The following is a 72,089-nucleotide window of genomic DNA, read 5'->3' as shown; positions in this document are numbered from 1 at the left end:
TCCGAGGGAGAGAGAGAGGCAGAAGGGAGAACCTTTTGGATCTGTACCCCTAGGCTCAAGGTAAGTCTTTCTCTTTCTTCTCTTCCTTTCTTTCTTCTTCTTTCTCTTCTTCTCTCTCTTCTTCTCGCGCTTCTTATTCGTCTGGGCTTTTCTCAAAGGCCATGCATGGCAGTGGCAGTGTCTTGCATGCCTCTTTCTTTCTTTCTTCTCCTGTGGTTTCACAGGTCGTGCATGGTGATGGCAGCACCATGCGCGAGCTTCTTTCCCCTTCTTTTTGTCCATCTCTATCTCTCGGCAAGGCTCGCAAATAGCACTGCCCATCATTGTCCGCAGATGTGTCATCGACATCTCAGCGACGAGCACACACAGCGAAGCCTATTGCCGCCGGCAGGGGTCTTCCCTTATTGCGGGCCTATCGTAGATGGCGATGCCTATCCCCACCTGTGAAGGGTCGCGACAACACCTATCACTGTTCGCAAGCTCCTTTTGTGTGCTCGGCACCTATCACCATCCACAAGATTACTTCGGGCGCTCGGTGCCTGTTGTTGTCCGTAATCCTCTTTTGTGCGCTTGATGCCCATCACCGTCCACAGATTTCTCTTGCGTCCCACGTTTATTGCCATGTGACTCAAAGGGAATTATCACCGCGTGCTTCACAAGAGGCTGTCGTTGCCCACGAAGGGGTGTGCTGCCTTCTCATGTTGCCAACGGCAATGCCTAGCGTCGCCTGTAGTTCACTACTCACCCTCCACTCGTGAGCAGTAGTCTCTTGCTGACCATGACATTAATTCTCCACGACTGTGAATGGCAATGCCTAAACACTATCGAGGCCCCATCTCTTCGCCGTCTCGCGCTTTCTCTTCATTCTCTTCTTTTCTACTTGATTGAGTGTAGACTCAGCCTAGCATTACCATGGTGGTCTAGCTGTCGAGCAGTATTGCTGTCATGCTAGTCCTAACTACCGTGCCCGTCTTGCTGCCACACCAGGTTAGGACCGTGATATCAGCCTCGGTCACTTTGCCTTTATTCGAACCTTCCACTTCATCACTCTAACTTATGAATGTTCATTGCCCTAAGACTAGGGTGGGTCCCTAGGCCCACTTGTCATGCAAGTTAACCATGATATTGTTGTGCAAAAACAAAGGAGGTTGTAGGTCAAGAGAGACGATTCCGAACCAGCTGAAGTAGTTAGGGGGCTTTCTGTAGTGATCTAAGAGGGCACCTGTATGAGTCAGCCTGAGTAAGTCACGGACCCAGGTGAGGTTTGTCCTCACCTCATGTTAAAATTCCTCTGTCACTAGTTGGATACCTACCCTTGTTTTGTAAATAAGGTTCCCGAGGGAGCGATCTCAGATCTCGGGTCTTCCAACTCGAGACACGTGTCACCCGATCACCTATATCCAAGGAGGCGACATCGAGGCTCTCAACGAGCTTGGCGCCTCCACTAAGGACTTATTAGCCCTTCGTCGGTTTGCTCTTTCTTGATCAATATCTCCTTTTACTTTCTGCATTACATCATTTGGCATCTGGGTTATTCAACCAGTTCATCCGAGTCAGGGATTTTCTCATCCTCGCACTCGTGACAGTCCAAGGGAAATGGGAAACTCAAGCCTTCTTCCCCACACTCCTTTTGAGTCAAAAATCACAGTCCAGCTTCGAGGTTCTCTCCTGGATTGGTGCGAGAAGGGACTTAAAGGTCCCTGACTACCTGCTGCTTCGCCCTGGTGGGCCCTCCACCAAGGCCCCTTGTATTGGTAGCACATCTGCTGCTGTACACAACACGCACCCTGCTACTGGAAAGTCCCTCGCCAGTCACATTGTTGAGGTACGTCGGAACGCTGCTTGTCACTACCGCGAACCTCTAGACCTGGAGGCTCGGCACATAGTGGCAGAGATCCTGGGGTCTCCACCCCACGCACACACCTAAAGGCTCGTTGTCCATCCACTAGAACCACACCTCGGGGCAACTTCCACGCTGCCTTGAGCTCACTTTCAGGGCTAGGCCTTCTCAAGTTGAACTTTGCATGTGTCATGCATCTGCATCCCATAGCTCGAGGCAGCGCCAGTTCTGCACCAGCTCGAGCACATGAGGGTTCACCACTTTGCCCTCCTTCTCAGCACACACGGCTTCACCCTGTGAGAGATAGGTTCCGACCCGATCCCTCACAGACACAAGCTTGTAGGTCTCGGCCTCCTAAGTTCGAACCAACTAACCGAGCCCAGGTTGACCCTCAAGTCACCCGGACGGCTAACCCTAAGGGTGCACATGCACCGACTTCGCAGGTGCCTCCCCGCTCCCGATGCAGGGGGAGTCACGAGTCGATCCCTTCTTCTGTTGCTTTTTCTTCACCAGGCAAACACCTCGAGACCTAATACTCAAAGGTTTTCCCTAAGAGTACCATCTTGTGTCAGCCGCCTCAAGTTAGGCATGCACACAGACCTCCCAACGGAACTTAGGGCAAAGGCATGATGGCAGACAGAAGCCTACAGCCTCAAAGGTAGCATCCCAGGTTTACCTCTGTCCTTGGACCCCACTCTCTACCTCAGTAAATAGACATAGCCCTCTCATACTTGGGAAATTCGGGGCAGTCCAAGTCTCAGGCTCGGTTCCAGAGTGAAGTCCATAGCAGCCTCAAAAATAGGCAGAAGAGAGGCCTGTAGATCCTAACTAGGGAGACCCCTAAGGCAATTGAGGCTACCACCCTTGATGACCTCCTGCCTCACAATCCATTTTTCCCTCTTCGGATCCCCACACCTGAGCAATTCCAAGAGTATTGCTCGGTGATTACTGCCAAGAATTTACGGTCCCAAGACCGCCAAGAACCAGTCCTAACACTATCAGCATATAAGGTTCGAATCCAATCGGGGCATGCTGAGCCCCTGCAGACCGACTTGCGTCGTACAACTCGCCAACCCCGACAGTCCATCACTCCACCTGGCTTTGACCTTCCAGAAGAAACAGTCAGCATCATGCTGATCGACAAGCCGGACAATGCCCAATAAGTGCAGATGAACTGATTCGAGGTAATGATGCAGTCCATCCTTGAAAAGATGGAACACCTATAAGCCTCCAGGTCCCCTTTTGCTCACCATGAGACCGATTCGGAGGACACTCTTCCCAGGTAAAGTCCCCCAATGGTCTCCCAAGATAGCTTGGCTTCCTGAGGGGTCTCCCAAACCGACATAGATGCCATGGTGGCCCACAGTCTCAAGAACAAGGTCTTAGACATGCAAGAGACACAGCTTTACCAAAATTCGTACCCCTCATACATCGATCAGGTGTTGTTTCCCCCAAACTATCAAAAAGGGAAGCTCCCCCTATTCAACGGTAATACATCCCCACACCAGATGCTGCTCACTTCTAAGCAGCTTGTCGAGAGACGGCAACTGACAGACAACTCCTCCTCCGTCAGTTCGTTGAGACTCTCGACGAGCCAGCCTTTCAGTGGTATGCTCGGCTGCTTCCCAACTCGGTACACATGGCAGGAAATGGAGCAACTGTTTAACTAGCGCTTCTACGAAGTCCAGAGAAATGTAGAGACCATCGAGCTTGTCACTTTGATTCATGACCCTGGTGAGTCAGTTGACAAGTTCATCGTCCGATGGAGAGATTTGGCAACCTTTCATGCCACTCCCATTTTTTAAAAAGAAGCAGTGCAGACCTGCATACAAAATATGCTGCCCGAGATTGCCCTACATGTTGAGGCCTCCAATCAACCCTCCATGTTAGAGCTCATCACTAAAGCAGTTTGTATAGAAGGTCTGTCCAAACACCATGGTGGATCTCGTCAGCAGTCCTTTAGCTCCAAAAATGATCGGGGCAATGCTAGCCTCAACAATCTGGACAATCAGCAAAAACCGATGATTAGCACGGTTGTCATCGTGATCGACACTAACAAAGCCGCCCCTCAAACCTTGGACCTCTCCAAGGCCCATATGTCTCAGACCGGGTAGTCTTACAATAGGGTTCCTTCCCCTAACAATACATATCGAAATGACTTTTGGATCCAGCACCAGAACAAGGTGTACCCCTTCGAGAAGAAGTGGGTTCCTGCGCTGCTTCAACTACTGCTAGAGCAGAACATGATCCAGCTGGAAGAGGTCAAATCCCTAGAGCTAGATGGGCAGGAGATGCACGAGAGGTACTGCGCCTATCATAGGAGACTTGGCCGCCGCCACACTCAAGACTGTTATACCTCAAGGACATTATCGAAGCCCTTATTAACAAGGATCAGGTAAAGCTCAAAGAGTTAAAGAAAGTGTTCGGGGCAACTAAGGCTTCCCACATCGTGTCAATATAAGAAGATGATGAGGCATGCACTATCCTCCGTTCACTATTTCCATAATGCTTGAAGAGGGACACATCACGCCGAAGCAGACAAGGCCACCCAAGTTCTAGCCTCATTGAACTGAGAACCTCTGGTGCTTGCATCACCTGATACGAGGCCATGACTTGAGAGAATGCATTGGCTTCCATGAGCTCTTGGCAAAGAAGATGCAGCAATAACCCAGAAGGACACCCTCAAGTCCCTGCTCCATCTGTACAAGAGGACCTCCCGACACAAGCCCAGGAACTGTTGAGCCAGATCCTCTATAGACCCTCTTCAAGGCAATGCTTCAACAGGGCCTTGTCACCCCAAGCCCTCCAGGCGTCCTAGGGGTCTTGCCCAAGGTACGGAAAACCTTTGGTGCCCATATCACTAAGTATGGGGCCACAAACTGAAAGAATGCTCTTGATTCGAAGCTGTAGTTGTTGAGAAGGTGTAGGAAGGCCACCTTGTTTGTGTCGCTCTCCTAGAATGTTTCCAAGACACCACTCCCATCCAAGAGGAAATCCCACTACAGGTCCCCTATGAGCATACACTGGACCCTGCAGAGCCCTCGACTTCTTAGCCCTGAGAAGTTTACCATGGATGAAGTAGGCTCAAATCCATGAAATGTGAGGCTGTCCGTGAAGTTAGGGCCACTCATCTGCACGATAAGAGAGTCCAAACACCTCCTCAGGGATCCAATAGGAGACGAGCACCCAGGTCAGCCCCATGAAGGATTCACATTCCTCAGTCACCAGTCGAGGAAGAGTTTCTCAGGCCTCTTCCCCCACTGAAGACTATACTGGACTTCATCCCAAGCGTAGCTCATCTTATCTCTTCGTCCAATCAGACTAAAATTCCTCAGTCATCAGCTATTTGGGATGCGTCTAATATGGGTGGCACTAAAAGCACTCCCACAATTGTCAGAGCCAGAGCAAGACCTAAAATACCACCTGCACACGTCCAATTCTCAACCCAGGACTTCTCACTCCACTTCTTCTTCTTCTCTACCCACCTCATATATCTCTTTCACAGGTGTGGTTCTGCAGTGCCCAGACTTCGATGCTCTAGATAGAGAGCTCGGAGGCACCAACCTCAACAGGTCACAACGGAAGCCGTAAGAAAGATGTTCGCCCCAGCAGCTAGATTCTGGTCAACCACCGACGCCCTGGATGGCTCAGCCAAGACCGAGTCATCATGAAGCTCTTATTCCAAAGAGGCCTCCCATATGGTGCATATATTGGAAGTACCATTCAATACAGGGCAAATGAACCTAAGATCAGGGAAGAACCTACAACCCACACCACAAAAGCTCAAAATCCTCAAGTTTCCTGATCCTTTACTTTTCCCTAAACCTCAATCTCAAACCTGCATATCCTTAATACAAATCCCTATTACTTCCCCATCAACCCAGACCACATCGGTTGAACAAGAAACAATCAGTGTCACAAACCAAAACCTACTAGTTAGGTGCCTCGATCTCGCCCTTCGATGTTGGATGATCAAGCAGCACACGTCTCGAGTTTCGAAGGAATGCCCGGGATGTTTCTGAGATCACTCTCTCGAGAAACTTGTTCAAGAACAGGAGCAGGTGTTACCAACCGGTGAGAGCAGAATTTTAAAGGTGGGTTCGGGACTTACTCGGGCTGACTCGCATGGGTGCCCTCTTAGATCATGAAGAAAGCCCCCCAGTAATGAAACTAATTTTGCATTGCCTCCCTTTGCTCATATTCTTCTTGTTTTCTACAATCACACACATATATGGAAACGGTTGTAAGACAGGTGGGTCAGACCTTATCCTATTCCTCTTTTATGAACATATTCCTCTTTTATGAACATACACAAGCAAACGCATTCAAAAAGAAGAAGCGAAGAAGGACGGGGGAGAGAAGAGCTCGACTGAGCTAGAGGACTAAGCTGGCGCTAATCAACCTGACGTGGTAGCGAAACGGGCTAGGTAATTGAGACCGGCTCACAGAATCACTACTAGACGTCATTACCAATACCGACTAGCTAGGCACGATGGTCAGTCTGTCATGGTAATAAAGCGGGCCAAGTCATCCTCGCACAACAACATTACAACTAGACGATAGGACTTCCATGAGAGGCTAACCTCAATCCCTCTTAGTCGAACGAAAGAATAGCAGAGTGGGGGTTATGGAGGAAAGAATGAGGTAAGAGAAGAAGGGAACAGACAGAAGAAGGTAGAAGAGACAAGAGGATAAAAGAGAGAGGGAATGAAGATACAGTCGGCGCTAGACATTGCCGACTGTTTCAGAAGAGAAGAGAGAAAGCAGTTGGCACTAGGCCTCGCCGCCTGTCAGAAGGTGAGAGAGAGAGGAAGTAGTCGATGCTAGGCTTCGCCGACTGTGTCAGATGAGAAGAGAGGAACAGAAGCAACCGGCACTAGGCATGCATCAGTTACGATGGGAGAGAGGCAGGGGAGAGAGATCAAGTTCGTGCTAGGCTTCGCCAACAGCAACAGAAGAGGGCTTCACCAACTATGACAAGAGAGGAGATAGAAATCCAACCTACGTTAGGCTTCATTGATTGTAACAGGAGATGAGAGAGAAATCCAATCAGTGCTAGGCTTCACCGACTGTGGCAGGATAAGAGAGGGAAATCTAACCAGTACTAGAGTTCGCCAACTATGACAAGAGAGGAGAAAGAAATCAAACCAGCGCTAGGTTCGTCGACTGTGACAGGAGAGGAGAGAGAAATCCAACTGATGTTAACGTTCACCGATTGCATTAGGAGAGAAGAGAAAGAAATTCAGCTGGCGCTGAGACGAAGGAAAAGGAAAGAGAACCCACCCAGCACTAGGAATGAAAGAGAGGAGAGAGAGAGGAGAGCCAACAGGCTTAAAGCTCGCACCAGTTGTAATGGGAGAGAGATAAAGATGAGAAGAAGAGAGAGAAAGAGATAAAGATGAGAAGAAGAGAGAGAAAGAGATATCGATGAGAAGAAGAGAGAGAAAGAGATGGAGATGAGAAGAAGAACGAGAAAGAGATAGAGATGAGAAGAAGAGAGAATAAGAGAGAGAAAGAGATGAAGATGGGAAAAAGAGAGAGAAAGAGATGGAGATGAGAAGAAGAGAGAGAAATAGATAAAGATTAAAAGAAGACAGAGAAAGAGATGGAGATGAGAAGAAGAGAGAGAAAGAGAAAAAAGAGGGGACAAGAGAGAAAGAGAAAAAAGAGGGGAGGAGAGCGAAAGAGGGGAAGAGAGAGAAAGAGGGGAAGAGAGAGAAAGAGGGGAGGAGAGAGAAAGAGAGGATGAGTGAGAGAGGGGAGGAGAGAGAAACATACCATCCTAAAGGGTACCAACCCTTTTCTTCTCTCTCCTCTCTCACTCTTTAAGACGTACTCACAGGCTCATGCATGAATGAAAGTTTTTATTTAATGATCAAAGAAAGAATTGAGAGTCCTTTTACAATGAGGCAGTGCCTGTTTATATATAATTGGGCCCAAACATGGGTGGACTCCCAAAAAATACTTAAAATTATCAATAATTACTATTTAAATGAATTTAAGATTATCAATAATTACTATTTAAATGAAATTTAAAGAAATTCTAAAAATGGGAACAAAAGGACTGTTTTGCCCCTGCCTAACAATGTGTGGAATTCTAGATGATTTCTTCATGTTTCTTCATGATTTCTTCACTGAATCATACTGAGCATACCGTCATAATCACATTGCAACAAATATAGCTCGATTTCGTGTCTGGATGAAGAATTTGTCGTCTTGCATTTTGGCTAGAATCTTGAAATTCGGTGGCTGGAATGTACAGCAGATTTGACGCCTTAGTGTGTGAAATCCAATCGTTCATCGTACATGAGGTTCGGATCAGAGATAGCCTCGGACCTCACGCACATAATGCAATTGGTTTCATGCCGATCGGGTATGCGAGAGTCATGATCTGGTTGCTCGAACGAGCTGTTCTGTTGCTGAATTTTCTGTAACTTCTTTCATGGATCAGTGACTTTCATTTAGTTTCTCTCTTTGCTCGGGTGTCATCACAGGGCGTACCGCATATCTAATTGTTCGTCTTGATGAGACGAACATGCTCACTAAATTTTGGAGCGAGAGGACTTTGGAACGAGGGAGATACAGGCCCCAAAAGTGACTCTCCATAACTGTAAAATAGCCACCTTTAATGTTTTTTTAGTGTTGGGTGGCCACACGGGCATAGTGTGCAGCCTACCCCTTTTTAGTCTTTTATCCATAACTTTATCTTGGAGTGCCTGATTAAGCCGAAACTTGACCCATAGGGGTTTTGGACCCTGACAGATCTAATAGTCATGGTCCCGTAGTTTTTCAACACACCATAAGTATAGCTCTAGTTACAAGGTCCACTTCAGGGTGCTAGAGACCGATTATTCTGAAATTGTTTCTTTGTGTTCACTGCCTTAGACATGTCTGGTCGCGATGAAACTTGGCCAGTGGTCTTTGAAAGTGCTGATGATGATCTTGACCAATTATGGGGTCATTCTGAGATTGTTAGGATTTTCCACTGTTTTGTAGGCTTTATTGACCTGCTTCCTACCACGGACCAAGGTGTTGAAAAATACGTTCAAACAGCTTGTCATGCCTAATGTTGTACTTCAAGAGAAGTGAGAAAGAAAATCATTATGAAAGTTTCCTTTAGCTTTGACTTTTTTCCTTTCTAGCCACTGAACAACGTGAACGCCGAGGAGATTCACATAATGGTGTAACTAGGCTGCTCAGACATACTAATGCATTATTCATGGATCAATCCCTGGAGACTTTAGGGGGAGAAGAGACTTTTTTGTGGAATCTGGTTGTAGTCCTCACCCTCATGTGGACTATTTGTGATTCTGAATCTAAGGATTTTGTACATACCTCGTCAGTCAGAATCGGATTGGTTTGGCAATTGCGGGCCATGTGGAGGGGCATTGTTCCCATTTGGTCTTGGTTCTTTGGTTTGCTATGGCAAGCGCTGTTTACAGCTACACCAGGTTTGCTTTTGACGTTTAGAGTACCACTTTGGGTCTCGTCTATCAAGTCCAGTCGGGGGCAGGTTCTAATAGCCGATCCCAAAGGTCAGGTCATGCCGGTTAGGTGAGTTGAAGTCCCTAGCAGATTCTCCCCTTACTTTGTCAATTTCTTGCCTTTGTAGTGTTTGTTTGTAGAGTGTATTTGTGACCTCATGAGAATAATGTTCTTTCTCATGAGACTTGTCTTGCCCTCTTGGCGAGTCTTCTGTCTTTCAAGTCCTTTGCAACTGGACTCAGACTATCGGAATCTTTTTCTTGAAGCTCATATTTTTGGAGTCCTGGTACTGTGATACCATGGATTTTCTTATTTTGAGTGAGGACTGAAGTCGCTTGTTAAAATGGGTGCGGCATCAACCTATTTATTGATCCAAGCGTCCTTTACGGATTTTCACTTGAACTTGGGAAGCGACGCTGTAAAGATGAATTTCACCAACTTATTTTTATCTTGGGCCTCTTTTACCCATGACCTTTCAGCCATGTCCACCCTTTTCATCCATTTTTACTCACGATGCCCTTTCGGGTTTTCACCGTGCTCAGTTTTAAATCACGAAACTCTTTTACTCATGGTTTCCTGACCATGCCCGTCTATCATTTTTACTCATGGCATTCCCTTGTTAAGGTATGCAACATGCCCGTTATTTCATCATTTTTTTTATGAAGGCATGTTTAAGGTCATACAGTTGGACCATGATGGTGATGAATGGCAGTCTATGAAGGCCATGGAGTGAGTATGGTGATGGTTTGGCTCACTTGGGGAATTGGCATTAGGCTACCTATGAGAGATGGATGATGTATGAAATGTAGGTGGATGATGGTGACCCACTAACTTACAACGAGTTTGGATAGCGGGATGGTTCATCATTTTGTGAGCGCAGGTAAAAATCACTAGGAATGATGTTTGGTGATGAAGTGAATGGACTCACTAGGGAGGTAATGAAGGCGGCATACGCACATTAACAGGTAGGTTAGGGAAGGTTTGCATGAAAGGGCACGTAAATGCATGTGCGCGTATGTAGGGGTAAGTTTATGATCATACCTCCTAGATCTGTGCGAAGCAGTTTATCGTCATGCCAACAAGACGTGCACTATAGTTTAAGGTCATACAGTTGAACTGTGGTTATGCAGTTTTATTATCATACAACTAAGACTGTGCAGTTTAACGTTGTGCAACTTGATCTCCGTTATAAGTTAAGGTCGTATAGTTTGGACCATGATGCTAAGTTCTTTAATGTCATGTGACTTAGATGTGTACTGTGGTTTAAGGTCACATAGCTAGACCGTGGTTATGCAGTTTAAAGTCATACAACTAGGAGCGTGTAGTTTAAGGTCGTGCAACTAGACCTCCGTTATAGTTTAAAGTCATATAGTTCGGACCATGGTATTTAGGGTCGTGCATCTAGACCATCGCTACAGTTTAAGTTCATACAACTAGGACCATGAAGTTTAATATCATGCAAGTAGAACCATGTAGTTTAAGGTCATGCAACTAGACCACTACAACAATTTAAGGTCATATAGTTTGGACCATGGAGTTTAGGGTCGTGCATCTAGACCATCGCTATAGTTTAAGGTCATACAACTAGGACCAGACAGTTTAAGGTTATGCAACTAGGACCGTGCAATTTAAGGTCATGCAACTAAACCACTGCTATAGTTTAAGGTCATATAGTTTGAACCATGGAGTTTAAGGTCGTGTATCTAGACCATTGTGTGGGTCGCAATGTAGATGGAGCTCCATAGGGAATACGCCTGTGGACGATAATCCGACTCCCTGAGGATAAAATGGCTAAGACCATTCACAAGCTGAGGGCTCAGATGAAACTAGTGACCTGATGAAGGATGACAAACAGAAGTGGATTTTGCTGTGGTTTAAGGGGGTAAGAGTACTCTCTGGGGTGAAAGATGAGACTGACTTCCTGGGGATGAGATAGCTTAGTGTGAAACGGACCCACTAAGAATTGAAGAGGTAAGAATAACTCTAACTCCCCTGTGGATAATGGGCTATAGTATGGGTGAATCCTACTGGGGGATGAGGGACAACTCCTGACTCTGTTAGGGAGGTCACCGTTTGGGTGCAACAGCATGAGTGCAAGTCTGTTAGGGATGACACATCACGACTTGAGTGCAACTCTATTAGGGATAGTGTATGGAATACACTGCTTCAGCCTGGAGTCAGCGACAATGGGCTATTTGTAGTACAATCGGCGCCAAGTGCAATGATCATGGTTTCTTGCGAATGTCCAACCGGCACAGAGCTCTCAAAAACACAACCGATGCTGGGTTGTTTGAAACTCAATGGGTGTGTACCGTGACATTGTTGGAACATGACCGACGCTGAGTCAACCGGTGCTTAGATGGTTTGAAACTCACCCGGTGCCGGTCAACCAGCACTAGGTTTGTTTGAAGCTCACCCAGTGCTAAACAACCGACACTAGGGTGGTTTGAAATTCACCCGATGCTGGGCGATGGGGTGATAAGAATTACCTCGGGGTTTGAGTCAAAGCCCGACCCGGCTCATTGTCTTTTGGCTTCCTTTGGAAACAACTGGAATTCCCAGTGCGAGGGGCATTCGAGGTCAGTGTAGTCCATATAAGAGGGTAAAACCCTGTTTTCACTCATTTTTCACCAAGGTTAAAAAAACCTTGAGCAAAAGTTTTCTTTACCAGTGAGGAGAGGGTGGTCAGTTGAAGTCCCGCCGAGAAGTAAGACTTCAACAGGTGTTTTGCAGGGAAGGTTCTTCATCAGATAGCAGGATTCCGGTGGTTTGACAGGGAAAACCTTCGGCAAGAAGACTTTTCCAACAGTTTGGTAAGTTACAGAGAAAGCAGCGAGGAAGGGGAGCTCGTCGGGGATCATTCCGAGAAACAGAAGAGGTTCTGGCTGTATTTGTTTTCTAGTGGAAGAGGCAGGAAACACAACCATGAGCATTTTCACACATCGTGAGGGCTTTTCTAGAGATTTTTAAGGGGTTTCCGACAGTTGTGGTAACTTTTTGACACTGTTCATGGCGTTGCTAAGGTTTTTTGGGTACTTAGGGGAAGTTTACATGAGTTTTTCGGTGAGGTTCTGGTGACATCCAGGGCCAAAACCTAGGCAAGAAAGTTTTTTGGTGGGTTTTCGGCTATATAGGAGAGTTTCAACGAAAGACGGACGGTCGCAGCAGGTGGGTCGTACGATTGTATGAGGTGAACCGTCGTGGGGAAGGCATACAATTGTGGAAGGTGAACCGTTGTCCTTGGAAATCGTGTGACCATTAAGGAGGTGCAAAATCTTATGTTTTGAAAAACTAGGAGTCTAAGGAGGCGAACAGTCATGACAGAGCCGACAGTAACAGAAGTGCAACTGACGTTGAGACAACCGGCGCTTACCCTCAAGCAAAGTAGTCGACGCTAGGGGTTAGGCACGCAATCAACGCGAACCTCTAAAGGACACAGTCGGTGCTAGCTTTAGTTAGTGTTGATCAGCACGTGTGGCCTATCACGATGCGGAGAATGATGCTTGCATGAGTAGGTAAGTCATGTGGGGGGTTTGCGGCGTTCGACGATGAGCTACACATGGCGTTGTTCATGAGCAGGCAAAAAGTGGTGAATGATGATAAGGCGTGGCTTGTGGTACCTGTTGGAAGCCAAATCCCTCAGCACAACAGTGAGGTCCATGTCGTTCTATGGAAGGGCATTCACCGTGAACAAGGTGTTCTTTTTGTCATAAGCTAGCTCCTTACTAGGGCAGCCCATCTTGTATGTTTGATATACGCATCGAATGAATCCTACATCGTATGTTCGACATACACGTCAGATGAGGTATCTAGCTTATATGTTTGACATACATGTCGGATGGATTGAGGCTAACTTCTTGGAGTGTCTCTGCTTTGTCTTTTAGCCTGTAACCATCCTCTTACTAGTCAGATAATTAATGCTAACTCTTCAAGTGGTTTCGCTTCTTCTTCATGAAGAGGGCCTCCCTTTCGTGGGTTTTCTTCTTCTTCAAGAGAAGGGCCTTCCTTTCATAGGACAGGCATTTGTTTTAGCCAGTAATCGTCCTCCTAGTCTCAGATGCAAGAGCAAGAGTACAAGTTTTTGTTTGTAACCATCCCTTTATCCTTAGACGCAAGAGACTTGTAACCTCCCTAGTAATGGGTCCTTGTAACTTGTAACTCATTTTTACTATAATAAAAACAAAAGAGTTCGCATTTTGTTTGGACTATCTTGCTTGATTTTGTGTTGAGTCCCTTTCTTCTGAATACACATCACGGATAATACTTCTTTAGGTATCGCTTGTTGATAGGGGGCATCACCTCCTCTCCATCATGATGTGCCAACATGTAGGCTCCATTGGGAAAACTTTTTTACTGTAAAGGGACCTTCCCACTTAGGCTCAAACTTCCCTTTATTCCGACCATGCATAACAATAGGCCTCTTGACAGCTAGAACTAGATCACCACGGGTGAATGAGCGGATCTTAATAGACTTGTCTAAAGCCCTCTTCATTCTCCCTTAGTTGAGTTCAAGGTTATGCTAAGCCTCTAACCTCTTTCCATCAATTGCATCCATTTCTTGATATTGGAGCTTGACTCTCTCATCTTCCGTTATTCCTTGGTGAATAGCGACTCACAATGAAAGGATTTGTATTTCGAGAGCTAAAACTCCTTCACCCTCATAGACTAAAGAATAAGGAATGGAATCGGTAGCTTTTCATGTACTAGTATGATAAGCCCAAAGTTCTTTGGGAAGCTTCTCATGACAATTCTTCCTCGTTGTTTATACTGCCTTTCTTTAGATATTGCACAGAGTCTTATTGAAAGCCTCAGCTAATCCATTGGCTTGAGGGAGGTACATAGTCGAGTACATCCATTCGAAGCCAAACTGGTTAACTAGGCGATGAATGTAATGACTCCTAAATTGAGGGTCGTTGTCAGATATGATATGGTCAGGCACTCCGAAGTGGTATATGATATGATATCAAATGAAGTAGGCTACTGCTGTCCCAGGAACCTGCTTAAGGGGGATCGTTTCAGCCCACTTAGAGAAGTAATATGTTGCAGCTAGGATAAAAACATGGCTCATTGCGGAAGGGGGGTCAATAAGCCCTACGATGTCCATACCCCATTATGAGAAGGCCCATTATGCAACCGTTGGGTGTAAGGGCTCTGAACGCTGGTGAACCAGGTTGGAGTGTATTTTTCATACTTGGCACTTTTTAGCATAGCTTAAGGAATCAACTATCTTGAAAGGTCAATAGTATCCCAACCTGCGTATTCGTTCATAGAGCTTAGGACCGGACTGGTGTAGTCCACAGATGCCTAAGTGGACTTCTTCTAGCACTTTATTTGCTCCTTGGATGTCAACACTCCTGAGAAGAATGCCGTCAACCGACTGTCTGAAGAGAGCATCTCCTTCAAGGAGGATATACTTGGTAGACATTTGACGCACGTTGCTGCATTCGGTCCGATCTTCGGGGAGCCTGCCATGTTTTAGGAAACTGGTGATGGGTTCTCTCCAATCTTCTACCTGCTTAGTTTTTACACACATGTGGTCAAAGAATTCTTGTTCTTGATTCTGACTCTTAGCTCCTTAACTTTGTGTTGTTGATTGTTTAGTCTTGATTACTTATTTGGCTGATAAAAGTGCTCCAAATGGATAAGGAGGGCACTCGGGGAAGATATTTCTCTTGTCATCCGCATCGATCTCAGTTCTTAGTTCGATGTGTCTCCATTCTGCCACCCAGAGAAGCGTGGGCCTTGATGAGGATAGCTGAATTGTAGCGTCAAGTTTCGCAAGTGCATCAGCCTGCAAATTTAGCCTCTTGGGGATGTGACTCAAGGATACATCTTCGAATTGGGCCATATATGATTTTGCAGTGTCATGATAAGGCTTGAGAGTATCTTTTCTTACATCATAGATTCCATTGAGCTATCGGAGAACCAACCCAGAGTCGCCATAGATCTTAAGCTGCTCCAAGTCGAGATTGAAGGCTATTTCGAGTCAGATTATAAGGGCCTAATATTTTGCCTCATAATGAGAACCGCCTTGAGCGAGAGAGAGAGAAAGTGGAAATATTCGTCCTGTCGGACTCATGAATACTATTCTAGTGACTCCTCATTTTGATTAGAAAGCTCTGTCAAAGTACAATTCCCAAACATGAACAAGGTCAGCACAAAATACTTCTTCATCAGGGAGGTCACTTGATAATGGAGATTCTGTCGATACATGGTGTGCTACAAGAACGTCAGCCAAGGCCTGACCCTTGATGGCCTTGTGTGGGACATATGTGATGTCAAACTACACCAACAATAATGCCCACTTAGAAAGGCATCCCGACAAGCACGGGCATGCCATGAGAAACTTTACAGGATCAGATTTTGATATAAGTTTCACTTCACGACCAAACAAGTAATGACAGAGTTTTTGTACTGTGAAGATTAGAGTCAGACACATCTTTTTTATCGGTGGATAATTCCTCTCGACCCCTTGCATTCAGCTGCTGAGATAATACAGTGCCATTTCTTTTCCCTCTTCATTGTTTTACGCCAACAATGCTCAGAGTGACTCGTCCAAGGTAGTCATATATAGAATGAGGGGTTTTCCCAATACTGGTGTAGAGAGTGCTGGAGGGTTGAGAAAATAATGCTTGATGTCGTCAAGGGCTGCCTGACATGCTTCATCCCATATGAATGGTGTTTCTTTCTTTAGCAGGTGTGCAAAGGGTTTAAGATGACCTGAGAGGTTCAAGATGAACCTGCGGATGTACGCCAGTTGCCCTTGGAGGGAGCGCAATTCTTGAAGTGTAATCGGTGATGGCATTTCTTGGAGTGCCTTGATCTTAACTGACTCAACTTCAAGTCCTCATTATCTGACGATGAACCCCAAGAATTTTTTGGCGCGCACGCCAAAAGTACATTTTAGTGGGTTCATTTTAAGTTGGTGAAGATGCAACCTCTCGAACACCTTTTCAAGATCTCTCATGTGAGCATCCTTCTCTTTGGATTTAACCACCAGGTCATCCACATAACACTCCAACTCTTTGTGTAGCATGTCTTTCAAAATGGTCGTCATTGCTCTCTGGTATGTGGCTCCCGCATTCTTTATTCCAAAAGGCATCATTGTGTAATAGAAGACCCCTTTTAAAGTTAAGAATGTAGTGGCCTCTTCATCTTCGGGCACCATCCTTATTTGATTATACCCAAAGTATCCATCCATGAAGGAAAAGATTTGACAGTGAGTTGTAGAGTCGATGAGCATCTCGGTGAATGGCAGCGGGAAGTCATCCTTAGGACAGGCGGCATTCAAATCGCAAGAGTCAATACACACCCTGATTTGACCATTCTTCTTCTTGATCAGAACGACATTTGCTAGCCATTTCAAGTATTTGACTGCACCTATGAAGCCTTCATGTCTAAGTTTGGTCATCTCGTCATCTATCTGCATCTCGAGGTCAGGTCTGAACCTTCTCGATTTCTGTTTGACGGGTTTTACAGTCAAATCAATGCCTAGAAGATGAATAACTACTTGAGGGTCTAAGTCAGGCATGTCATGATAATGCTAAGCAAAGACGTCACACTTTACCTTCAAGAAGGCGGTGAACTCCTCTTTCTCTTATGGAGACATACTCGCTAAAATGAACTAGGTCTGGGGTCCACTTCGTCTTCAAGATTTATTTCTTCTAGTGCATCAGCTGTGGCCTGACCACCTTCTTCCCATTCCTTTGGAGCCTCTTGAAACTCTTCATCATTGCTTTTAAAGATCTTTTGATCGACCTCAAGTGTAGAGACCCATGATCCTGACATCTCTGCCTCCAATAAAGGCCCAAAGTGGATTACAATTTATGCATCTTCCCCCACTTGAGGAATGGAAAGATCTTCGGTAAATAGGGATTGTTTCTCAGACTGCATGGGTTTGTCTTGGAGATTCCAAGGAATTCGGGATTCAATGATTGTTGTGCAAGAAGTGTGCCAATACAAATCATACGCTCTTTGAGCAGCTATCTGCAGTGTTTGGTCCACACTTATTGGTGCTTCACAGACTTGTATCATGTGGCAAGTTTCTTGAGAATAGAAACTTTGCCCCCTTGACTCTCTCAATCTCTGCTCAAAGTCAGGCTCAGGTGGCCACTGGGGTTTCTTTGGTTTTGACTTCTTGTGCTTCTTTGCAGAAGGTGGCTATGCCTTGGCCTTAGCTACCAGGGCATCAGCAACTATTTGGCATCTTGCTACCTGTGCTAGGGTCTTTCTCAATCGCTGCATCCTGCTTATGTTGGATCCTACAAGTCTAAGTCTAGAGCCTGGAAGTCAGGACACATCAAGATTGTACCTGCAAAAGAGACACAAGGGGGAGAATAAGAAGCAAGCAAAGAAGGAGGAAAAGGGTTAGAATGCGGTGAACTTTTAAGATCGTTCCCCTCATCAGACCGATCTGGACAGTTTTTTACATCATCACCAGGGTTGGACGGGTGCAGGGGGTCTTTTATGTCTTTCCCTTGCTTAGACCGTTGGGGACTGCTTTTAACGTCGTCTTGACAGGATGAAGAAGGTAGGAGGATCGTACCAGGGATGAAGTCCAGTAATGTCGGCAACAGAGGATGGGGCCTGAGAAATTCCTCCTAGACTTTGGGTTGAGCAGTTTTGTTTCTCCGGCGAGTAGCCCTTGGTGTCCGTATCTTTCTGGTTTTTTGAAGTGAGGTTTGATTCGTCTCGCTGGGGTGGCAAACCACTTTAGCATGACAAACCACTTCTCTCCTTAGGGACTTGAGTCTGCTTCGGCCATGGTAGATTATCTATGGCTGGGAAGTCGAGGGTTCCACAGAGTCTGAGTCATTAGTCGGAAGGTCCTGCATTGTGAGATCATCTTGCCCCGATGAGGAAGTGATTTGGGGATTACTTACAGAGAGGTTGTAAAATTCTTGACACTCCCGCATTCTCTTTGCGAATATGTCAACGAAAGTTGTGCATCATGACAAGTAATGACCTCTTATCTGGTGGGATGGACACCAACGATCTTCAGTCCCCTTAACAAGGCGAACGGGTTTCCTTACCTACTTCAGTGTTATTATGCATTCTCGAAGCATTATAATGAAGAAGCCATAAAGGATACTAGACATTTCGTCCTCCTCTTGGATGGTTACGGCATGGGAGGCCTTAACTGCCCCGAAGGCCTTCTTTAAGTCTTCCAGCTTTATTTGGTTGTTCTGAATCAGGGCTCGATAATGTCCTTCGGCATATAACAGTCATCTGTGGGACGATTGATCCTCCGATGGTAAGCACAATAATTCGCCTGAGTGTCAAGGCTAGATTGCTCAGGGAACTTGACTTCAAGAAGCTGGATCATATTATGTTCCAATAATAATCGGAACAGCACAGTGACCCATTCCTTCTCGAAGGGATAGACCTCGTTCCTATTCCTGATGAAATAATCACCCCGATCAATGGTGGCTGGTGGAGGTACCCGATTTGTACGATGGTTATTGCTTGTCAGCCTGGGGTGTTACCTTTGCCGAGGTTTCCCTTTTAGAGAAGTCTAAAGTTTGAGAGGGAGCCTTCATTGAATCAGTGACCATGACGGCTGCACTGATTACCCCTTTCTATTGGCTGCCCCATGTGTTATTTCGAGAGCAACCATTGCCCCGGTTGTTTTTTAAACTTGTAGATAATTGTCGTGTCCCACCATGATGGCTTGACAAACTTTCTATGTGAAATGATTTTCAGATCAACTCTGACATGGAGTTTGGATTAGAGGCCTCGACATGCAGAGCAATTTCGGGCTGCATGTTCCGCACGCAAGTTTGGATTGCTTCCTTCTCAGGCATAGGATTAGGATGGTGGGAAGACAAGTTTCTCCATCTCGATATGAACTGATCCATGGGCTCATTAAGGTCTTGAGTCAAGGTGAGAAGCTCGATGGTTTGAATCTCTCTCTCGATCTCATAGAAGCGTTGATAGAATAGTTTCTCCATCTCCTCCCATGTATGCACCGATTTTGGAGGAAGTCGGGCATACCATTGGAATGTTGGGCCATCGAGGGTCTCAATGAATTGTCGAAGAAGAAGCCTCCCATCAGCTGCTGTTTACCGACATGCTGCCTAGAAGTGGGCGATATGCTGGTTTAGGGAGGTGGTTTCACAGAATAGGGGAAACTTCCCTTTCTTATAGTCTGAGGGGTACATGACCTGATCAATATAGGAGGGGTATGGTCTTTGATAAGGCGTCGCACCTTGTATGCCTTGAATTTTTCTTTTCATTATGTTATGGGTGACCATAGCGTCAATATCTAACTGAGAGACCGGATGTCGGACATAAATGTTCTGTGAGGTAGACGGAGGAGGCTGCTGCGGTGGTACACCATCAGAGTGATGGGAATTGACCTCATGGTCTGCCAACTGGCATGCAACATTAATACAATCGATGTTTTCCATCATCCTGTGCTCATTTCCTCAAACTTGTTCATGCGATCCTCCTGCCCATCACCAGACTTGCTTACATCCAATACGCTGACTGTTTCTCTAGGAAGGTCATCGTTAATGACAACTGAAGGCCTGCAAACTTAATGGGTTGTAAGTTGTAGGTCAGTCAGTAGGGGGTCAGCATGCCCTGACTGAACTGAACTCCTATATGCGGATCGCTTTTGGACTAGTTCTTGATGATCTTGGGACAAGCCCGTTGAGGTAGGTCTTGCGACGTCGCTGTTGAGTGGTTGGGTCTTCTTCTGTGATAGAAACCACAACACAAGGCTCATGGAGCTCTTCTTTAGGTTTCATTGTCTGAAGGGGATAGAAGGGATTCAGGTGAAGAGGGTCGTAAAAATTGGTTGTTTTGGCTACCTTGGTCACTTCCCTAGTAAAACTTTGCAGACCTATATTGCGTTTAGCCTTGAGGTTTTGATGGACCTCATGCTAAAACTACGATCTAGGTCGTGGCTGGTCAACTCTTCTTGCACAGGAGAGAGCTGTCTCCATCAAGTGCAACAATGGATGAGGGCCAGGAACTAGAGTCATCTTAGGCAGAGGAGGATGAAGGACTTGATTTTCTGTGAGGTCCATGCCCCGAGATCTCTTTTGGGCTCCAGAGACATGATCAAAGTGATGGAGATGGTTCAGGATGGTACTCTTAGGGAAAACCTTCGAGTACTAAGGCTGAAGGTGCCTTCTAGATGAAGAAGGAGCAGGCGAGAGTAGGGTTGACTCATGAAAAGGCCTGAGTTGAGGGCGAGGGGAAGCCTGAGATGGCGATGCGTGTGCACCCCTTGAAAAAAGATTACGGCGGACCTGGGGGTCCCCCCGGGCTCCTTCAGGTGATCTGGCCTTAGGAGGCCGAGAACTACGAGCACGTGTCTGTATGAGAACAGGTGTAGACCTGGCCCTTACAAGGTGGGCTTGTGTGTGCATAGTAGGAGGACGAGGAGGTCGTCTCCTATGTACTTAGGTTGGCACAATAATGGCATTGCCCCGAGCAGTGAGATGCATAGGAGTGGCGTGTACAAGACCTGGCCTTGGAAGGTTCGACCTTGGACATGGTCTCGAGGTAATAGAATGACTACCCTGAGGTGTGGCTCGAGTGGGTCATCTACGAGCCTTGTGAGCCTTGTTGTACCTCTAAGAATAGAGACCAATGGTGCAGAAATGTGGGCAGTAGCCTTATGGCGACCCACAGAAGCAATGGCAACTTGCTTGCCTTTTGCAAAGGGACTGGACAGCCTTCCGGCGTACCTCAGGAACACGACCGGCAAGTGACTTAACAGTGGATGGGTGAATTTAGTGTGGGGCAACGTAAGTTAATGACATGAGCACAACTCTGATAACTGGAGCACCACCGTATCTAGAGAATTCATCCTGTGAAGAACAAGTTTCCAATGGAACAGAAAGCCTTGTAGGGGCAACCCCACCAAAATATTCAATAGGGGCAAACTTCTCTCATGAAGAGGATACAATAGGGCCAACTAATAAGATTGAACTCTTGTTATTTGACTCCCAACATGCCGTAACGCCATCTGATATTAATTTAATCACTTTTCTGGTGCGAGAGTCTCACCTAAGCTCAAGCACTAAAGTGGAGCTTACCACGGAGTTAACCTCTGAAAAACAATTCGAAATTTGCAATGAAAAAGATTAACAAAAAGGAGTTGGGTGATCACTCACCCCCTGCAAATAATCAAATGAGGCATTCATGCCTCACACTCCGAAAGGCATTAACGCCTAATGTGTAACATGAAGTACTCCATTAATGGGAAAACCCTGATGGGCCTATCTACCCATACAGAAGACTGAGGGATTATGAAACTGAGAGTGATTTTTAATCCCAAGATCCAGGTTCAAGTGGAGCACTTTAAAGGAAATGTTCAATGGAGTCTCAGCAACTATTGTCAAATAGATTTTGGATGTCAACCTGGGTCAAAAGAAATTAGAGGAAGATCGATATTAGAATCTCCCTGCCACTTGATGGAGGGAAAGATGATTGAATTCTTACATGATCTTAAGACGAGTTGCTAAAAAAAAGGGGTACCTTTTAAATCTTCTTCCTCCGCCCCCTCTTCCTTTGTCACTGTTTCCTTCTTTAAAAAAAAAAAAAAAATTCCGTTGGGCTGAAAATCCGAAAGGAACTCCATGCATTGGAAAAAAGGCTACCAGGCTGAACACTTGAAAGGGAACCCAGAGAGATAAAAAACAAAAAAAGAAAAAATCCGCTGAGCAGAAAATCCTAAAGGAACCTCAAACGTTGGAAAAAAGGGAGGCGACAAAAAAAGAAGAAGTTATTCCCTTCCTTCTATTCTCCAAAGTCTTTTCTATCTAAACATCTCCTCTTCCTCCCCTTGAGTTAAAGTGGTTTTTGAAAGAAAATCAATAAGCATTAGCCTGACGGAACGTTGTTAAGGACATAAAACGTCTGAAACTTTGAAAGGGAGAGTGGTGGAGGAATGAAATTGGAAATCCAAAGAGATTTTGAACACCAAGAGGCAGTATCCTATTTTTTCAAGGCTCTATTTCCCTCGAAACTCCAAACAACTCTCTTTGAATTGTAATACAAGAGCTGAGGTTGGAAGATCAAGAAATACTTGATGATTCCTCGTCCCTAAGATTCAAACATGGACCCAATATGCTCACATAGGGTCCACCAAAGGGGCCACAAATTGTTAAACTGTAGGACCTACATTAAAAGAAAACCACCCCCCAACAGGGGCCACAAAAAAATAATAGTAATAATAATGAAAAATTATAAAAACTCCACAATCGTATGAGTATAACTGCCAACTACACCGTCCATCACTGCATGACGGTAAACTGCTTAGAGGGCTCTATGGTTGCAGGAGCTAAAACTGCTAACCAACCTTGTTTTTCGAAATGTCCTCCTCTATCCAAAATTCTCTGTAAATGTCTTATGTTTTCAAAGCAACTTAATTTCTTTGTTAAAATCATAACCTATCCCTGCTCCGGGTTCTATTTCAAAACTCTCCCCTACTTTCAAAATTTCTAAAAATGACTTTTAAAACAAAGGAACATGGACACCCGTATATGATGATCACCGAGTTGTAGTCTCGTCTCTCTCTTCGAATTTGGCCAAACAAGTCTCTACCTATAGAAAGCCCTAGAAAATCCTGAGGAAATCAAGGAAAATACAAGTTTGCAGATTTGAAACTGAAGTTAAGTGTCATGGCTAGAAAATCCAACTCGAGTTTCAAGTTTGTGTAACTCACCGACATCTCACACCAAAAAACCCTTGGAGCAGAATGCCCTGTGGGTGAGCTCGGTGAGCGTAATGACTTTGAGGGATAGTTGATGTGCCCTCTGACCACGGGACATCAGGAGCAAATTTTCAATGTCTGCACTATCCTATCTTTTCGTAAACCTATAAAATGCCTTTGGAAACCTTAAAGAGATCAAAGAAGTAAAATTTCAAAATGTAAAACCCCATGAAGTTAAGTGGCATGGCCAGAAAATCTAACTCAAGTTTCAAGCTTGTGTAACTCACCGACATCTCACACTAAAAACCCTAGGAGGAAAAGTGCCTTAGGTGGGTACGCTCAGTGAGTGCAATTACTTGGAGGGATAGTTGGTGTGCCCTCTGACCACGTGACTTCAAGAAGAAATCTTTGACGTTCACCTACCCCTTGAAGGACAGGGAATGCCAAAGTGTCTACTTCTTTGCCACTCACCTGTCCCCCAGAGGACAAGGAGTGCTAAAGAGAGGCAACTGTAGGCACCCTATTTTAAAACTTGCATATTCTATGGTTTCTTGAACCCTTAAGGCCACACTTAACCTAGTAAACCCAAATCCATAGTTCACACAACCTACCTTGCGACCCAAAACCAATTTGCCAATCCATAACCCTGCAGAAACCCTGTTTTGACCAAGATTTCTGTAAATGCCCTGTTTTACCAAACAAATCATTAAAAATAGTAAAAACATCCTTTTTGACCCAAAGTTTCTCTGAGAGCTTCATAAGAGCTTAGGAAGAGATGAAAATTGAAAAAAATCAATTTGAACAAGTTTTGGTTTGGGTGACACTGCCAGTGTCGCCCAAGTCATCTAGTAAATGTTCGGTTTTACCAAAACAATTACTACAACTAGTAAAAAAATATGTTTTGACCCAAATATTTTCTGGTATATTCACAAGAGCACAAGGAATGACTAAAAGTGAAAATTTTAGATTTTGACCAAGTTTGACTTGGGCGACAAGTGTCACCCAGCCTGGACTGGGAAACACACCCAATGTGGCCCAGATTTGGGCGACACTACCAGTGTCGCCCGGGCGACACGGCCCATGTCGCCTAACCCCTTTTGACCCGAACTGAATTTTGGTGCTTTTTAAATGATTTTTATACTTTTCTTGGGCAACACTAGGCATGTCGCCTAGATCTGTGACCCTCAAAATTCACACTTTTTGATCGGGGATTTGTCTGTTACGTAAGTTTATCTGTCCCAACAAGCTTTGACCCCTATAAGGCCTCCTTTTGTAGGTATCTACAGGTGAAACAACAATGGGATAGGGGGGAAGCCCTAAGATAAAGATGAGGAAACTTCAGAGAGAGAGAAAACCTCAGAAAAAACTCAAAGAGAACCCCCGCCTCCTGGAAGTTGAACCCTTAGGCCTGAAAACCTAGAACCATCTATAGGGCACAACCACCCTATATTGAAGGAACTTGCTGGCTAATATCCAGATCCGAGAGACAAAGGAGGACTGGTTCTGATACGGGCTAGTCCCAAAGGGCTCGGGCGTCCTGGGCCATCCGGCCCTATTCGGTATCATTTTCTTCCTTCTTTTATTCTTATTTCACTATTAGTTTATTCTTATCTCACTATTTTATTTTATTTTTCTATGTTTTGGTTAATTTACTCAAAAATCGTTTTTTGGATATTTTTAGATCATGCTGGCCTTGTCATAGTTCTAAGAGTAGATCTACTCGCTTCAGGGCAGATCTGGCCTCAGATCTAAATTCGATCTGTCCCACTTTCTGTACCATTTCATTTTCATTAGTTTAATGTGTCAGATCTGAGAGATTTTCCCTACCAGATCTGTCAGATTTGTATCATAAACACACTCGAGCCTTGATATTCAGACTCGGAGTCACTCCCAGCTTCTTAGTCCTTAAATCTTTTGTTGAGTTAGCTAAGCTCATCTTTTTCCTTTTTTTAATCTTTTTTTTTTAATCTATTTTTCAACTCCTTAGGTTGTCAATACCACAGAGTAGAATGCCTAAGCAGAGGATAGATGCCCCACTTGGCTTATTTGAAAGGAAGAAGTAAGTGATCACCCCATGCCTTTTTGGTAATGTTTTTTATTTGCAACTTCATGTTGCTCTTGAGGAGTATATCACCTCGAGTCATGTTGCGAGTCGTCAGATAAGGCGTAGGCCTCACCGATTACTCCTACTTTATTTTCATCATCAAGTTAGGGTACCATTATCTAGTGGTTTGATGGGGCTGCCCTTGTAGGGTCTTTTTCTTGACATCCTTTTCCTTGAGGGAATAATATGATTTGATCTTCAATGTATGTTTCTTCATCCCATATAGGCGGGTTATTCAGAAAATCCTGTGAAAGTGGCCTAGGTGGTCCCCTTAGAATTTCTAGGGATTCGATTTCTTTTAATTCTTATAGAGATGTTGAATCTTCAAGAATGATCAAATTTGGATCCCTAGCTCCTTTGGTGTTGATTTCTAGATCAACTAATGCAATTGAATGCTCTAGGCTCAGCTCTTCATGCCAAATAGGTGGATCTGCCAAGAAGTCAAGTGAAGGTGGCCCAGGTGGGCCTCTTAGGATCTCTAAAGGTTCAAGTTTTTTCATCCATTCTTGAGGGGATAGATCTTCTTTTGGATTTACCTTAGGGGATAGTTCAGCATAATCCTTTAGGCTATTAGGGCCAACATCAACTCTAGGTTTTTACATAGATGAGTGGTGTGCCCCTAGTTGGGCAGCGTCACCCTTAGACTTGGACATTTGTGGAAGGTGTGCCATGACTTAGCAGCATCTCCTCTAGATCTAGACTTAGAAGATGAATGTGGGTTCAACCTTGATTTCTTAGTTTTGGGTCGGATGCCCTGACTATTGAGGGTGCCTCGAGCCATGCGGGCCTGTTGGACTGCGCAGCTCGATTAACTTATAGATGGGTCATGTCTAACATTGGGTGTTGGATAATGGACCCACTGGAGCGCGATCTCGATTGACCTAAGACAGGGTAGGCCCAGGGAAGTGAGCCATAAAGTCATGTGGGTCTAGTCATCCTAGGGGCCCTACATAGTAGACTCAATATCCGAGTCACCACAAACAACAGACATGACTAAAAAATTATGTAATAAAAATCTTCTCTTTTTTATTTTTTTTATCTTATTTTTTTGCCCCAGACTTGACTAGAAAATTATGCAACAAAAATCTTCTCTGTTTATTTTTTTATCTTATTTTTTAGCTATCTAAAAAAAATAAGATAAAGATGCGTCTAAAGGAAAAAAAGATTTCTTTTTTTCTAAAAAAGAAGAAAATAATGTCAAGAAAATTATAAGCTATGTAGATAATGTTTAACAACAAAATATAAGATAAAAAAAAATGATATCTATTTCTAATCTAAATAGATAAGGCAGAGAATACCTAGATCTATCTTCTTCTCTTTTTTTCTTTATTTTCCCTCTTTTCCTTTTTTTCTTTAAAAAAAAAAAAACACTTATCAAAACGAGATAAAGTCTCTTTTCTTCTTCTTTATTTATTTAGAAAAGAGAAAAAGATTCTTTCTAAAAAAATAAATATGCACTTAAAGAATATAATTATGATCTAAAGAAGATAAAAGATGATCTAAAAATGATAAGCATGAATGAAAAAAGATATGAAAAAGATGATATGGATGATATCAAGATGACTATAAAAATGTTCTAAAAAAAACAAAGATGATAAAGATGATCTAAAATATTATCTAAAAAGATGATAAAAAGGGTGAATATAAAAGAAAGATCCAATAATAAAGATGATCAAGATGGATCTAAAAGAAAGATGATCTAACAAAATAAAGATGATCTAAAAGATGAATCTAAAGAAGATCTAAAGATCAAGATGAGATCTAAAAGAAACATGATCTAAATATATAAATAAAGATGATATAAAGATAAAGATGATCAATAAGGGATCTAAAAGAAAGATGATCTAAAGAAAATAAAGATGATCTAAAGAGTTAGAGGAAAAAGATCTTAAATTTTTTTTTATAGAGAGAGAAAAAAAATAAAATCTAGAAAGAAAAGATAGAATCTAATGAAAATAAATATTTTTAAATCTACCTATTTTTTCTTCTTTATTTTTGCTGGAAAAATAAATATGAGAAAAAAAAAGAAGCTTTTTAAATCCAAAATTTGGATTTGAAGCTCAAGGTGCCTCATGATGGGCGTCAAACTGTTTACCCTCTGATATGCGCCGATCTCTAGGATGAGATCTGCTCAAATCTTAACAATAACTTAGTTACTTTTGAAAAGGTAAAGAGAATGAGGTCGCTTAAATTATGAGTGCAGAAAAATCCCAGATCTATACATCCGGTCTTTTTCTGAGTTCACTGGCAGTGCTAGCTCCAAATCTGTATTTTGACCTAAAAACAAACGCTTTTAAATTTAACTAAATCTAATCATAAATTAATTTATAGAAAAATAAAATAAAGCATAGAATTAAATGATGAAAAATAAATCAAATCAAGCAAAGAAAGATATGCTTACCTTTAGGCGTGTTTGATAACAGGAAGTGAGTTCCTGGAAGTGAGAAATTACCTATTACTATTCATGTTTATGTGTTTGATAAAAAAGGAGAGGATAATTTGATTACTTCCTTTTATTATTCAAGTTACACCTTTTAAGGCTTGAATAAAGTTCCATGGTAAACCATGGAACTCGAGAAAGGGAACTTTTTATTCTTTTGACCCCCCGACAAAATTTAGCCCATTGCCCTAATTTTCTTTCGAGCATCTCTTCGCGTTGCTCGACTACTACACTCGTCTTCCTTCCTCGCCTACAAGTTGCTGCTACTGTGCGCCTTCCACTCTCTTCTTCCTTCCTCGCCTACAACAAGCTGCTGCTAATGTGTGCCTGTCATTTTCTTCTTCCTTCCTCGCCTGCAACAAGCTGCTGCTACTGTACGAAGCCTGAAGCCACCATCGGCCATCGCTTTTTTGTCTCGCCATTTAAGCATAATCACTCAAAAAAGCTGTATATACGCAATCCATTCTTTACTTTTATTCAATGTTATCAGCTTTTTGAGCAATTGTGCAAACAATCCACTACCATTATTACTTTTTTGAGGGATTATTCAGTATTTAAGGTTATTACGAGCAGCAAAAAATTCTGTGAAAGCTTAGATTTCTCTCTCATTTATTTTTATTTTATATGGTTTTTTATTGTTGTTGAAGCTCTTTAAATCTCCTAAAAATCCCTAAATTTGTTTTTAATTTTCTTGCATAAATCCGGGCAATTTCATTGCTTAACAGAGGGATCTGTGAAGAACTTGTAAAATCTACCATCTTTGAAATATTTCTTTCACTTTTTAGTTTTATTTTTATATTGTTTTGGGTTGTTGAAGATCTTCGAATCCTCTACATAAACCCTAAATTGATCTCTTTTATTTCTATTTTTTATTGTTTCTCTAAATTGTGATTTTGTTAGTTACTGTAATCAGTATTTTACTCTTCTCTGTGTTATGTTTTCTGAGAATATAATTCTGTTTTTTTAGAATATTGAATTATATTCTTAGGGTTAGGACTTATAATTTATTTTGGTGTTGAATTTATTATGTTATTGTAAGAAATTATTGTTCTTAGTATTTGTTTTCGAGATTGTGATTTCTTTATTTAGTGTTATCAATATTTGATAATGCGAAATTAAATTGACGGGGCTAGGGCCCATAATTTGTTTTGGTGCTTAATTTATAGTGTTATTGCAAGAAATTACTGTTATCAATATGTGATTTCTAGATTGTGATTTATTTATTTAGTGTTATCAATATTTTGTTTGTCTTCGTGTTATATTTTATGAGAATATTGAATTAAATTCATAGGGTTAGGGCTCTTAATTTATTTGATGCTGAATTTATAGTGTTATTGTAAGAAATTCATAAGATGCAACTTTCACATTTTTACTTTTATGATAGATATTCCTTATTCCTACTCTACTTGATATCATGTGATTTGTGAATAGACGTGACTGTATGGTACATTGTTTTATATGCTTTTATTAATTTCTCGTCAATAATGGGGTAATGCTTTTCATTACATGCTTATTGTCATGTGTTGTCTTGCCTATGCAATCGTGTTGCAAAATTGAGAATGTCACATTTATCTGTGTGTTGCCATATTCCATTTTCGTGTAGTATAGTTCATAACCTCTTGGATAACAACTTTGAAATATAACTATGCTCCAGGAGTTTCTTTGAGAGTGTCCCCTTGCTTTTTGTTGTTGATAAAATGTTGCATGAGTTTCTCAATGCATCTAGTGTGGGGGTTTTTTTTCTTGAGTAGATAACGATGGGAATATTACTTTTTATATTTACTTTTTATTATTGGGTTTGTTTAGTTTTCCTTAGCTGCAACTATAAATGTTGTAGCTACCATACTCTTTTTGTTACCTTTCTATTTTTGATGAATAACTCTTATGGGTTCATGAAATCTGAATATAATTGTATGAATTTAATTGTATAGTCTATAATAATTGGTAATTGTATAAAATATATGGGAGCATAGTCCATAATAATATGTGCAATGGATGTGTGGTGGTCAATGATTATATAGAATATAATAGGTCCGTTGTTTTCCTATTATAGGATGGACCCACACACTTCATCAAGCATGGGCAATGAAAATATTGGATGCAAGAGAAACATCCAATGGACACAACCAGAAAAAGACTTCTTCATTCAACTTATGGAGACCGAGATTAGGGCTACGGAGCAAGGGGGAGGTTTGATAAAAGGTGCATGGAAACGTATGGTAGACTCTGTGACAATGAAATATGGGTCAATAAACACCTTAAGTAGGGTCAAAAGTAAGCATAAGTTTCTTAGGAAAATGTACTTTGATATCAAAAAACTTGTGTTTGTATCAGGTTTCAAATGGGATGAAGTAGGAGGATAGTAACAGCAGAGGTTGTTGTTTGGAATGACTTTCTGGCAGTATGTACTTACTCAATTGCGTAGTCTTTTAAAATGTTGACTATGTTTCAATACGAATATCGCTAAAATTAATTTATGATCTTCTATATGTAGGAGAATGAATGGGTAAATAAATATCATAATAAGACCTTGCTCGAGTATTCACTGTTAAGTAAGATCTACGAGGGTGGCACGGCAGATGGAACTTACAAATCTATTGGGGGTGGCATTAGAATTGAGCCAGAAAGGCCCAACACTGCAATCTCAAATGACCTCGCATTAAAAGTCCAGGATGAATCTAGCTCATCCACATCTGATGACCCAGTATCATCTAGATAAAAAAGAAAACGGTCTCAAACTCTGATAGGAACACATAGCTGAAAAATGTAACCCTCCATCGTGGAGTCCATGTCTTTAGCCATGATAGAGACGGCTCAAAGCATTAAGATGCTGGCATGTGACACTGTAAGTAACAGCAGTACTTTTGTGGTGGATGATCCATCCAAGGCTAGGAGAGCCTATAAGATTTGTTGAAGGCATGTGGAAAGCAGGTGAAGTTGGTGATGGTGCCCTTCTAATGGCGGAAAGAATTGGTTAGGTGCCTAGATCTTGCCACCCCAGATCTAGGTGATCGAGTGACATGTGTCTTTGGTTTGGAATCCCCGGGACCTGAGACCGCTCTCTCGGGAACCTCGATCAAGAACAAGGGCAGGTGTCCAACTAGTGAGAGAGGAATTTTGGATGTGAGATGGGGACCAACCTCACCTTGGTCCTTGACTTACTCGAGCTGACTCGTGCGGGTGCCCTCGTAGATCACGATGGAAAGCCCCCCAACTGTTTCAGCTGGCTCAGAATCGCCTCCCTTGACCTACAATCTCCTTGTTCTCTTCACAACACTTCCACGGTTAATTTTCGAGACAAGTGGGCCGAAGGACCCACCCTTGTCTTGGGGTAATGCACATTCATATGGCAAAGAATATGAAAAGTTAGCGTGATGAAGGGGAAGGTTCGAATAAAGGTCGAAAAGAGAAGAGAACTTGATGAAGTGACGAGACTAGCATGATAGCCGAACCAGTGACTGACTCGGAGTGGTAGCAAGTTGGGCATGATACTCAGGATCAGCACGATGGCAATACTATCGAAACCAAGGACGATATGCTTGTCCCAATCTTGTGTGGCAGCAAGACGAGCATGGTACTCAGTACCAGCATGATGGCAATATTGCACGACATACAAACTGCTATAGCAATGCTAGACCGAGTCTACCCCAGGTCAAGTGAGAAGAGAATAGAACAAAGAGAAGGCACGAGACTGCGAAGAGAAGGGGTCCCGACGGCACTAGACGTCGCTACCCACAGACGTGGAGTAATAGTGTCGCGGCCCTTGGACGGCACTAGACACTATTGCTCACGGTCAGAGGGTGAGCAGTGAACTAGAGACGGCGCTAAGCATCGCTGTTAGCAACACGAGAAGGCAGCACACCCCTTCGCAGTGGCAATAGCCTCTTGTGAAGTGCGTGGCGATAGCCATTTGTGAAGGGCGTAGTGATAGTTCCTTCGGAGGCACAAGGCAATGGGCGCGGTATGCTAGAAAAACTCGTGGATAGTGATGGGCACCGAGTGCACGAAAGAGGCTTACGGATGGCGTTAAGCACCAAGCGCATGAGGAAAGCTCGCAGATGGCTAAAGGCACCTAGTGCATGAAGGAAGCTCACGAACGACGATAGGTGTTGCCACGACCCTTCGCGAGCGGCTATAGGCATCGTTGTTTGCGATAGGCTCGCAATAAGGAAAGACCCCTGCGGGCGGCAATAGACATCGTCCTCTGTGCTTCTCACGGAGAGGCAGAGACGAATGATGACGAAGAGGAAACAACTCACACATGGCGCTGCCATCGCTTGGCACGACCTGTGAAGCCACAAGAGGGGGGTAAGAAAGAAAGACGCATGCACGACACTGCCACTGCCATGCATGGCCTCTGAGAGAAGCTCATACAAAGAAGAAGAAGAAGAAAGAGAAGAAGAGAGAGAAGAAGAAAGAGAAGAAGAGAGGAAAAGAAGAGAGAGAAATATTTACCTTGAGCCTTGGGGTATCAATCCAAAAGTTTCTCTCTCCTTCCACTCTCTCCCCAAACGTGACCCAACAATGAGAAGGAATGGGAATTTTATTAAGCAAAAATTCTCTTTGGCCAAGGGTCCTGCGTATAATGGTAGTACATGGTATATACAGAGTTTTGCCCAAACATGGGTGGATTATTCAAAATTAATTCTAATTGCTGAAATTAAGATTTAACTGAATTAAAAGAAATTGTAAAAATGGGTGCAAAATGGCTAATTTGCCCCTTCTTAACAATTCATGGAATTCTAAAGTAGTCCTTGTGCCGCCCTAGAACGTGCGTGATCTTTCATGGATGATCCAGGGTTGCTCTGATGCATGTTTGATCAAAAGATGATTGTTTTCTTGTAAGTCTCAGCATGGCGATCGATTTGATACCACTTCAAGCCATGGATCGTGTTTTTAAGCCACGATCATGAGACTTGAAATTTGGATGAATCTTGAAAGTCCGGATCGATAGTGTGCTCGTTCCTTGATATTTTTCTGTGATTTATTCATAAGATCACACTTAGCATGCCGTCACGATCGAGTGGCAACAACCGCAGCTCGATTTCATGTCTGGACGAGGATTTTGCAACTTTGGAGTTTTTACCGAAATCTAGAATTCCGGCATCAGAATTTGCATTCACTTCATCGACTTCCTATGCGGAATCCGACCATTCATCATGTACGAGGTTTGGACCAGTGGTAGCCCTACACTTATGCACGCGATGGAACTAGTTTTACGTCGATCGGGCTTGCGAGCGGCGTGATTTGGCTGCTCGAGCAAGGCATGATGCTGCTGATTTTCTGCAACTTTATTCACGGATCAGCAAGTTCTCTCTAGCTTTTCTCCATGCGCGGGTATCGTTGCGAGACGTGCCACATATCAAAACGCTAGTCTTGACGAGACAAGCATATTCACCAAATTTAAGCACGATCTAACTCGAGATGGGTGAGACATGAGGGTCGAAAGTTACTGTTTGTGACTGCACCTGTAATGGACTTTAGTTGCAGGGTGATCGCACAGGAGTAGTGTGTGGCCTACCCCTTTTCGGTATTTTTCCTATAATGTCTTCTTGGAATGTCTGTTTAAGCTGAAATTTGACCCTTGTGGGTTTTCAACTGTGCCAGATCCAATGACTATGGTCCCACAGCAAATTGACACACCAAAAATATAGATCTAATTATAGCCATTTCAGGGTGCGAGAGGTTAATTATGACGAAATTTTTCCTCAGTCTGCACTGCCTTAGGCATATTGGAATGCGACGAAACATGGCAGAAGACTTTTTGGAGTCCTTATGAAGATCTTGACTAGTTCTGGGGCCATTCTGAGATTGTCAAAATTTCCATTGTATGTTAGGCTTTATTGACCGGCTTCTCCCTTTTATTCCGCATTGGGGACCCATGATGATGAAAAATGTCTTCCAACAACATGCCCCGTCGAATGTTGTACTTCGAGAGAAGCTAGAAGGACAATTATTTGCAAAATTTCCTCTGGCTTTATTTCTTTTTTTTTTCTAGACACAGGACTACGTGAACCTCGAGGAGATCCACGCAATCCTATAACTAGGAGCTCAGACATTTGGATGCAATGTACATGTCCATCAGTGGAGACTTTAGGGGAGAAAAAACTTTTGAGAGATCTGTCGAAGTCCTCACCCTCAAGGGACTATTTGTGATTCTGATAGCTGAGGACTTTGTGTGGACCTCATTGGTCAGAATCGGGCCCATCTAGCCCCCAAGTGCTATGAAATTTTAGTCGACATTATTTGCTGCTACACCAGATATGCTTTTGATTATCAGGGTATCTTTGTGGGTCCCATCCAGCAGGGTCTAGTTGGGGGCTTTTTGTTGGCCTGTCCCGAAGGTCTGGGCTTGTTGGTTAGTGGGAATTTTGGTGAGGCTACCTCGTGGGCCCCCCTGCCAGGTCCAGTTGGGGGCATTTTGTTGGCATGTCCCTAAGGTCTAGGCCTATTGGCTAAGTACGGTTTTTTGCGAGGCAACCTCATGGCGAGGCATCACCCTGAAGTCTCTAGCAGGTTGGGTCCTGGCTTTGTCAGTTTCTTGCTTCATAGGGGTTTTTAGCGTTTTGGAGGGATCTTTCGATCATCATCCTCACCCTCAAGGACTCTCTTTGTTTTTGGAGTTAATTTGTGTGGGAGATCTTATGAGGCTCTCACTCCCAGGTGAGCCATTTTGTGTTGTAATTGGATGCTGGCAGTTGAGGATTTTGTGTGGACCTCATTAGCCAGAATTATGTTTGTTTGGCAATTGGGTGCTGGCTGAGGTTGTGATGCTGCGTCAACTTAGTTTTTTATTGGTCCAAGCGTCCTTTGCATATTTTTCACTTGAACTTGGGGAGCGGTGCCATAGAGACCGTTTTCACCAACTTCTTTTTATTTTTGGGCCCTTTTACCGATGACCTTGCGGTCATTCCACCCTTTTCATACATTTTTGCTCACGGTGCGCATTTGACCGTGCCACGAAATTCTTTTACTCATGGTTTCATGACTATACCCGTCTGTCATTTTTACTCATGGTGTTCCCTTGTCCAGGTATACATCATGCTCGTTATTTTTCTTTTTTTTTTGTGAACACGTGTTTAAGGTCATGCCTTCAGGACGTGTGCGAAGCCTTTTAACATCATGCAGTTAGGACGTGCACTATAGTTTAGGATCATACAGTTGGACCATAGTAGAAATGAAAGGCAGTTTGTAGAAGCCATGGGGTGAGCATGGTAGTGATTTGACTCACTTTGGGGAGATGACACGAGGCTACCTGTGAAAGGAAGATGTATGAATGGAAGATGAAAAGTGGTGACCCACTAACTGATGACGAGTATGGATGGCGGGATGGTTCGCCATTTAATGAGCATGGGTGAGACTCACTAGGGAATGATGAATAGCAATGACGAAGTGAATGGATTCATTGGGGAAGTAATGAAGGTGGTGCACACACACGAATGAGTCGTTTAGGGAACACGTGCATGAAGATGCACGTAAAGGGGGTGTGCACGTATGTGGGGGGCGAGTTTAAGGTCGTGCCTCCCGGAACTGGGTAAAGCAGTTTAACGTCATGCGGCCAGGACGTGCACTATGGTTTAAGGTCATATAGCTTGGACCACGGTTATGCAGTTTAAATTCATGCAACTAGGACCATGCAGTTTAAGGTAGCGCAACTAGACCTCCACTATAGTTTAAGGTCATATAGTTTGGACAATGCAGTTTAGGTTCGTGCACTTAGACCATGGTTGTGCAGTTTAAGGTCATGCAGCACATACCATTTTGTGGGTGGTCGCCATGTAGGTGAAGTTGCATGGGGGATAGGTCTGTGGACAGCAATCTGACTCCTTGGGGATAAAAATAGCTAAGGTTATACACAAGCAGAGAGCTTGTAGATGAAGATGGTGGCCCTACGAAGAGTGGAAAGCAAAAGCGAACTTCACTGAGGGGGCAAGTGTGACTCCCCAGGAATAATGAGTAATGGTATACATGTAACTCTACTGAGAATGACAGGCCAAAGCACAGATGCAACCCCACTGGGGGTTGAAAGGATAAGGATGACCACCCTAACTCCCTGGGGATAGTGGGTCGCAATAGGATGTGACTCTTACTGAGGATGTTGGTGTGAAATAGACCCGTTGGGGATTTAAGGGGTAAGCAAATGCCCCCTTTTTCTTTTGGATACACCTATCTCCACTAGGGGATGTTGATGAAGTACACCTGGTGAAGAAGTGGTCCATTTCACAGCTTAAGTCATGCATATGGACTATTTGTCACGCCGTGCATTACAGTTTTAAGGTCTTGTAGCTCGGACCGTGGCGATGCATTTTAGAGTCATGCAGCTAGAACCATCCAGTTTAAGGTCGTGCAACTAGACCTTCGCTACAGTTTAAGGTCATGTAGTTTGGACCATGGTGCTAAGCCATTTGACGTCATGCGGCCAAGATATGCGCTATGGTTTGAGGTCATGCAGCTGGACCATGATTATGCAGTTTAGAGTCATGCAACAAGGACCATGCAGTTTATGGTCGTGCAACTAGACCTTTGCAACAGTTTAAGGTCATATAGTTTGAACCATGTAGTTTAGGGTCGTACATCTAGACCATGGTTGTGCAGTTTAAGGTCATGCAGCACGGACCATGGCTACAATTTAAAGTCGTGCATCTAGACCATGGCTGTGTAGTTAAGGTCATGCAGCACAGACCATGGCTACAGTTTAGGGTCCTATAGTTTGGACCATGTAGTTTAGGGTCGTGCATCTAGACCATGGCTGTGCAGTTTAAGGTCATGCAACATGGACCATGGCTACAATTTAGGGTCATATAGTTTGGACCATGTAGTTTAGGGTTATGAATCTCGACCATGGTTGTACAGTTTAAGGTCATGCAACATGGATCATATAGTTTTAGGGACTCGATGGGGAACAGAGCCGTCACTGGAGACTCGACTCCCTGAGGAGTGAGACTGTGATGTAGGGAATGGACTTCTTGAGGATGCAGATCGATGATCCAAGTAGAAGTGCCATATCATGAGCATGACACTAGGTGTTGGAAGGTGCACGCGGCGTTAGGCCCTCATGAATAATGTGCACGGCATTAGTCTCTGGTGAGGTGCACAGTGATAGTCTCTTGGTGAGGCACATGAGACGATAACCTCTTGGTGAGGCGCACAACGATATCCTCTTGGAGAAGCATGCTGCAATACCCGCTTGGTGAAGCATGCGACGATAACTCCTTCGGGTCTCGGGCCTAACCTGCCTCGGCCTGGTCTTATTTTCATCTGAAGATGATGAATGGAGTGTCATTTCGAATTTGTAAGGGGTAGTTTGTAGCACTGCTAAGCATAAAAGGCGGAAAACCCCATTTTACTAGTTTACCAAAATGTAAAATAGTTAAAGAGAGTTTCTTAGAGAGGGAGAGCAGGAGCTTCCATCAAGAGACTTTCGACAAGAGTTTCCCGACCAATACTCGCAGCATAAAGGCCTTCAGGAATTTTTTGACGAGCTTGAGCAGGTCGTGCGCCTTCGTAACATTCTTGCAAGTGCTTTCGAAGAGTGCTAAGGTTTTTTGAGTAGGGAACATGGGCTACTCAGAGTTTCGCCAAGACTTTTCCGGTGAAACTATAAGAGTCATAGTGGTGCTCTGTCAAAGTTTTGGTGCTTGTCCGGTAGTTCCGCAGTTGCGGAAAAACAATGAAATTCTGTTGAGCTGTGGCAAACCGCAGAAGTGCGAAGAAGGGAGAAGGGAAACCCGTAGGGTCAAAGGGGAGCTTTCAGGGGAACTTCGGACAGTTTTCTGCTAACTTTGGTCATCATTAAAAAGGTCTCTCGACGAGTAGGAGGGAGTTCCCGGTGAAGAGGGGAAACACTGGTCAGAACCCGAGGCGTTGCAAGGCCGTAACGGTCGAGGAGGTGAATGGTCGTGGGATGGCGAACAATCACCCTTCGTACGCAGTGTGACAGGCCACGCAGCGACAGGCCACGCATGCCCAGATTTTGGGCAATGTGGTGTGTCGCACATGTGACATGTGTAAACAGCTGGAGCTCAGGAATTTCTCCTTTACTTCGGTAGATGGCGATAGCCCCTTGGTCGTGAGATAGCGATAACTTATCTTTGGCAATGAGACGGTGATAGCCCATCTTTGGCGATGAGACAGTGACAGTGCTGCCTTTGGCCGTGAGACAGTGATAGTCCGGCCTTAGTACCTTGTACGTGGAAGTGAATCCTTTATCTTAACTTCATGGCCCAGCCTTCAGGTGCCATCCCAGATGTGAAGAACCTCCCACGAGCAAAGGAGCTTGGCACCGATGAATTCACCAGCAAAAGCTTGGTGAGAGGCGAGCCAATTTGGCTCACTGAAAGCTTATGTGAACCTTGATGGCCTTTGAGTGTCACTTTTGTGAGCGACCCTGTCCAGTTTGGGGTGTGTTAAACAGTGACAGCAATGTGAGGGTAGAGAAAGGGGTAGGCCTCCTGCATTGCCTACACCGAATTATAGCCTCGAGCAGGGACTTACTGACTTTATGCAAGAGGATGGTAAAAACCCCAGGCATGAAAGGGTCCTCTGCTGGCCTGCGAATGCAAGGGGAGCACCAATATTTAAAGGGCTATTCATCACGGACCATGAGAGTGCTGAGCCGTTTCAAAACTATTTTGAGGCGGGCTTCCTTACTGACCGTCATCCAATGCTCGGTGGGCTATTATGACCGTTGCTCAAACACTGTCAAAGTATTGCTGGAAACTTGGATTCATGTCAGTAATTCGTGGCTGCTTGGTCGTGGGGAGGCAGGAATAACACTGATGGACCTGCACTTCGTTGGTGGACTTCCGCTCCTCGATGCTATGTATAACGAGTTTGTACCCTCGAACTCAGTCATCTTTAGAGGGGAATGAGTAGGGAAAGAAGCCCTACCCGGTGGGCTTTAGGAAGTGTTTGAGATCTACCAGTAACTCTATGAGGAGCCCAAAAGTGGACAGGTCTCTTCCTTCAAATGGATAGCATTTTTCCACTGCGACTGTATGAAGCTAATTCGACACCAAGGAAGAAGGCGCCCCAAAAGGAAGCCCCTCCAGTCTTTAAGCTACGGAAGGAGAATGGGCATATCTTCCTGACAGCGAACCTAGTACTTTTCTTATGCAAGTTTGCTCTGCCAAGAGGGGCAGACATCATTCGTCCAAGCAAGTTCTATGTGTCCTGTGACATAGTGGGAGGAAAAGAGTATGCACTTGCACAACCAGTCCTGTGTAGCATCTATTATGGCCTGGGAGCCATTTTTAGGGGGAGACTATATCAAGGAGAAGGAGGGAACGACATAGTAAAGTAGGAGGCCTTCCCGGGGGATTTCAAAACGCCTTTCCCAATCCATTATGTTTATTGCTGGCTTGGAGCTTACTTCCCCGACACCTACCTCAAAAATAGGTTGTTGGAAAACACGATGTGCCCATTCCTTTTGAAGATTGTCGAGCAGAGGGCAATTTTCCACACACCTGGTCATGCGCGCAGCTTGTTCTATAATTACCATTTTCACATGATCCTTGTTGCATTCCTAATCGGAGGCCTCACAAAGCATGCATTGTTAACGAGCTGAGCCACCACCTAGACGGTGATTTCACCAGCCAAAAAGAGTTTATGTTTATGCAGAGCGTAAGGGGCGGAGTCCATGCGTACCGCACCATCCATAGTGCAAAGCTTGAGGGATACTTCCCTCATCGAATCACCCGGCATCATGGGCTAGATCAAGGATGCCTGTTTTCAGTGTTCTTCGAGAAGCGGCATAGAAAGGCTGCTAACTGGAAGAAGGACCAGTTGGGAACCCATCGGGAGTCTTGGCTCCCGAGGAATATTCGCACTGCTTGGGCCACATGCTTGAAGGCCACCAAGATCAACAAGTATGTGTTGCCCCATTTTGGCCAAACAGTGTGGGAGACAAAAGCCCATGCACGTTGGTGGCGGATCACCAATAAAGGGTATTGAGACGTGGACCACCCTTGGAAGGGGGAGAGTAGCCACTGGAGTCAAGATACAAGGCAGCGAAAGATGGCGAGGACTCCTCCCCTAGGCGATATATTCACTCTAGGCTTCCCCTATGACTGGCACGAGGTTGAGTGGCGGCATCAGATTGCTGGAGACAAGTCCATCCTCAGATTTCTCATTATGGAGAATGGGACAGAGAGTATTTTTTACAATCTCTCTACGATCTTCCAGTGGAAGGAAGGTCACAAGGTTCCCGAGTTCAAGACACGCCCAGTCTAGGACCTGAACAAACTCATAGGTCACGGTCCGCACAGCAAGTTGGCCACCAGTTCCTCCAAAATAGGCACCTTCAAGGTTGTTGCACCCAAGCAGGTGAAAGCAAAGAAGTGAAAGCGGGCTACCCCAGTGGCTCCCCGTGCTCCAGCTAAGAAGGCAACCAAGGCTTCAAAATGCAAAGGGCGTAAGATCTCAGCGGTCCTCGAGCCATAGGACAGTTCTGCACCCTCTACTTCTTTAAAGGGTTACATGTCTTCGATCATTTCAGACTCACCCTCGACCCTAAAAGATTCGCCCACTCCATCTCCTGGGCCCTCTTCAAGTTCTTCTGAGGCTGAGGCTGGTGCTCCGGATTTAGCCGCGCCAATTGAAATTGCTTCCAATCAGGAGGCATCTTCTGCGGTCGAAAGAGAGGATCCAGTCCCAATAGAAATCGATGGGGCTATCGATGGAAGCCTTGGGGCAGCCACCTAAGAAACTATGGTAGCAACGACTCCTAAGTCGCAGGAGGTTGCTGCCCCTACTGATGCAGAGGGCACGAACATGGAGGAGAAACCCCGAGGTCGGTCCAGGGAGAAGGGCCGATAGTAGATGTCATAGAGGATGCCGATGCTCCGGGGGTTGAAGAAGGGCCACTTGAGCAGCAGGAAGTTGTTGCCTCAGGTGATGTAGTTGTGGGGGATGGAGAGGCAGAATATCCTCAGGGATCAGACTTTGACTGCCCATAGGCGGCACCCCTGACTATGGAGGAGGTGGGCCATTTGGGAGAGCCTATGCTGTCATGGAAGACAAGGGCGAAGAAGGTCTCGAACCCTCCGAGGTGGAGATGGCGGCTCAAGAACAGAGGGAGAAGGGAGAGAGAGTTAGCCTTGAAGAGATTGAGGCTGCTTTGGAGCATATTGTGATTGCTCCAGAAAACGAGGGACAAAGAGAAGAAGATGGCCTTGAAGGGACCGAGAAGATGGCCTTGGAGGGATCGAGCTTGCTAATGGTGAGGCTGATAGGCCCGATGAAGAGGCTGCAAGGGCCAAGCATGTTGAAACTACGGCCCCCTTCGAGCCTACAACTAATGAGAGCCTGGGCTTCACAGTCCCTCAAGAAGAGCCAGCAACTCACAAGGTTATCATCCCTTCGAGTTCTACCGCGGATACTGGTACTCCTTCCATATCAGCAACCCCAACAGCATTGCCTAGGCTTAGCTTGAGTGGGATGTCCGGCATAATGATGGACATGCTTCATTTGGGCATGCAGAGGCTAAAGGTTCTGCCTCTTATTGAACTTGATGGTGCAATCCAGCAGTTGAGGCAGGTCTCCCTTGCAGGGGGAGTACCAAAGATCGTCCCTTACTTTGATGGCATCATGAATGAGCTAGAAGGGTGGAGAACAAAGGCCTTACGTGAAGAAGCAATTGTGCAGCAGCTGGAGAGCTCACAGTTACCCCCCTTTGGAGTCCTCACTTTTGTACGACTGTGAACTGGTAGAAACCTAATTTCAGTAGAAGGATGCTGCAGTCTCCTAGAGATCCAAACTTGCTGAAGAGGTCATTGCCCACCATAACGAGGTGATGACCCTGAAGGTGAAGATATTATGGTTGATGCAAAAGCTTGACAAGTTAGAGAAGGAGACTGCAGCTAGGGAATCAAAGGATAAGATGCTTGTTGATAATATTTTGGCTCTCAAGTACTCCTTGGAAGAACGGACCACCTTGATGGAGCATGAGGCGGAGCCGGTGGCCGAATTGAGAGCAGACATCAAGCGGGTGAGGGCCTCCGTCGAAGAGTGTAAGGGGAAGTTCATTGAGATCATTGATCATTTTAGTGCCTTCTTTCTATTTTCCTCTTTATTCCTTCTATTTTAAAGAAAATACACTTGTAATATGATCCTTGATGAATGAAATAGTTCTTTTCTCTTTCCATGTGATGCTTGACCCTTATTTTTCCCTCTTCTTTATTGTTGAAACGAAAAAGGATAGCTCACTCCTAACTTCGTCTTCTGATAGCTTGCCATGGCTCCAATGACCTCGAATGGGGGAGCAGTTGCTTCCTCACCTCTTAGCATTTGATTGGACAAGGGCTCATAATCCATGGTTCTCATGATTTGGGTAACTTGGTACTGGCCCAAAGCTAGGTGACGCTTCATGAACTTGAATCATGTGACAGGCCTAGGAATAGGAGCTCAAAGATGGCTCGGTTCTGACTTGAGCTACCAGGGCATCGGTGACTGTTAAGAATTCAGTCACCTGGGCCAGCATCTTTCATAGGCGCTCCCACTGCGACCTGTTGAGGCTGGTGCCTCCGAGCTCTCTGTTTAGAGTGTCAAAGTCTGGGCATTGTTGAGCTGCACCTGTAAAAGAAATATAAAATGAGGGAGGAGCAGAAGATTTAGAATGTTCTGGCAACTTTTTACGTCTTCGCCAGAAATGGACGTGTGCAAGGGGTATTTTAGGTCTTGCCTCGGCTCTAACTATTGGAGGGTGCTTTTAGCGTCGTCACCCATATTGAACGAGTCCTGAGTAGTTGATGACTCAGAAATGTCCTCGTGATCAGACAATGGGATAAGGTGAGTTGCGCCTGAGATGAAGTCTCACAAGGTCGGCAGTGGGGAAAGAGGCCTGAGAAATTCTTCCTCGACTGGTGGCTAAGGAATGCGATCCCTTCGGCAGGCTGGCCTGGGTGCTCGTCTCCTTCTGGATCCTTGAGGAGGTGCCTATCGGGCTGGTGAGTAGTCCTAGCTTGGTGGACTGCCTCGCGCCTCCAAGACTTGATCCTACTTCGCCCATGGTAGACTTCCCAAGGCAGAGAAGCCGAGGGCTCTTAAGGGTCCAGTGTATGCTCATACGGGGCTCGTAGTGAGGCGTTCTCATAAACGGGGGTGATGGCTTGGAAGCATTCTGGGAGGAAGGCACAAACAATGTGGCCTTTCTAGACTTTCTCCATGACTATAGCTTCGAACCTAGAGCATTCTTTCAGCTCGTGGCCTCATACTTGGTGATTTGGGCACCAAAGGGTTTTTGTACCCTGGGCAAGATGCGTAGGCTTCCTAGCGGGCTTGGGAGTGACGAGACCCTGTTGGAGCATTGCCTCAAAGAGGACTTGAATAGGATCTAGCTCAGCGCTTCCTTGGGTTTTTGTCGGGAGTTCTTCTAACACTGGTGGAAGAGGGACTTGGAGGTGTCCTTCTGGGTTACCATGAACTTCCTGGCCTTGCTACATCTTCTTTGCTAAGAGCTCATGGAAGCCCGTGCATTCACTCAGGTCGTGACCTCGTATCAGGTGATAAGAGCACCAGAGGTTCTCAGTTCCTGGGGGTAGGAACTTGGGCTGCCTTGTGAGAGACCCACGAGTCTGTGAGAGCCCGAGCAGGAGCCTATCTCTCAAGCTAGAGCAATTGGTCCTCGTGTGCTCGAGCTGGCACAGAACTGGAGCTGCCTCGAGCTGTGGGATGCAGGTGCATGGCACGTGCTCGAGAAGGCCTAGACTTGGGTGCGAGCTCAAGGCAACATGAAAGTTACCCCAAGGTGGGGCTCAAGTGGATGGACCACGAGCCTTTAAGTGTGTGTGAGGGGTGGAGACCCTAGGATCTCTGCCTCTGTGTGCCGAGCCTCTAGGTGTAGAGGTTCGGGGTGGTGAAGGAGTACCGGGGGTTACCTTACGGCGACCCTTAGAAGCGATGGCAATCTGCTTGCCTTTCACGAAAATAAATAGGGCAACCTTCCGGCGTACCTCAGTAATATGACTGGCAAGGGACTTGCCAGTAGCAGGGTGCGTGTTGTGTGCGGCAGCAGTTGTGCTACCAATGCAATGAGCCTTCGTGGAGAGCCTACCAGGACGAGGAAGCAGGGAGTCAGAGACCTTTAAGTCCCTTCTCGCACCAATCCAGGAGAGAACCTGGGAGTTAGACTGTAAGTCTTGACTCAAAAGGAGTGGAGGGAAGGAAGCTTGAGCAATTCGCTTCCCTGGGATAGTCACGAGTGTGAGGAGGAGAAAATCTCAATTCGGATGAACAGGTTGAATAACCCAAGTGCCATAGAAAGTAGTGCAAAAAGAAAAAGGTGATACTGATCAAACAAAAGGGAACTGATGAAGGGGTAATAAGTCCCCAGTGGAGTCGCCAAGCTAGTTAGGTACCTCGATCTCGCCTCCCTAAATCTAGGTGATCGGGTGACACGTGTCTCAGGTTTGGAAGCCCTGGGACCTGAGACCGCTCTCTCTGGAACCTTGTTCAAGAACAAGGGTAGGTGTCCAACTAATGAGAGAGGAATTTTGGATGTGAGATGGGGACTAACCTCACCTGGGTCCGTGACTTACTCGAGCTGACTCGTGTGGGCGCCCTCTTAGATCACGACGGAAAGCCTCCTAGCTGTTTCAGTTGGTTCGGAATCGCTTCCCTTGACCTGCAATCTCCTTGTTTTCTGCACAACACTTCCACGGTTAATTTACGAGACAAGTCGACCGAAGGACCCACCCTTGTCTTAGGGTAATGCACATTCATATGGAAAAGAATATGACAAGATAGGGTGATGAAGTGGAAGGTTCAAATAAAGGTCGAAAAGAGAAGAGAACTTGATGAAGTGACGAGACTAGCATGATAGCCGGACCAGGAACCGACTCGGAGTGGTAGAAAGACGAGCATGGTACTCAAGACCAGCACGACGGCAATACTACTCGAAACCAAGGTCGATATGCCTATCCCAATCTGGTGTGGCAGCAAGATGGGCATGGTACTCAGGACCAGCATGGACATCCAGACTGCTATAGCAATACCAGACCGAGTCTACCCCCGGCCAATTGAGAAGAGAATAGAACAAAGAGAAAGCGCGAGACGGCGAAGAGATGGGGTCCCGATGACACTAGACGTTGCCACCCGCAACCATAGAGTAACAATGTCGCAACCCTTGGATAGCGTTGGACATTGTTGCTCATGGTCAGAGGGTGAGCAGTGAACTAGAGACGGCACGAAGCATCTTCGTTAGCAACACGAGAACGCAGCACACCCCTCACGGGTGGCGATAGCCTTTTGTGAAGCGCGCGGTGATAGCCATTGTGAATCGCATGGCAATAGTTCCTTATGAGGCACAAGGCGAAGGGCGCGGGTAACAAGAGAAACCTACAGACGGTGATGGGACACCGAGTGCACGAAAGAGGCGTGCGGATGGAGATAGGCACCGAGCGCACGGACAACGATAAGCACTGAGCATGCGAATGAAGCTTGCGGACGGTGATAGGCACCTAGCGCACGAAAGGAGCTTACAGACGGTGATAGGTATTACTGCGACCCTTCGTGAGTGGAGATAGGCATCGTCGTCTGTGATAAGGGTGCAACAAGGGAAGACCCCTGCGGGCGGCAATAGACATCGTCGCCTGTGCTTCTCACGGAGAGGCAGAGACGAATGATGCGGAAGAGGAAACAACTCGCACATGGCACTTTCATCACCATGCACGACCTGTGACGCCATAGGAGGGGGGGTAAGAAAGAAAGAGGCATGCACGACACTACCACTGTCGTGCATGGCCTCTGAGAGAAGCTCAGACGAAGAAGAAGAAGAAGAAAGAGAAGTAGAGAGAGAAGAAGTAAGAGAAGAAGAGAGAGAAATATTTACCTCGAGCCTAGGGGTATCCATCCAAAAGTTTCTCTCTCCTTCCTCTCTCTATCCAAACATGACCCAACAATGAGAAGGAATGGAAATTTTATTAAGCAAAAATTCTCTTTGGCCAAGGGTCCTGCATATAATGGTAATACATGGTATATATATAGTTTTGCTCAAACATGGGTGGATTGATCAAAATTAAAACTAATTGCTAAATATTAAGACTTAACTGAATTAAAAGAAATTATAAAAATGGGTATAAAATGACTAATTTGCCCCTTCTTAACAATTCATGAAATTTCAAAATAGTCCTTGTGCTGCCCTAGAACATGCGTGATCTTTCATGGATGATCCGAGGTTGTTTTAGTACCTGTTTGATTGAAACATGATTGTTTTCTAGTAGGTCTCAGCATGGCGATCGATTTGATACCAACTTCGAGTCATGGATCGTGTTTCTAAGCCACGATCATGTGACTTGAAATTGATGAATCTTAAAACTTCAGATGGATAGTGTGCTCGTTCCTTGATGTTTTTCTGTGATTTCTTCGTTGGATCACACTGAGCATGCCATCATGATCATGTGGCAACAACCGCACCTCGATTTTGTGTTCGGACGAGGATTTTGTAACTTTGGAGTTTTGGCCGAAATCCGAAATTTATAGTCAATTCATCGGCTTCGTATGTGGAATCCGACCGTTCATCATATACAGAGTTTGGACCAGTGGTAGCCTGGACCTTATGCATGTGATGGAACTAGTTTCACGTCGATCGGGTTCGCGAGGGGCATGATTTGGCCGCTCAAGCAAGGCGTGACGCTGCTGATTTTCTTGAAACTTTATTCATGGATCGACAACTTCTTTCTCGCTTTTCTCTGCACTCAAGTGTCATCGCGGGGTGCGCCACATATCAAAATGTTCATCTTGACGAGAAGAACTTGTTCACCAAATTTGAGCATGATCCGACTTGAGACAGGTGAGAAATGAGCATCAAAAGTCACTGTTCATGATTGCCCCTGTAATGGAGTTTAGTTGCAGGGTGGCCGAACGGGAACAGTGTGCAGCCTACTCCTTTTCGATATTTTACTTATGACTTATTCTTGGAATGTCCGTTTAAGCTGAGATTTGACCCATGGAGGTTTTCAACCATGTCGGATCTAATGGTGATGGTTCCACAACAATTTGATTCACCAAAAATATGATTCTAGTTATAGGGTCCATTTTAGGATGCTAGAGGCTACTTCTACTGAAACTATTTCTCAGTCTACACTGCCTTAGACATGTCCAAATGCTACGAAACTTGGCAGGAGACTTTTTGGAGTCCTTATGAAGGTCTTGACCAGCTCTAGGGTCATTCTTAGACTGTCAAAATTTCCACTGTATGTTAGGCTTTATTGATCGGCTTCTCCCTTTTATTCCGCATCGCAAACCCATGATGATGAAAAATGTCTTCCAACAAGGATCTTACAAGATTCTACAAAGGTGGAGATGTTACTAAACATGGAGGATCCAAAGATGCAAAGGGCTTACTTTGATGAAGAGATGAAACACTTTCGATAACACTTTCGATAGAAATCTGATTGACTATGTTTAATTTTAACATTAAAGATGACTATGTCTAATTTTAACATCAAAGACTACTTCTTTCATTTCTATGTGGATGGTTTATGTCATTTAATGTCAAAGATTACTTAATGTTTGCTTTATGGATGATGGCTTCTTTCATTTCTATGATGGTTTGCTTTGTGGATGATGGCTTCCTTCATTTCTATGATGGTTTGCTTTATGGGTGATGGCTTCTTTCATTTATATGATGGTTTGCTTTGTGGATGATAGTTTCTTTCATTTCTGTGATGGTTTGCTTTGTGGATGATGGCTTCTTTCATTTCTATGATGGTTTTCTTTGTGGATGATGACTTCTTTCATTCGTATGATGGTATACGTTGTGATGATGGCTTCTTTCATTTATATGATGATTTGCTTTTTGTGTTTTGTTTTTGCAAATCTTTCACGCTCATTGTTGTGTGGTTATTGTAGGACTATTTTCAGCCTTGGAAAGCATTATATCCATGATTTCTAGTGTATGAATGAAATAGAATGGTAGATATTGATTTAAAGGTCTGTAGATAAATATAGGTGTAACTTAGGAAGGTCCATGGTAATATACTAGTGATCATTATAGCTCTTATGTCTGCAGGGGCTATTTGATAGTGGAATTTATGGATTCCCGATGGCGTCGGTTGGTGGTAGTATTATTTTTTGCATATACAGCGTGTTGGATTGGTTTTTGGTATATCACTACCCAAATGAGGAGGGTGCATGTTCATACTTCAATTTTTACTAGGGCAAATTATGTCCAACACTTGCTGTCAGCGCACCCATGTAAGTGCTTTGATAAGTTACGAATGGAGAAAAGTGCTTTTATCGGTCTATGTAATTTGTTAAAGGAGAGGACAAGCATTACAGATACAAGATATTTGGCAGTTGATGAACAAGTAGCCATATTTTTAAGCACCGTCACACACAATCAGCGGAATAGGGTGGTCCATGAACGGTTTCAACATTCTGAGCAAACCATAAGTTACTTCTTTCATAGAGTTTTAAAAGCAATCTTCAAATTGGAACCCTTGTTCCTACAACTACCAAGCAATGAAACACCTGCCCACATTGCTGGTGATACACTACGCTTTTACTCATATTTCAAAGTATGCGTGTGTTAAGTATTCCACATTGTCGTTCTCACATCCACAGAGAATTAATATATAATGGTGATTTGTTTGTCTTAATAAGATTGTGTCAGAGCTATTGATGGTACTCATATCCCTGCTCGAGTTTGTAGTCGATTGCATAATCGTTTTCGAAACATAAGAGGTTTTCTAAGCCAGAATGTTATGATTGCGGTTGGTTTCGACATGCACTTTCATTATGTACTTACAGGTTGGGAAGGATCCATGTCAGATTATAAAGTTCTATATGAAGCAATTAGTAATGGACGTAGTAGGCATGCAGTGCTTGTGAGTAATGCCATACATTATTTTTTGTTGCTTCGGTTTGTACAATATTTGGTGATGTAATATTTGATTGTATAATTAACTCAATTCACAAACATGGTACGTGAAAGTACTACCTTGTACATGGTGGCTATCCTACTATGCGTGCTTTCATAGGACCATATCGAAGAATCCGTTACCATCTAAACGAATTTATTTCAAGCCCACGAGCTCCTCAAAATCACAAAGAGTTATTCAACAAGCGGCATTCGACGCTTAGAAATGTGGTGGAGAGGACATTTGGGCTTTGAAAAGCCAAATTTCTTGTACTCAAGAATCAAATGCAGTATCCTATACGAATATAGGTAGATGTACTTGTTGCATGTGCAATATTGCACAACTACATCATGAAGACACAAGGAGCCAATAGCAAATGAGAGCTGTATTTTAGAAGGAGGGTTGAGAGTGAACTGGTAATTGACGGAGACGATGGCTTCTCGCAATTGAATCAAGCCCATGTTGATCATGATGATGGCATCAGTCTGTGAGATGCCATGGCGCCACAGTTGTGGGAGTCTTACCTAAGTCTCTAGAAGTTATTTTGCCCATTTATTATGTTGAAATAACACAGTCATCATTTGATTATTTGTTAAAATTTATACAAAGGTTGTTTGCTCTTTGAAATTTGGCTATTTTCTTAACCATTCACAATGTGGGTTTGCATTTTCAATTATGTATGTTTAAACTATTATAGGTTATTCTTGAATGGGCTAGTTTTATATATGATATATGGATGCCTGAATTGTGAATGTTGCTTGACATGCAACACACATGTCTTAACAGATAACATACAAATGTTGTGTGCCATTATAATCCTAGAGAGATAGAGAACACACAAATGTTGTGCGCATGACTTGTGAATGATGTATATTTTTGAATTGTGAATGATGTATATTTTTTCAGTTGGGATATGGATGCATCAGTGGTGAATGTAAGTAGTGTTGAAGTTATTACATGTTATTGTTGAATGGGCTGATTTTTTACTACTTGCTGGCTCCATTAGCAATGGCACCGGCGGCATTCTTATTGCCATCAAACATTGTTCAGAATACGTGTCATGTTCTGGTGGTTTTGATCTCATTTATGTGGACCAATCACTGCTTGAAGCTATTCCAACTAGCGCTGGCTGCATTCGGACTGCCACCGAATACCACTTGTCCCCCCATCTTGGTTGTACCTTTGTCTGATTATCAACCAATGAAAGTTCGACAACCTCACTTCGTACTGACGTCTGACATGTCAGTACGGGCCTGCCACGTTGGTAAGTACATACTGACATATCCCGTCACTTCAGTCACATCGACCAGGTTGTTTTCCTCCTGGTGAAAGTCTCGGGACCTGACACTGATGAAAATGGCGTTGGCGGCATTGACACTACCGCTAGGCTTCTTGATCATGTTGTAGCTTGAAAAGGGAGGCCCGGGGCATGACGTGCTAATGGGAATGGCGCCAGCTTCTGGGCTTCCTCTCATGCTATGACTAAAGTACTTTAGTATTTGGTAGTCCTCTAGTGCTTGTTGAGGTGACATCAAAGCCTTTCCTTGTGAATGCTCCATGGTTAGGCTGATTTGAGTGTGTCTTGCCTTGTTTCGCCCCTTGATGCCTTTGGTCCCACTGTAGCAATAAGGGTTTGGTGGAGGCTAGGTTTATGGAGAAGGGGTCCAGGTTGGTTGAATCGTTTATATTATTTGAGTGGTTTGTCTAGGACATTCAACCTATCCATAACGTTCCTAGTCGAGATCAAGGTGTCTACATTTGCCCCTCTTTGTCGCTTGTGTCTCGCATAAGCAATGAGACACAAAGCAACAAAGAAAAAGACTCTTGCAGTAAAACAGTTGGGTGGATGATAAAAGCTTGACTCATCTTCCACGGAGTCAAGGCCTCATGAGAGAGGGGCTTATCATATCTGGTGGTCTCGCCTGGGACTGGTGGTTAACTTAGCCCTTTTTTGGGGTGTCTCTTATTGGTTGCTCTTGGAATAATCGCTTGGGAAGCGGATGTTATAGATCTGTTTGTAGATTGTAGGGTTGATGTATGACTTCTCCAAAGATTCAGAGTCAAAATCATCTTGTATGGAATGCAGTAGTTCAGAAGGGCAGAGAAATCTCGACTGAATAGATCATAGATGGCCTCATATCCCAGGTGTGTTCCTACTGTTGTCTCAGGCTCGTGATGCCTTAGAAATTGCAAATTTTCCTTTTTGTTTTCTGGCTTTGATGGGGAATAGGGGTATGGTAGGCAGTTTCTACTTATCATAGTTATTTCCCGTTAGATCGAGTGACAAAAAGTGCAATATGGTCATCATTATTGAGGCCGTCCCGACTCCTTCGTTTTCAAAAATCATTTTTCAGAGCAATAAAGTTTTGAAATCGACAAGAAAGGTGTTAGAACAAATGCTAATGTCGTGTTATGATTTGAACCAAAAAGATTAAGGTTTTCGAAATCACATACATGGAGTGAAGGTTTTGATAACATTCCTAACAAGGTTGTCCCTAGTGTTGGATGTTGGAAGGTATTTTTCACCAACATGGGACCCCTGCTCAATAAAGGCCTAGCAAGTAGTGGAAATTCTGACAGTCTCAGAAACTGGCCAAGATCTTCGTGAGGTCTCTCAAGAGTCTCCTGTCAAGTTTCATCACATTCCGACATCTCTAAGGTAGTGCAAACTGAGAAACAATTCTGGCAGAATCGGCCTCAAGCACCCTGAAACGGACCCCTATAACTAGAACTAAATTTTCAACATCTCAAATTGATGTGGGATTACCACCATTGGATCCGTCATGGTTGAAAACACCTAGGGGTCAAGTTTCAACTCAAATGGACATTTCACGAAGAAGTTATAGGTAAAAGAGTGAAACAGAAGCCCGTGTTGCCACCCTGTAACACTATACCATTGAAGGGACAGTCACGACCAGTGATTTTCTATGCTTATATCTAACTTGTCCTAAGTTGGATCTCGCTCAAATTTTGTGAGCATGTTCGTTCAGTCAAGACGAGTGATTCGATATGTGGCACGCCCGTGACGATACCCGAGCTCGAAGAAAAGCTTGAGAGAAGCTGCTAATCTGTGAAGAAAGCGCAGGAAATTCAGCAGCGTCGTGCCTCACTCGAGTGGCTAAATCATCCCGTTCATGAACCCGATCGATGTAAGACCAATTCCATTGCGGGCGTAAAGTCTCAGGCCATCTTTAACCCAAGCCTTGTACATGATTAAAGATCGAATTCTGCACACGAAGTCGACGAACAGACTACAAATTCCGTCGCGGGAACCCTTGATTCTGACAAAAATTCTAAAGTTACAAAATCTTCATTCGGCCATGAAATCGAGCTATGTTTAGTGCCCCGTGATCAAAGTGGCATGCTTAGTGTGATTCTGTGAAGAAAACACTGAAAAACATCAAGGAACGAATACACTACCAATCCAAAGTTTCAAGATCTACTCAACTTTCAAGTCACATGATCGTGCACCAAAAAAACGATCCATGGCTCGAAGTTGGTATCAAATTGATCGCCATGCCGAGCCCTACAAGAAAACAATCATCTTACGATCAACCAGGCATCAGAACGACCGGATCAGCCATGCAAGATCACGCAAGTCCTAGGGCAACACAGAGACTATTCTAAAATTCTACAACTTGTTAGGAAGGGACAAATCTATTATTTTGTACCCTATTTTATGTTTCTTTTAATTCAATTTAATCTTAATTTCAAGCAATTAGGGTTACTTTTGATCATCCACCCATGTTTGGGGCACACTTCTATATATACGTACCATCATTGTACGTAAAAAACAAAAAAAAAAGATAGAGGCATACACATACAAGAGAGTGTTTTCACTTACTACACTTTCTCAAGATCTTACCATTGTTGTGTCACACTTGAGAGAGGGACTGAGGTGAGAGAAACTTTTGACCGGTACCCCTAGGTTTGAAGTAAACCTTCTCTCTCTTCTCTTTTTTTTATTCTTCTCTCTCTTCTCCCCTCTCTTCTCCTTCTTCGTTTGAGTTCCTTGCAAGGGTCATGCATGACAGTGGCAGAGTCGTGCATGCCTCTCCCTTGGTCTCACAGGGCACGCTTGGCGATGGCAATGCCATGCGCGAGTCTCCTTCCTCTTTTATCCGTCCCTTTCTTCAAGTGAAGTCTGTAGACGGCGTTGCCTATCGCCGCCCACAGACATAGCTGTGACGTCTCGGCAATGAACCTAGATGGCGAAGTTTGTTGCCATCTGTAGGGGTCTTCCTCTACTGCGTGTCTAGCGAAGACAGCAATACCTATCGCCGCCCGCTAGAGGCTCTGACAACACCCATCGCCATCTGCATTCCTCCTCCGCATGCCCGATGCTCGTCGTTGTTCTCCCTGCATCCCACCATTATCGTCGTGCGACCTAGGAGAAACTATCATCGTGTGCCTCGTCAGGAGCTAGTGTCGTCCATAAGGGATGCGCCGTCTCCTTGCATTGCCCACCGCGATGCCTACTGACGTTCGGATTTCCCCCTCTCTTTGTCATCTCGTACTTTACTATCACCTCTTTATCCTCTCACTTGCTTAAGGGTAGACCTAGCCTATCACTGACGCACTGACCTCAGTTTCGAGTAGTATTGTAGTCATGCTGGTCCTGAGAACTATTCCCGTCTTCCTACCACTCCGAGTCGGTAATTTCTGGTTATCATGCTAGTCTCACCCCTACATCAAGCTCTCTTCTCTTTTCTATCTTTCACCGAACCTTGTACTTCATCGCCTTCTCATGTGAATGTGCATTGCCCTAAGATAAGGGTGGGTCCCTTCGACTCACTTGTCTTACAAATTAACAATAGAAGTGTTGTGCAGAAAAAAAAAAAGAGGATTACAAGTCAAGGGAGGTGATTCCAAACCAACTCAAGCAGCTGGGGGGCTTTCTTTGTGACCTAAGAGGGCGCCCACGTGAGCCAGCCCTAATAAGTCCCGAACCCACCTAAAATTCCTCTCTCATTGATTGGTATACCTACCCCTGCTCTCAAGCAAAGTTTCGAGAGAGCGATCTCAAATCCTAGGTTCACCAGAAACCCGAGACACGTGCCGTCAGATCACCTAGATCCAGAAGGCGAGATCGAGGCACCTAACCAGCTTGGTGACTTCACTAGGGATTTACTACCCCTTAGCCTGTTCGCTTTTGTTTGACCAATTTTCTTTTTACTTTCTGCACCTATTTCTATGGCACTATGGTTGTTCAACCCGTTCATCCGGGTCGGGGACTTTCTTATCCCTCTATCCATGGCTGTCCCAGGGAAGCGAGTGGCTCAAGCCTCCTTCCCTAATCTCCTTCTGAGTTAGGACTCATGATCCGGACCCCAAGTTCTCACTTGGATCGGTGCGAGAGGGGACTTAAAGGCCCCTGTATCCCCTCTTTCTCGCCCTGGTGGACTCTCCACCAAGGCCCCTTGCATGGGTAGCACTCTTGCTGCCACGCACCCTGCTACTGACAAATCTCCTGCCAGTCATACTGCTGCGATACGCCGGAAGGCTGCCCCATCCATCCCTGCGAAAGGCAAGCAAACAGTTGTCGCTCTTGAGTCTCGTCGCAAGGCAACCCCCTGTGCTTCTTCACTACTCAAAGCCTCCACACTTGGACGGTCAGTGCACAGAGGTGGAGATCCTGAGGTCTTCATCCCTCGCACACACCCAAAGGCTTGTGGTCTATCCGCTCGAGCCACACCTCGGGGCAACCCTCATGTTGCCTTGAGCTCGCATCCAGAGTCAGGCCTTCTTGGGCCGAACCCTACATGTTCCATGCATTCGCTTTCCCCAGCTCAGGGCAGCGCTAGCTCTATGCCACCTCGAGCACAGGAGGGTCAACGGTTCCATCTTCCCTACCGACACACACAGCTTCACCTTGTGAGAGACAAACTCCCACCTCGTCCCTCACAAACACAAGCTCGTGGGTCTTGGCCTCCTCATGTCGAACCCATTGACCGAGCCTAAGCTGACCCCTAAGTCACCCGGACGGCTAACCCTAAAGGTGCACACGCACCATCTTTGCAGGTCCCTCTTGGATCTAGACTCAGGTGGAGTCATGAACCAGCTTCTTCCTTTGCAGCTTCCCCGACATCAAGCAAACACCTTGAGCCCTAGTACTCAAAGGTCTTCCCTAAGAGTACCATCTTGAGCCACCTTGAGTCAACCGAACACCAGGGCCTCACAAAGGAATTCGAGGCAACGACTTGATGTCAAACAGAGTCCTCCAACCTCCAAGATAAGAACCCAAGCTGCCCTCCATCCTTGGGCCTCACTCCCTGCTCCAGCTCGTAAACATAGCCCTCGCCTGTTCAAAGAAAATGGGGTAGTCCAGGTCTCAGGCTCGGTTCTGAAATGAGGTCCACATCCGCCTCAAGATCAAGCAGAAAAGAGGCATGAAGATTCTGACAGGGAAACCTCCAAGGCAGTCGAGGTCACCACCCCTGACGACCTCCTGCCCTGTAATCCCTTCTTCCCTCTTCAAACTCTGGAACCTGAGCAATTCCAGAATACTTTTCAATGATCACCACCCAAAAGTCACGGTCCCAAGACCGTCAAGAACCGGTCTTCATAAGATCGGTATACAAAGACCGTGTCCAGTTGGGGCAAGATGAGCCCCTGCAGACTGACTTGCCACACATGACTCGCCAGCCTCGACAGTCCGCAGCATCACCTAAATCTGACCTCCCAGAAGAAACGGTCAGTGTCTGGGTGATCAATGACTCGAACAACACTCAGGAGGAGCGGATGAACAAGTTCAAGGAAATTATGCAAGCCATCCTTAGGAGCGCCTAGAGGCCTCCAGGTCCCCTTTTTCGTCTGATTCCTCGACTGGTGAGGACACAGCTCCTAGGCAGACTCCCCTGCCGGTCTCCCAAGATAGCTCCTCTTCTCGCGGGGTCTCCCAAACCGACATAGATGTTATGATGGCCCATAACCTCAAGAACAAGGTCCCGAGCATGCAGGAGAAGCTGTCGTTTCCTCCGAACTACCAAAAAGAGCATACGGCCCACTTCCAAGCAGCCTGCCGGGAGATGGAAACTGACAGATGTCTCCTCCTTCTCTAGTTCGTCGAGACTTTCAAAGGACCAGCCTTCTAGTGGTATGCTCGGTTGTCGCCAAACTCGGTACACACTTGGCAAGAAATGGAGCAGTTGTTTTATCAACGCTTGTACGAAGTCCAAAGGAACGTAGAAATCATCAAGCTCCTCACCTTGATGCAAGACCCTGGTTAGCCGGTTGACAAGTTCATCACCCGATGGAGAGAGTTGGTGACCTTTCACGCCGCTCTCATGACCGAGAAGGAAGCATTCCATACCTGCATACGACACATGTTTCCCGTGAATACTCTACATGTCGAGGCATCCAATCCACCCTCCATGTCAGAGCTCATCTCTAAGATAGTTCATGTCGAGGGATTGTTCAAGCACCATGGCAACCCTCGTTAGCAATCCTCTGGCTCAAACTCTCACTCCAACAGTCGGGGCAATCAAAAGACAATGATCAGCACGGTCGTCACCATGACTGACACCAAAGGCATGGCTCCTCAAACTCTCGATGTCTCTAAAGCAGAAATGCCTCAGACCATGGGCAAGTAGCAGTCCTACAATGAGGTCCTACCTCCTAAAAACAGTAAGTAGAACGACTACTGGACCCAGCACCAGAATAAGGTTTACCTCTTTGACATGGAGTGAACCCATGCATTACTCCAACTGCTGTTATAACTGAACATGATCTACCTGACAGTGGTCACCACTGTAGAGTCATCGAGGCAGGAGTCGAATGAGAAGTACTACGCCTATCATAAGAGAGTACCCCACCCCACTCACGACTGCTACAAGCTCAACGACACTATCAAGGCCCTTATCAAGAGTTCAAAAAGGCATTCGGGGCAGCTAAGGCATCTCACATAGTCACAATTCAAGAGGACGATGGGCACCCTCATACATTTTTCTCTATAATGCCCAAAGAAGGGGTCTCCACCCCAAAGCTGACAAGGCAGCCCAAGTTCCTGCCTCCAAGGACCGAGAACCTCTGGTGCACGTACCACCAAGTACGACAAGAGGTTTAGGGTGCAAGACACCCTCAGGTTCCTCTTCCGCTTGTGCAAGAAGATCCCCTGATACAAGCTCAGCAAAATACTGAGCAAGACCCTCTGCAGGCCCTCTTTGAGGTAATGCTTCAGCAGGGTCTTGTCACCCCCAAGTCAGCCAGACAACCTAAGCATCTTGCCTGGGGCATGAAAAAACTCTGGTGACCCTATCACCAAGTGTGGGGTCACGAACTCAAGGAGTGCACTTGGTTCGAGGCCATAGTTGTGGATAAAGTCCAACAAGGCCACATCATCTATGCGGTTCTCTCAGGACATGTCCAAGCCCTCACTCCCTTTCAAGAGGAAGCCCCGCTATAAGCCCCTCATGAGCATGCACTAGACCTTTCAGAGCCCTCGACCTCTCAGTCCTGGGAAGTCTACCATGGGCGAAGTAGACTCAAATCCTTGAAACTAAGGCAGTCTACCAAGCTAGGGCCACTCACCAGCCTGATAGGGCAGTCCAAACACCCCTCAGGAATCCCGAAGGAGATGGTGCGCACCTAGGTCAGCCCACCGAATGAATCATCTTCCTTGGCCACTAGTCGAGGAAGAATTACTCAGGCCTCTTCCTCCACTGCCGACCTTACGAAACTTCATCCCAGGCGCAGCTTGCCTCATCTTATCGTCCAATCAGGCAGACGGCCCTAAGTTATCAATATCTCAGGAGTCAGCCAAAATGGGTGACAACGTTAAAAGCACCCCACAATGGTCAAAGCTAGGGCATGACCTTAAATACCCCTTAAAAACTTCCAATTCCGGAGACGACGTAAAAAGCTGCCCGGAACGTTCTAACTCTTCTTCTCCTTCCCCCGCCTCTATTGCTTCTGTAGGTACCACTCGGCGATGCCCAGATTTCAACACTTTAAATAAAGAGTTCGAAAGCACCAGCCTCACCATGTCGCAACAAGAGCGCCTCAAAGAAATATTGGCCCAGGTGGCAGGATTCTCTACAGCCGCCAATGCCCTGGCAGCCCAGACCAAAGCCGAGTCATCCTCGACCTCCTCTTTTAAAGAAGCCTCCCACATGGTGCCGATCTTAGAAGTACGAGTGAGCACGGGGCAGATGAACTTAAGATCAAGAAAGAAGCTACAGCTCACACCTCAAAGATCAAGATTCTCAAATTTCCTGATCCTTCACTTTCCCTTAAGCCTAAACCTCAAACCTCTACATCCCTAGTACAAATTCCTATTACTACCCCCATCAAACCAGACCGCACTGGCTGAACAAAGTCATCCAATGTCACAAACGAGAACTCAACCAAAGCCTGTTCCTAAGGCTACCCTATCACCTACACCAGTGACTGGATCAAGAACACAGAAGATGAATGAGGATAAATTAAAATACTATGTAATTGGGCACCTGAGAAAGCTTCCAGCCGTTTTAAGTATCTATGATGCCCTCCTGCTGTCTAGAGACTATCGTATGGCTCTGGTCCAAGCCCTTTCTAACCCAGAGGTGTACAAGACTGAGGTGGAACCTATTGAGGTTGACCCAGCCATTCTAAGTGGGTGCCTGACAATCTCCTTTTCTGAGGATGACCTTCAGTTGGGAGGCAAATTCCACAATCGGCCCCTCTTCGTGAATGGTGAACTGCACGCCTACCCTCTCAAACAGATCATGCTGGATGGAGGGTCAGCAGTTAACCTAATCCCAAGAAGGATTCTCACCCGACTGGGATTAGGGTCTGACAACCTCACTCCTACCCACATCACTGTGCAAGGGTTAAACCAATCAGGGAAAAGCCAGCCGGCATAGTGCGTCTTCGCCTCAAGATCGGTGATCTCAACGATTACGCTCACTTCCACATAATCGACATCAATACCTCTTACAACATCCTGCTTGGTCGTCCTTGGCTTCACAATCAAGGAGTGGTTCCTTCCACGCTCCACCAATGTTTCAAGTATAGCTAAGATGGAAGGAAACACACGGTCTATGCCAACAAAAGACTGTTCCCATAGTTGAAAACTCACTACGTTGATGCCAAGTACTCTTTCAAAGACCTTCCAGCATAACCAAAAGATGATGATCGGAAGTCTGTGAGAGAGACAGGACCTTCGTCTCATGATGACGTTGAGGATCTGGGGCAAATGATCACACATATGTTCAAAGAAGAGGAAAGACAAGGCAAGATCCTCCCTTTGACCCCCATTAACCCAAGTATACATTGCCACCTCTCCAAGGTCATGGTATCCTCTCCCGACGACAAAGCTTCTCCCTCTACTTCTAATTCACCACAACAAAACGACAAGTCAGAAGTATCCCTTGAGCCCAAGGAAGCCCTAGAGGTGGACCTTCCAGCACCAAGGGTCACCTATACATCAAACCAGTAAAAGGTTCTACATGTTCCCATCGGTCTCCGAGAGGTAGAAGTGACGCACCAACCACCACGGAAGGTGCTCCAAATTCCCTCCTCCTTGAGCAAGGAGATCATCGGCAGCTAAAGAAGGTACTACACTTCTCCGGGGTTGTCGAGGAAGTACAGGTTGACAAGAGTCAACCCTCTGGCTCTCAGGAACAAGACCCCACGGTGGAGCTGAGAAGCGAGGTGCGTAACCTGCAAAATCGGCTAAAGGCTATGCACATCACTTCAAAGCACTTAAAGGAGTTTGTCCCTGAGACTAAGACCTATGACAAGCTCAAAAGAAATGTACCTTGAATTGAAGTCAAAGCACCCCTAGACTGGAGCATTTATATCGAGCAGGCTCATCAAATCATGAGGACCATGAATTATGAGCCCCTCTCCAATCAAACACTCAGGGGTGAGGTAGCAACTGCTCCCCCATTCGAGGTCATTGAAGCCATTACAGGCTGCCACACAATGAAGCAAGGAGTGGGTTACTCTTTCTCGTCTCAAATCATGAAAGGGCAGAAGCAATGAAATGAAGAAGAAAAAGAGGGAAAAAAAGATATTTCATGCACAGGGAAGAGAAAAGGGTCATTTCATTCATTAATAAAAAATATCACAAGTGTCTTTTCTTTACAAAAAAAATGGAAAGAAGGCACCATTAAAAGCGGTCAATAATCTCATTGACCCTCCCTCTACATTCTTCAGTTGAAGCCTTCACTTACTCAATCTCGGCCCTCAATCCGGCCACCATGTTGGCCTCATGGTCCACTAAAGCCAGTTGCACCCTCAAGGACCTCTCAAGGTCCAGTAACTTTTGGCCTAACTCCTCATTCATGGCTTCCCACGCTGTTGTCTCCTTCTTCAACTCCTCAAGCACTCGTGCCCATTTAGTGATTTTCACCTTCAAGGCATGTATCTTGTCGTGGAGCGTTGCAGCTTTCTCGGCAAGGGTGGACCTCTGGGAGGCAGTAGCATCTATTTCCCCTACTTGGGCATCAACCAATTCTCGGCCCTGTTGAGGGAATTCTCCAACCACTCCAGCTTCAAATCCTCCAGTCGATTGGCAGCCTTCTCTGCCTGCAGAGCCTCCATTCTCCATCCCTCTAGCTCTTTAGCAAGGCTGTCAAAGTAAGGGAGCGCCTTAGGCACATTTCCTATGGTGATCCCCCTCAACCGCAAAAGTGTTGTGCCAATCTCTTCAAGGGGCAACTCTTTCAGCCTTTGGAAACCTATTTATTGTTGGCTATGTGGCCTTTCAAGGCCTTAAAGCCAACAGTCTTACGCTTAGTGGGAGTTAGAAAGAGACTGAATATGGGTACTTGACACACTAGAGCTCAAATTCATATACCTCGAATATTTGAGGCATTGAGAGTATACGTTTTGAGCGTGTGAACTCTCAGGGAGGTGTAAGGGTCACCTACCAGTCAGGACTATATTAATTGGAATACCTCATAGTTAATGTATCCAATCAAGAATAATAGAATCCGAGTATTTAAAAAAGTATTCACCCTCTATGGAATGGTCGGATCATGGGACATGAGCCCGTATCTTGACACGAGACCGTTTCATGGCATGTACACCCATAGTTGTATGGGGAAGCAACCCTTCTATAGTATTATCTGACTTAGAAGAGTTAGTACACATGTGCTTTGAGTGGACCCCTGTATTGGAGTAGGAACATGTCCCACAGGGGTGCACCAGTAATCCATTGAACCTCCGATGATAGGAAAATCTAGCTCAGCGACTTTGATGTGACTAATTATGTGTTCCTGCCATAGACTATGGAGCATATGTCCATTGGATTGGTTTGAGACACTGGTGAAACGTCATTTGTGTTAGCCTAATAGAAGACTCCAACTAGTGTTATAAGTCTAGAGATCTCATTTACCTTTGGCCTAAATTGATCTAAAATTGATGGGAAAATATTTTATATTGATGATAAATTGTGTACTAATGTTGAGAAATCATTTAGAGGATTTTTGGAGAATTTTTCAAATTTTTCAAATTTTTTAAACAATAAAATATGATTTTCAAATTTGTTTGACGTAAATACCAAACAAGGACATTCTATGGGGATTCCACATGGATCCCAAGTGGCCATAGGGATGCCACATAGCACCTCCACCTCCCCACTCGTGGATGACATCATGCTAACATCATATCTATATGGGGACCTATTTGTCATTAATTCTTTTGTTGGTATTATGTTATAACATGATTATCTTGTTATTTAAAAGGTTATATATTGTTATGACTTAAGTTTGATTTAAGTCACATGTTTTTTTTTTTAGCTCGTTTGTGTCATTTTTGGCACGTGTGAAGTCATGAGATTTTGAGAATTAATTTAATTTATATTATTATCCACATATAATTTTGTAGCATGTGAGTATATCTTATGTGGCACCACCTTATGGGCTTGACCCATGTAAAACTTTAATGTTGTTAAAATCCTATTGGTGGTGTCATAAGATATTTTATTCACATGTGTAGATGTCCCTTGTTACCTTTATGTCCATGTCCTTGTATTTTATTGACTCTCACAAATTATTCAAAAGCCATGGGCATAAGTGTAAGCATGAATTTGGACTTAATGGGAAATAAAACATGGAGCTAAGAGCTTCAAGGTAAAATGACTACAAACCTAGGTTTTGAGGAGTGAAGGGTGTCAAAAGCTTATCAATTTATCTTGGTGATAAGATATGGATGAGTGCCTTGGATAAAAGCCTCTCATGTGCCATTGATCTAAAGCATCAAGGATCAAGATCAAATCCATCTTTATGATCTAAGTATAAAAGTAACTTATGGGATAAATTATTACCCTAACTTTAGTGTTCACTTTAAAGAGAGAGAGAGAGAGAGAACCCTTGACAAAAATGTGGTCACCCATTAGGCTATCTTCTTCCTTAAGCTTTCATTTGAAACTCTTCCATGAAATAGACCATCATTTATGTGATCAAAATACCATTGTTTCATTAAGGTATTGATTTTTCTTATCATATTTTAAATTCCTACTTTATTTCCATTATCAAAGCTTGTTGTAATTCTTAATTTACAGTAGCTTCTTCACTTTTGATCATGTAAACTTGATATTTGAAGAGTCTCAAAGCAATAGTGTAGCCCATACACATAGTATCTGTAGACTAGCTGGCTTACTCCATGATCTTAAGTAGTTTCAACTTGATTTCTTGATCTTATTTTTTGGAATTTTTACTGAGAATATACAACTGATGAGAGGTTTATTTCATCATATTTGAGCATAAGAAATAGTCCATTGAGTTCCTTTTTTAATGTGGAAAAGTTCGTGTGGTCCTTTATGGACCACATAGTGTAGTTTCACGATAACTTCCTTATTTTGTGTAGTATCTCTTTCAAACTTTGAAGGGCTATTTTTATACATGTCTCTATCATGATTTCAACCCTATTAAGTGAAATAAATGTGATCATTTTCTTCCCATTAGATTGATCTCCTTGAGTTATTATTATTACCCGTGCCTTAGACCTCAAAAGGCCCTTTCGTAGCACCGGCAGAAGGGGTTCGAACCATGGTTTCTCCATGTATGTTTGCATGTTAACTTGATGTATTTACAGTTATTAAATAAATTCATGATTGGTTAAATTGAGTATGTTGTGTGAATATTGAGATTGTTTTTTAATCTTGCAGTATGAGCTTTAATGCTATGCATTATTGTTTATGCGAATTGAAATCTTATTTAATTATTATGATCAAGTATATGATGTATATGAGATATTATGATATATGATGAGGATAAAGAATGAAGATGAAATTATCATATAATTTTGATACAATGAGGAATTGCGAGTGCAAGTCATGCAATATGTTATAGAGATGTACAATGTGCATATTTGAATATTGTATTCAGTTTAATTGAATTTTCGAGTAGGGGATTTGTGAGGGACCTATTAGGGTTGAATTTTATTATTCAAATGTGTGTAAACCATGTTTGTAGGCTCGAATATATGTATTATGGTTTTGTATTAAGATATTCATGCATTTAAACCCTTGAATTTTTATACAACGGAAATTCTTTCAAAAGAATGCATTTTTAGCCCATTGGACTTATACCACCAACACTCGCAACATCTCAAAGAAGACACCTGGCATTCCACTGAAAGTGGGCTAGGGCAATGCTGTAGGAGCATCCATAGTAGGAGGACCCCCGGCTGCAACCAGAGCCTCTGGTTCCCCGGATTCAGCAACAACCTCATGCTGCTCTAGCGCCTCGGCAACGACTCCCTCACTCTAGCCCCCGATCATGACCACATCAAGCTCAATCCCTTCGCACCATCACCTCGTCCTCTGCAGGCACCGCAACCACAGCCAAGGCAAGACTGGCCTCTTCACCTGAAGCCGCTACCTCAATCTCATGATGCACCACAACAGCTCCCTCCTCTAGGGCAGCGACCCCTCCCCTTGGTCCCTCTTCTCAGACCGTCCCCACCTCTCGAGGCTCGACACCCTCTCCCTCTCTTTCCTTGCCCATATTTTTCGAGGTGATAATTTCAGCAACAGGATCCCCCACGGCATCTGCCTCCTCTGCGGTCACGGGTGCGGCCTCCGGACCCTCCAAGCCTAGTCCCTTAAGGCATCTTACTTCTGCGCTCCCGACAGATGCATCACTCGAGGCAACGGCCTCTTGCTGCTCGGATGGCCCCTCTTTGGTTCTTGGGGCCCCGCCCTCTTCTATTATCACAAACTCTATCGAGATTTCCCTTTCCTCTGTAGGCTCGACAACCGTCAGCACTCCAGGGGCTCTCTCCACCTCCGCCGCCTTGTCAGGAGCAACCCTATCACCCCCGTCTACCACCATTGCGTCTGAGCCCTCCCCTTCAGGCTCGGGTGTGATTTCCTGATCTAAAGCAATTTCAATCGGGGCAGTAAGCTCTAAGGCATCGACTCGAGTCTCCAAAAAGCTAGGAGAAGATTCATGCGAAGAAGAAGGCGAAGCCTCAAGAGCAAAGGGTGACGAGGAGATATCGAGAGACGCACAACCCTCTGAAGAATTCGAAAGCAACAAGCCATCTTCTGACTCATGAACCACTGGGATCATGTGCCCTTTACCCACCGAGGCCCTAGTTGCCTTCTTAGCTGGAGCATGAGGAATCGCTGCGGCAGCCTACTTTTCCTTCTTTCCCTTTGTCAACTCAGGCTCAGCAGCCTGCTTTTTCTTCTTTCCCTTCGTCAACTCAGCTGCAGCAGCCTGCTTTTTCTTCTTCTCCGGCCCGGCTCGGCAACCTACCTTTTCTTCTTTCCATCGGTTGGCTCAGGCGCATCAACCTGCCTCTTCTTCTTTACCAGCTCGGGAGTAGCAGCCAGCTTTCTCTTCTGCCCTTTCGCCTGCTTAGGCGCAACAGCCTTTGAAGTCCCAAACATGAAAGAACAAGTGGCCAATTTTCTACGAGGGCCGCTCCCTATCAGCTCATTTAACTCTTGGACCGGATGCCCTTCAGACCCCGGGACTATACGACCTTCCTTCCATTTGAAGATCTCAGAGAGGTGGTCAAAAATACTCTCTGTCTTCTTCTTCAAACTAAGAAACCGCAGCAGAGACTTGTCAACGATAAGTCGGTGAGGCCGCCCGAGTATGCGCCAGTCATAAGGAAAGCCTAGGGTCAAGATTTCTCCTAAGGGAGGGGTCTTAGCCAATTTTCGCTGCCGGGTGTCTTGGCTCCAGCGGCCATCCTCCCTTTCCCAAGGGTGGTCAGCGTTCCAGTACCCCTTGTTTGTGATTCTCCACCAATGATCGTGGGCTTTGATCACCCGTGTCATTCTGCCAAAATGGGGCAGCACGTACTGTTGACCTGGGTGGTCTCCAGGCATGTGGGCCATGCAGTGCGAACGTGCCTCGGGTGCCAAGTCTCCTGATGGGTTCTCAATTTGCCCTTCTTCCAGCGGGCTGCCTTGCTATCCCACCTCTCAAAGAGCATAGAGAACGGGCACCCTTGATCCAGCCCGTGTTGCCGGGCGAACCGGTGAGGAAAGTAGCCCTCAAGCTTCACATCATGGACAGTGTGATAAGCGAAAATGCCGCCTCTAACACTTAGCATATACATCAATTCTTTCGGGCTGGTGAAGGCACCATCCAGGTGATGGCACAGCTCGTCGATGTATGCGCGATCTATGAGGCTTCCAATCGGAAACGCCTTCCGGGTCATGTGGAGGTGGTCCTTGAAAAACAGGCTGCGCACATGGACTGGGGGATGGAAAATTGCCTTCTGCTCTGCAATCTTCAACAAAAATGGACACATGCTATCCTCCAGCTCCTTGGTTCTAAGGTATGTGTCCCGGAAGTAAGCTCCAAGCCAGCCGTACACGTAATGAACAAGGAAAGGGGTCTTGAAATCCCCCGGGAAGGCCTCACCCTCTACTATGCCATTTTTCCCCCCTTCATCCCTCTGAAAAAGGCCCCCATAATAAATACTGCACAGTACGAACTGTGCGAGCGCATATTCCCTCCCCCACGTCATGTCACAAGCCACATACAAGGCACCAGTACGAATGACGTCTGACCCTCCCGGTAGGGCAAATTTGCACAAGAAAAGTGCCAAGTAAGCCGCTAAGAAGACATGTCCATTCTTCTTCTGTAGCTCTAAAACTGGTGGGGTTTCCTTCCCCTCTTTTCTCGGTGACGGACCAGCTTCATCCGTATAGTCACCATAAAAGAACGCTACCCACTCGGCGAAGGTAACCCTCCCCTTCTTGGGCTCGTCATAGAGTTGTCGGTCGATCTCGAACAACTCACAAAGCCTACCAGGTGTGGCTTCTTTACCCACCTTTTCCCCTCCGAAAATGACTGCGTTTGGGCCAATAAACTCGTCATACATGGCACCGAGGAGCGGCAGCCCGCCGACGAAGTGCTGGTCCATCAATGAAATCCCTGCCTCTCCATGACCAAGCAGCCATGTGTTGCTAGCGTGGCTCCAAGTCCCTAACAACACTTTGACCATGTTTGAACAACGGTCGTAGTAGCCCACCAAGCACTGGAGAGCTGCCAGCAAAGAAGCCAATCTCAAAATATCCCTGAAGTCCCGCAGCACTTTCAAGGTCCAAGAGGAATAACCCTTTAGGTACTGGTGCTCCCCTTGCACCCATAGACTCGAAGAGGACCATTGCATGCTCGGGGTTTCCACCATTCACGTGCCTAGGGTCGGCAATTTTGCATTAGAGGCCACGTTTCGGTGTAGGTAATACAAAAGGCCTACCCCTTCCTCGATGCTCACGGCTCCATCATTATCTTTCCTCGTCACCAACTGAATGGGGCACTCACAAAGGTGATGCTTAAAGGCCACCTGGGTTCACATAAGGCTTTGGTGAGCCATATTGGTTCACCTCTCACCCAGCTCTCATCGGTGAAAACGTCAGTGCCAAGCTCCCCTTCTCGCGGGAGGTTCTTCATGTCTGGAATGGCCCCTGAAGACTCGGCCATTAGAACAAAAACAAAAGGACGCTAGGCGGCCACGAAGAAACTACGCTCACCAGGGCGGGACTATCGTCGTCTACCCACTGAGATGGAATCGTCGTCTCGTAGTCAAAGGCAAGACTATCGCCACCAATAGAGAATCACCGTCTCGCGATCAGCTAAGGACTATCGACGTCCCGCCCACCAAGGCGTATTAATGCCTTGCTCTAGCTATCAACAGTGTCGCATGTGTGACCCTTGAAATCCAGACACGCCGCCTGACACTTGCGTCGTGGCCTGCCACCGCACGTGCAGAGGGTGACTATTCGTCGCCCCATGACCCTACGTCTTCGTGACCATTACGATCCCCCAATCCTTCGGTTTCCCACTGGTGTTTCCCCTCGTCACCGGAAATTCACTCCTGCTCACCGGGAAAATCCTTCGCACCTTTTGCTCATTGTTAGAGTTAGCAAAAAACCATCGGAAGTCCCTAAAAGAAGTTCCCCTAAGTCCCTGCGACCCTGCAGATTGCCCTTCTCCCTGGTTTCCCACTTCAACAGTTCACCAAAGCTCACCGAAATTCCGCTAAGTTTCTGGTGAATAGGTTGCGGCCCCATCTCCTTCTCTTCCAACAACCAGAGCTGGCAAAGGGCTCTGAACTCTCTGCGACCTCCACTTCAGTAGCTAAACGGCCAGAGCAGCATTCGAACCCCGGCAGGGCACCTCTACAAATTCTGCTAAGGCCCCGAGAGACCGTCTTCCTTGCTCAGAAAGCCTCGAAACTTGCTGAAAAGTCTTCGTAATCACGCTGCGAAGCTTCGCACCTCCTGAAGCTCACCAGAAAAATCCCTAAAGACCTGTCTCTACAAGTTTTGGCAGGGAAGTGCTCATCTAAAAACCCTCGCCAAAAAGCTTTGGCTCTCTCTCTCTCTCTTTAAAAAAGATTTCTACTGTTTTACCCTTCGATGAAATAATAAACTGGGGCTTCTCCCCTTTTTTTTATATATACCCCGTAATACTGCGAACTGCCCCCGACAAACTCAGAATGACGCCCCTATCCCCAGCTCTTGATGGCAATAAGACCAAGCCGGGACGGGCCAAGCCCGAGACCCGAAGAATCATCATCGCGCTCGTCGTCAAGACTTGCGTTGCCAGCCTCATCATAAGGCTAGTGTCGCGTGCCCCAGCAAGACTTTTACCGATTGCCTCGACCAGAGACTATCGTCGCGCATCTCGTCGAGATATTATCGTCGCGTGTCTCGTCCAGGGGTTATCGTCACCGTCACACGAAACTCAAGGGCTACTCCCGTGTGCTTCACTAAGGGACTTAACGCATCACCTAAGCTTATTGAGGAATGTGCCGCTCCACACTTAATGTCATGCACAAGCCTTAACACTCCCCTTTAGACCATCATCTCTCATCCTTAGGAACTTCAGTTCCTTGCATCACAATCTCACTCCTCAAAGAGCCCAATATCCGATGATGGCTCTATTCCCCCATGGAGTCACATCCCCTCACCGCTACCACCACGGTCCGCGCTGCATGACCTTAAACTGCACTGCCACGGTCCTCGCTGCATGACCTTAAACTGCACTACCACGGTCTGCGTTGCATGACCTTAAACTACACTGCCACGGTTTGAACTGCAAGACCTTAAACTACACTGCCATGGTCTGCGCTGCATGACCTTAAACTGCACTGCCACGGTCCGCGCTACATGACCTTAAACTGTACTGCCACGGTCCCTGCTACATGACCTTAAACTGCACTGCCACAGTTCGCACTGCATGACCTTGACCTGCACTGCCACGGTCCACACTGCATGACCTTAAACTGCACTGCCACGGTTCAGCTGCATGACCTTAAATTGCACTACCACGATCCGCGTTGCATGACCCTAAACTGCACAACCATAGTCCTTGTCACATGACTCAAAACTGTACGACCATGGTTCGAACTATATGACCTTAAACTATAGCGGAGGTATAGTTGCACGACCTTAAATTGCAAAGTCCTTGTCACATGACTTTAAACTTATGGCCATGGTCTAGATGTGTGACCTTAAACCATAGTGCGTGTCCAGACCGCATGACGATAAAAGGCTTAATACCATGGTTCAAACTATATGAACCTAAACTATAGGAGAGGTCTAGTTGCACGACAACAAACTGCATGGTCCTAGCTATATGACTTTAAACTGCGTAGCCATGGTCCAAGCTACAAGACCCTAAAACTGTAAGCATCACTCCAACTAGACCCTAGTGGGGTTAGATGTATGCAAGGGTCGTACTCACCCCGTCATCTTTAGAAAGTTAAGGCCATTCTTACCCCTTCAATCCACAGTGGGGTTCATCTGTGCTTTGACCTGTCAAAGTTTCATGCACACCGATATTCATTATCCCTGTGGAGTCACACTGGCCCTCCTAATTCCTAGTGAAGCCTCTCATGTTTACTACCCCTCGTAGGGTCACCACCTTCATCTACATCTCTTTTCATGTGTATAGCCTTAACTATCTTTATCCCCAGGGAGTCAGATTGTTATCCACATACCTACCCCCCATGCAGCCCTACTGACATGGCGATTCGTACTTGGTCCATGATGCATGACCCTAAACTAGATAGTCATGGTCCAAATTATATGGCCTTAAACTATAGTGGAGGTCTAGTTGCATGACCTTAAACTGCATGGTCCTAGTTGCATGACCTAAAACTGCATAACCACGGTCCATGCTACATGACCCTCAACTGCATAGCCATGGTTCAAACTATATGACTTAAACTATAGCAGAAGTCTAATTGCACGACCTTAAACTGAACAGTCCTGGTTGCATGACCTAAAACTGCATAACCACGGTCCATGCTATATGACCTTAAACCATAATGCGTATCTTGACCGCATGACATTAAATTGCTTTTCTCAAGTCTAGGAGGCGCGACCTTAAAACATGCCCCCATTAAACGCACACCCCTTTCACGTGCATCTTAGCGCACACTTTCCCTAACCGATCCATTTGTGTGCACGTACCCTCTTCTTCTCCCTAGTGAGCCTCCTTAAGCGCACACGCCCTTTACGTGCACGTCTCCCCTAGCTAGCCCATTTGTGAGCGCGGGCCACCTTGACCATCTTTCATCATCCCCCAGTGAGTCTTACCCATGCTCACCAAATAGCAACTAGTAGGTCACCACCTTTCACATACCATCCAATCAACTCTCCACATGCAACTTCATGCCATCCTCCCAAGTGAATCAAAGTCTTCACCAGACTCACTCTATGGCCTTTACACACTGTCATTCCTTACTGCTACGGTCCAACTATATGACCCTAAACTATAGTGCACATCCTGGTTGCATGACGTTCAAAGGTTTCACACAGGTCTCGAAGGCACGACCCTAAAACACACCTTCTAAAAAAAAACAGACATGGTGTACACATGGACAAAGGAACGCCATGAGTAAAAATGATGGATGGGCATGGTCACAAAACCATGAGTAAAAGAGTTCCGTGGAAAAAGAAACCCAGGCGCGATGAAAAAACCCAAGAAGGCACCGTGAAAAATTGATGAAAAGGGTGGACATGACCACAAAGTCATAGGTAAAAGAGCCCAGAAATAACAGAAGTTGGTGAAAACCGTCCTCACAGCACCACTTCCCATGTTCAAATGAAAACCCGCGAAAGGGCACTTGGACCAACAAAGCAGGTTGACGCACTTCCACAGCCTCAGCCAACTCCCCAGTTTCATGGCTCATCAGGGAGTGAGACCACATAAGATCTCCCTAGTTTCATAGCTCATCAGGGAGTGGGACCACATAAGATCTCCCCCATTTCATGGCTCATTAGGGAGTGAGAGCACATAAGATCTTCCCGGTTTCATGGCTCATCAAGGAATGAGAGCCTCATAAGATCTCTCCAGTTTCATGGCTCATCAGGAAGTGATAGCCTCATAAGATCTCCCCGATTTCATGGCTCATCAGGGAGTGAGAGCCTCATAAGATCTCCCCGGTTTCATGGCTCATCAGGGAGTGAGACCTCATAAGATCTCCCCGGTTTCATGGCTCATCAGGGAGTGAGCGCCTCATAAGATCTCCCTATTTTCATGGCTCATCAAGGAGTGAGAGCCGCATAAGATCTCCCCAATTTCATGGCTCATCAGGGAGTGAGAGCTGCATAAGATCTCCCCAGTTTTATGGCACATCAAGAAGTGAGAGCCGCATAAGATCTCCCCAATTCAACAATAGCAAGAGTCCTTAAGGGTGAGATCAATGACCAAAAGATCCCTCCATAAATGTTAAGAGCCATCGCAAAGGTAAGAAATTGACGAAGTCAGGGTCTAACCTGCCACAGGCTTCAAGGTAGTCTTCATCAAACCCCCTAACCTACATGGGGCCAGACATTCGGGTTGGATCAGAAGCCCCCGACTAGACCCCGCTAGATGGGACCTACAGGAGATACCTTGAGCATCAAAAGAAAACTTGGTGTAGCAGTAAACAACGTCGATCGAAGGTTCGTAGCATTTGGCCTTAAAAAAAGGCCTTGTTCTGTACGAGGAGGTCCTGACAAAGGCCTCATGCTCCAGAACCACATATAGTCTCCCTTAGGTGTGGACTTTGACAAAGATCCCTTAAACTTCCCGAATGATTGTACTTCTCGATTCTCTTGAAGCACAATATTCGACACGGCATGCTATTGGAAGGTATTTTCCATCAACATGGGGCCCCTGCTCAATAAAGGCCTAGCAAGTAGTGGAATTCTAACAGTCTCATGATAGCCTCAAAACTGGCCAATATCTTCATGAGGTCTCTCAAGAGTCTCCTATCAAGTTTCATCACATTTCAACATCTCAAATTGTTATGGGACCATCACCATTAGATCCAGTACGGTTGAAAACTCTCAAGGGTCAAGTTTCAACTAAAACGGACATTTCAAGAAGAAATTATAGGCGAAAGAGTGAAACAAAAAAAGCCGCAAGCTATTCTCATGCGGCCACACTATAACAATACACCATTGAAGGGATAGTCAGGACCAGTGACTTTCGATGCTCATATCTCACTCGTCCTAAGTCGGATCACACTCAAATTTGGTAAGCATGTTCGTCTAGTAAAGACAAGTGATTCAAGATGTGACACGCCCCGTGATGATACCCGAGCGTGAAGAAAAGTTAGAAAGAGGTTGCTGATATGTGAAGAAAGTGCAAGAAATTCAGCAGCGTCGTGCCTTGCTTGAGTGGCCAAATCAGGTAGATCGCGAGCCCGATCGATGCGAGACCAATTCCATTGTGGGTGTAAGGTCTCGGGCCATCTCTGATCCGAACCCCGAATATGATTAACGGTCGGATTCTACACACGAAGCTGACGAACAGATTGCAAATTCCGTCGTCAGAATCCTTGATTCCGGCCAAAATTCCAAACTTGCAAAATCTTCTTTCAGCCACAGAATCGAGCTGCGTTTGGTGCCTCGTGAACAGACACACTATCGATCAAAAGTTTCAATATCTACTCAAATTTCAAGTCGCACCAAAAACACGATCCATGGCTCGAAGTTAGTATCAAGTTGATCGTCATGCCGAGCCCTACAAGAAAACAATCATTTTACGATCAACCAGTCATCAGAACGACCCTGGATCAGCCATGCAAGATCACGTAAGTTTTAGGGCAACACAGGGACTATTTTGAAATTTCACAACTTGTTAGGAAGGGGCAAATCTGTCATTTTACACCCTATTTTCTAATTTCTTTTAATTCAATTTAATCTTAATTTCCAGCAATTAGGGTTACTTTTGATCATCCACCCATGTTTGGGACACACTTCTGTATATACGTATCATTATTGTACGTAAAACAAA

General features: G+C 45.2%; 1 long non-coding RNA gene across 2 annotated transcripts; it reads left to right on the top strand.

Annotated features, from left to right (window-relative positions):
- Nucleotides 1-27,628: 27,628 nt before the first annotated feature.
- LOC148779788 (uncharacterized) lies at nt 27,629-55,513 on the top strand. 2 transcript variants are annotated; one of them, XR_016044186.1, is made up of 3 exons: nt 27,629-27,985; nt 29,592-43,330; nt 54,023-55,513. It is a non-coding gene; the product is annotated as an uncharacterized LOC148779788 (long non-coding RNA). The 2 variants fall into 2 exon arrangements; XR_016044185.1 differs by lacking the exon at nt 54,023-55,513 and having other exon boundaries at nt 29,592-45,294.
- The last annotated feature ends 16,576 nt before the right edge of the window (nt 55,514-72,089 follow it).

The sequence above is a fragment of the Amborella trichopoda genome, chromosome 11, assembly GCF_054954075.1.
Source record: "Amborella trichopoda isolate Santa Cruz 75 chromosome 11, AtrichopodaSantaCruz75HAP2 v2.0, whole genome shotgun sequence".
Lineage (NCBI taxonomy): Eukaryota > Viridiplantae > Streptophyta > Magnoliopsida > Amborellales > Amborellaceae > Amborella > Amborella trichopoda.
Note: the sequence above shows the minus strand (reverse complement) of the source record. Positions and strands in the feature narration are given on the sequence as shown.